At 42.5% G+C, this 60948-nt stretch overlaps 1 protein-coding gene and 1 non-coding gene across 3 annotated transcripts in view; one reads left to right on the forward strand and one right to left on the reverse strand.

Moving 5' to 3' along the window:
- The window catches only part of WDR59 (WD repeat domain 59), a 95376-nt gene extending 90206 nt beyond the window's left edge, over positions 1 to 5170 (forward strand). Inside the window, exon 27 of one of the 2 annotated variants that reach the window (XM_036275254.1) lies at positions 3327 to 5169. In XM_036275254.1, the coding sequence (XP_036131147.1) occupies positions 3327 to 3562 (236 nt within the window). In that variant the 3' untranslated portion in view covers positions 3563 to 5169. Of the gene's footprint in view, positions 1 to 3326 lie in introns of both variants that reach the window. The other variant, XM_036275251.1, reaches the window with a different exon arrangement.
- A 41158-nt stretch (positions 5171 to 46328) lies between these two features.
- LOC118639687 lies at positions 46329 to 46485 on the reverse strand. The gene has a single exon (XR_004961259.1). It is a non-coding gene; the product is annotated as a U1 spliceosomal RNA (small nuclear RNA).
- Positions 46486 to 60948: the final 14463 nt, after the last annotated feature.

Consider the following 60948-nt stretch of genomic DNA (forward strand, 5'->3'; position numbering starts at 1 on the left):
GACTTTTGTTTTTGTTTCTTCCGTTGTGGTATGTGGCTCTCGGCTGTAATGGTGGCTGAGCAAGGGGATTGCTTTGCTTTGTCAGCCCACCTCCAGTTCCTGCCCCCGAGATGCTCACCTAAGCTTTGTACAGCAATTTTCTGCTTCAGCTGATTGGCTAATTTATTGTCTCCTTTATGTGGCTGGTTTTATTTATGTTTGTGTAATAGGTGATGTTAATTAATACACAGAGCTCTTCTGTAAGATTAGCAAACTAGAGTCTTACGACACTAAACCTGGGCAGTTAGCTTCCTCCTAGAGGTTTCCCGAAGCCTCAGGAATCGTAATTCGATTGTTCTCTGGGCCACAGTATTTTAATTGCCTTTTAGTTTGTCTGTTAGGAACCAGGAATGATGCATTTCACCTCCACCAGGTTTCACCTGCAGAGCCTGTACCTGTGGTTGTGTGCCTGTGCCCCTCAGAGCCCCACCTTGGTCACTGTTCCTGTAAAAACACCTTTGTGGTTTAGAGCACACTCCGTGTCTCTTTGTATCTCCTAACCTGGTGGACGTTAACATGTACACCAGCGTGGCCCAGAGGTGTTCGCACACCCTTCTCAGCTGTTAACTAATGCCATTCCATTATGTGTAACACTAAGAGGCAAGAGAGAAATATTAAAATTATGCTCAGCGACTTAGTGTTTTTGAATTTTCTTTTTTTTTTTTTTTATCCTCACCCGAGAACATTTTTCCATTTTTTGTTCAGGCAGAGTGGGGGGGAGAGAGAGGAACAGAGAGAGAGAGAGAAACATCGATGTGAAAGGGACACATCGAGTGGCTGCCACCCACACAACCGACCAGGGCCGGGGACAAACTGCAACCGAGGTACATGCCCTCAGCGGCAACCGAACCCGGGTCTGTCAGGACCGCAGGCCGACGCTCTAACCGCTGAGCCAAACCGGCCAGGGCAGTGTTTTTGAATTTTCTATCTTTGTGAATTTATGTCCACTTAGAAATTGTACACACCCCCAAAGATTATTCATTAATTAACTAAATGAAATATTAGTTCAGGGTCTTAAAGTTAATAAGGGTGATAGAAGTTATGTTGAAATTGACATAAACATAAAAGAAACACAATTACTAACAATAATGTTGATTTTTCAGATCAATGACATTTTAATAATTTTACCCAGATGGATATGGAGAATAATTGTTACATTTATAGTTACCTCAAGTGCCAAAGAACAACCCTTTTAAAATGACATGTTATTGTACTTCGAGTTACTTGAACACACAGTTTTTATATCCTCATCATTTTAAATGTTGAATCTTTTTTATTTTTAATAATCCTCACCTGAGGATATTTTTCCATTGATTTTTAGATAGAGTGGATGGAAGGGAGGGAAGGAGAGAGACAGAGAGAGAGAGAGAAAGAAAGAAACATCCATGTGAGAGAGACACATCAATTGGTTGCCTCCCACAGGTCCCCAATTGGGGCTATGGATTGAGCCTGCAACCCAGGTACGTGCCCTTGACCAGAATCGAACCCTTTGGTTCGTTCGCCGATGCTCTAACCGCTGAGCCGAACCAGGCGGGAGATTGGGACTGTTTCACGACTACTGATCGTCACGAAGCGGACGAGCCTGTGACAGGAAAGGACCCTTCCTCTGCTGGAAGAATAGGGCAGAGGGAACAGACCTAGGGAGACTTAAGATTTGGTGGCAGAGGGATGAAGGGACCCCTCTCGGAAGGCTTTGCTTTCTCAGGGAAGTGAGAGAAGAGGCCATGAGGTGACAGGGGAGCAAAGGTGAGGGAGGCGTTTTGGAAGGTGGCCGGGGGTGAAGCAGCCACCTGGGAGTGGAAGAGAAGCAGTCAGAGCCCGCACAGCGCTGTGAGGCACGTCCTGATGGCGGCCGTCTCTCGGGCCTGCTGGCGGACACGGCGCAGCTCGTAGGGCCTGGCCAGGGCTGAGGTTTTGCCAGGTGGTACCATGGAGGGAGAGCCGGGCAAGGGATCTGAGGATATTTACTGAAAGGTGATTGTAAGGTTGGACCATGTCATTCAGGTTGACCTCAGGGGAACTGCAGCCGGAAGGGGGCTGATGGGACGGGAGTGGACGTGAAGGTGATAGGCCAGAGGTGAGAGGGCAGTGACCCGAGAGGTCAGCTGTGTGAAGGGTTAGTGGCGTGGATTTTGAAGACACCAAGGATTGCACCAAAAAATTGGGGTGGAGGGAAGATGAAGAACCAAGAGCAGAAGTCTTCAGTGTTTGGGTGTGTCCAGACTGTCAGCAGATGACGGCAAAGAGAAGAGGAAAGGCTGGTGAAGCCACATGGCGTCGGCCTCAAGGGAAGGTGACAGTGCGGAGGCAGTGATGGGACACAGTGCCCAGCTCTCCTGCCCTGCTCCTGAGAAGAGGACACAGAGCACGTGGGGAGGTTTGCGCTGGGGTGGCACTGGGAAGGCCGGGCAGGGGGAGGAAAGTCTCCAGAGCAGCAGGGCGTGAGCAGTGACATGGGCAGTGGACATGGGCCACCTGAACTCAGGGTTGTGACTGAGGCAGACTGGGATGGGTGGATGGTGGGATTAGCCCTTGGTCTCTTCCAGAAGGTTTTGGACCTGTCAGAACAGAACGGTGCTGACATCTCCCCCACCGATGGGGCGGCACTGGTGTCCCGGCCTGCTGCTCAGTCAGTGGCAGGCAGGTAGGGCCAGTCAGCTCTCACCTGAGCGTTTACTGGGTCCTCAGTTCTGTCACCTGCTGGGTGCCAGGCCCCTGTGGCTGTTGGGGTGGGAAGAGGAATGAGATGCAAGCACTGGGCATGTGACCAGGACCTGGGAGAGCCAGGTGCCTGCACCCCCTCCTCCTGCACCCGCCACTGCAGTGACAGCAGCTCCTCTTTATAACACTTACTGTGATGGTAAAAGAAGGGGTCCTGCTGTTTACAAAGGAAAATTGAGCTCAGGCCGGTCTGGCTCAGCGGTTAGAGCATCGGCCTGCGGTCCAGAGAGACCCGGGTTCAGTTCCCGCTAAGGGCATGTACCTCGGTTGCAGTTTGTCCCCGGCCCTGGTTTGGGTTGTGTAGGTGGCATCCAGTCGATGTGTCCCTTTCACGTCGATGTTTCTCTCTCTCCCTCCCACTCTATCTGAAGATAAATGCAAAAAAAAAAGTCCTCGGGTGACGATAAAAATAAATAAATAAATAAAAAAGAAAATGGAAAATTATTGGTCTGGTTGGATCCTACAGAGACCCCAGATGTAGTCACCTTCCTGCGCTCCCAGTGCCCAGCGTGCTCTTGCAGCACGAGCTCACGCTGTGTCTTGTTCCGTCTGTCCCCCGGCTCCAGAGTTCGGCGTGTACTGCAGCCACTGCCGGAGCGAGGTCCGCGGCACGCAGTGCACCATCTGCAAGGGCTTCACGTTCCAGTGCGCCATCTGCCACGTGGCCGTGCGAGGATCGTCCAATTTCTGCCTGACCTGCGGGCATGGCGGACACACCAGCCACATGATGGAGTGGTTTCGGACTCAGGAGGTGTGTCCCACCGGCTGTGGGTGTCACTGCCTGCTGGAAAGCACGTTCTGAATGTGTCGGAAATCCCAGAGGACGCTGAAAGTGCCGGCGACAAGCTCTCTGTCAGGAGAGCGCTGCAGACCCATTCCTCACGGGATGGGGCACGTGCCCTTCAGACCACGCAGCACCCGCTGCGGGAGCCTGGCCCATGGATGTTCCCGGAGGTGGATGAGGCAGGCGTGCAGAGCTGTGTGGCCAATGGTAGTCTTCTTGGAGAAAACACCTGCCTCCAGAGCTGTGTTGACTTTTAAGATGTTAACCTTAAACCACCGAACAGTGTCCTTTCTGATGCCATTACAGAGACCAAGGTCAGACTACTCAAAGGACAGTCTCCTGAGCCAAAGGACAGTGGACAGTAATTTAGTTGACAAGTAGGCATATGACATAAGTTGGTACATTTCATAAACTAATGGATAGTGGTCTTTTAAAATATGACACAAATTATAAATATAGGGTGTACTTAAGGATTCTTAAGATGTATTTTTTGTTTGTTGTTTTTCCTCTCATTGCTCTCTGTGGCTAATAAAATTCTAGTAATTGTTTAAAAAAAAAAGAGACAGAGGAAGCTGAACAATGATTTAGTGAATCTTTACTTTTACTCTACTTTTAATTGAAGTTAACTCTTGGATAGGAACAGTCATTGCTCAGATTTTCAAGGGAAATGCTGCTGTACTTTTGTCATGTGGCAGAAGAAAATAGAATTTGACATTTAAGATTCTTTCCAACCCCAGGAATCTTCTTTTTTCAAAAAAACCCCAAGAAAACAAATGTTTTTATTGATTTTTTTAAAGAAGGGAGAGAGAGCCCAGGAGTCTTCTTAATCATTTCCTTCAGCGAAGGGAAACACGGCGGCGGTGCAGCAGCATTGCTGACAGTCTCATCGCTGACACAGTCTCTCATCACTGACACAGTCTCTCACTGCTGACAGTCTCTCGTTGCTGACAGTCTCTCGTCGCTGACACAATCTCTCGTTGCTGACACAATCTCTCGTTGCTGACAGTCTTTCGTTGCTGACAGTCTCTCACTGCTGACAGTCTCATCGCTGACAGTCTCCTGTTGCTGACAGTCTCTCATCATTGACACAGTCTCTCACTGCTGACAGTCTTATTGCTGACAGTCTCTCGATGCTGACAGTCTCTTGTTGCTGACACTTTCATCGCTGACAGTCTCTCATTGCTGACAGTCTCTCATTGCTGACACAGCCTCTCGTTGCTGACACAGTGTCTCGTTGCTGACACAATCTCTCGTTGCTGACACAGTCTCTCGTTGCTGACACAGTCTCTCGTTGCTGACACAGTCTCTCATTGCTGACAGTCTCTCACTGCTGACAGTCTCATCGCTGACAGTCTCTTATTGCTGACACAGTCTCTCACTGCTGACACAGTCTCTCACTGCTGACAGTCTCTCACTGCTGACACAGTCTCTCACTGCAGATAGTCTCATCGCTGACAGTCTCTCACTGCTGACACAGTCTCTCATTGCTGACACAGTGTCTCGTTGCTGACACAGTGTCTCGTTGCTGACACAGTCTCTTGTTGCTGACACAGTCTCTCGTTGCTGACAGTCTCTGGCTGCTGTGCAGGTCAGCCGAGCCCTGGTAAGTTCCTTCACTCTTCATTGGCCCCTTCACAGACTTCGCCCCGTGTGTCCCTGTGTTCCTGCTGGTTGTGACTCAGATGTCCACCAGTTCTTCAGAGTCATTTTCAACTCTGTATTTTATATGTGCCAGGAAAAAGAATTCTTTCTGATATTTACTGAAATTTATATTTGTTTCTTAGAATTTCACCACTTCTAATTTACTAGAGATACAGCTACATGTCTCACAATGTGTTGTACATCATTGTGTTTTAAATGACAAATCAGGACTCATGAATGGATTTTGGAATCAATTTAGTGGGTAAATTGATTTCATTAAAGAAAATGAAATAGAGTAGAAGAAAAAGGATCAGAATTACCGTGCAGAGTTAGGGTGTATATTGTTGTGTGTGAGTTGTGTACAAGTGTACGTGTACACACTTGCACATGTATGTAGTGGATCACAGGATACATTCATTTCTTACTGAGGCTGTGGTCAAAACCTTTTCAAAACACTGCTTTGGGTGATGTTTATACTTTGACCCTGAGTTACTGGGCACAAAACAACGTGACTTTTAAAAGTCTGGGTCCGCCCTGGCCAGTCTGGCTCAGCGGTTAGAGCGTTGGCCTGCGGCCCAGAGAGGCCCGGGTTCGGTTCCCACTAAAGGCACGTACCTCGGTTGTTTGTCCCTGGCCCCTGTTGGGGTTGTGTGGGTGGCAGCCACTTGATGTGTCCCTTTCACATCAATGTTTCTCTCTCTCTGTCTCTTCCTCTCTCTCTCCCTCCCATTCTATCTGAACAAAAAATGGAAAAATGTTCTCAGGTGAGGATTAAAAAAAAAAAAAAAAAGGCTGGGTCCTTTTCAGTGAGAGCAGAGACGTAACCCTGGGCTCTGATCGGAGGTCAGCTGTCTGCGGAGGGTGAACTGGAGGAGTCCACAGGCTCCTGGCGGGGCTGGCACAGGAGGCAGCCGAGGAAACCTGGATTTGTCCCCTCCTTGCCCCTCACTTGTCGGTGTTGACCTGCTGTCACAGCGGTCACAGAACAGGTTGACTAATGTCACCGAAGTAAAGGGTCTGTGTGCTCCTCAGTGAAATCACACTCTGCAGAGAACAATCTTTTCCTGTTTTCCACTGTTCAAGCTAATGTAGAACCCTGTCCCTATCTGGCCCCATCAAGAATTAAATGTTTATTGTCTTAGTTTATTGTCACAGGAACCTTGTCTTTTAAGCTGAAAAACCTTAATAATTAAGAACTTTAAAGGTTAAAATGTTACATAATGTCTTTTTTCCATGTATGTATTCCTTTTGAATTTCTGAGTTGCCGGAACAAAGATCTAATATTTTAAAAATATTCATTGTTGTAAACATGTGGGTCTGGTTGCTGGCCATGGTCTATAGTCTGTCTGTCTCAGGAGAGAATATTACAAGCACCTAAGTGCTTTTTTGTTTGTTTTAAGGAAGTAATACAAGCTGTGTTTCAAAGTACCCTTGAACTTGGCAAAGAAAACAGGGCTAGCAGCCTTATAGGTGCACCAGAAACAAAAGTTGTTTAGGTGACCTGCTGAAAAGAAGGGGGGGCGGTGAGCCTTCTGGGGTAGCCACCAGCTTGATTTTGTCCCGTCCCCAAACCCTCATAAAATGCTTTTGAGGTGTAATGCTTTCCTGGGGAATTGCCACATAGAATCAGTGTTGCTTTAATTTTTAAATGCCACATAAATAGAATCAATGTTGCTTTAATTTAGGGGGAGGAAATTCCAACCAACATAGAAATGCAGGAGCCTCAAGATGCCCAGTTCACATGCTGGGGGCTCCTCTCCTTGTTCAGCGATTTCCTGGGGGTGGCAGGATTGAAGAGAAAGCTGGGTGCTTCTCAGTGGCTTAATGCAGCAGGGACTTGAGGGAAAGGCAGGAGTCATTTGTTTTGTCAGAAGACCGATGCTAAAGGGTGGGGGAGCCCATTGGTCTCTGTGCAAGAGAACAATTCCATAGAAGATTGATTTTGCTAGTGGTGGAAAATAGTTCAGAAAACAGGGTTATAAATAACACCTGTACTTTATGGCTTACTGTTCTATACCTTCCTGAGTCGGAGCTGGCAATAAGACCGTATACACACACTCGAAGGACAGATCCCAGGGGAGGAAACACACACCTTGGTTTCCTCACTCTCTGAGCGTAATGTCCTTATGAGAATGAGAAATAAATCTATCTTATTGGCATTCCATAATACTGGCACATTCATTTCACAATATCACTGATTTGCTATTTCTCCTTAAATCTAAGAAGGTCTGATTTGATTCGCGTATTTAACATGAGACGGGCATTTGGACAAAGGTGAATATAGACTGGTCTCTGCCCTGCTGGAGTGTGGACCAGTAGGAATGTAAGTGTTTTGTACATGCTTACACCGCAGTGTGCTGTTGGCCTCCACAGGAAGGAAGGAGTAACTCCACTGAGGTGGGGGGGACAGAGAGGGCGGCTTTGGCCAAGTTTAAGGGTCATTGTCCTTCAGATGGGGAAGAGTAGGGATGCAAGGATGAAGGGCTAAGCCAAGCAGGGACAAGCAAGTGTGGCACCTGGGGGCACTGTATGTGGTTTCTCACAGGTGGAGCTCGGGCTAGGACTGAAAGTGGAGGCTGGGGAGCAGGCAGGAGTCAGAGCACAGAGAGTCCCGAACAGTGCCAAGGAGTCTGAACTTGACCTGTGAGCCGGGTCTCCTTAGTCTTCTGTTATCTGCCGACTGCATAATGGATATTCCCCACAAATACAGAGCACCGATTTTAATTAATAAAAAAAAAAAAAAAATCACTAACAGCCCTGGCTGGTGTGGCTCAGTTGGTTTGGCGTTGTCCCATGCACCAAGAGGTCGCCAGTTCGATTCTCGATCAGGGCACATGCCTGGGTTGCAGGCTCCATTCCCAGTAGTGGGCGTGCAGGAGGCGGCCAATCGATGTTCCTTCTCACATCAATGTTTCTATCTCTCTCTCCCTCTCTCTCCTTCTTTCTCTAAAAATCAATAATAAAAAAAAATCACTAACAGAAGTGTTTGAATGAATCACATCAGTTATCAACCAAGACATATCTTTCACCAAGGTTTCCTTGTATTTGGCTTGATGATATATAACATAGAGCATAGGAGAGGTGCCGTGTCTGGTCTGTTTTAATTTTTACTCTCCTTTTCCCATGTTAAGTAGGAAAATCCCAAACTCATTATTACAGACCATGGAGAATACAAACAAGTGTTTGGTAATTATTGAATACTAATCTGTGTTCCTGTCTACAGTCTCTTGATAGTCTTGATATTTTGATATTATAAAATTCTTGATATCTTTGATTCAAACATGGATGATACATTATGGAGAGCTTTTTCTCTGAAGACTTCATTCAGTGTTTTGTCCATGGCCAAGAAAATGAGCACATTTCTCAGCAGCTGAAAGAGCAGTAATTAATTCTCAATCCCCTTTTGTTTTGTTGCAGCATTTGGCGGTGCTTTTAAAGATATGCCCTGTAATATATCATCTTTTCCTTTCTCTAACAAGTAAAGAAAATCATCCGGTTTGGGAAAGACTTAAATATCCGTCAATCAAGCCATTTACAACACAGTTTATTCTTAAGAACTCCAAATAACAACCTTGACATTAAATACTGTTTTTTCTTCGTCTTTAAACTGTTTGTGCTGATATTATTTTGCACTTGATCTTTTTTTTAAATTTTTTTTTTTATCCTCACCCAAGGATATTTTTCCATTTTTTGTACAGATAGAGTGGGAGGGAGAGAGAGGAAGGGAGAGAGAGTGAGAAACATCGATGTGAAGGGACACATCGAGTGGCTGCCACCCGCACGACCAACCAGGGCCGGGGACAAACTGCAACTGAAGTACGTGCCCTTAGCGGGAACCGAACCCGGGTCTCTCCGGACCGCAGGCCGACGCTCTAACCGCTGAGCCAAACTGGCCAGGGCTGTACTTGATCTTAAAAGCACTTGATTGATTTCCAGAGAGACCATGTATTGTTATAAATGATAATAGCCATGACTTGATGACATTATGTGAACTACACACTGGCAAATCAGTGCAAGTGGATGCCCGTCCAATAAAAGTTGATTTCAGGTATTTATCACCATACTTCCTATTCACAGTCTTCTTTTCATTTTCACACCCCACTTGGTTTACACTACACATTCATTTGTCCCAACACACAGAGCCGTATTCTATGTTTTCTCTGAAATCCAGGTTCTTGTTTACATCTAGGATGTATTCAAAGTGTGTTTGTTACTTTTATCACTTATAATTTTTCAATTAACCTTTTGAACTATTGATCCATTTTTGTGAACTAGAGATATGCTACACAGTAGTAATAATGAAAATGCACATTTAATAGACAACAACATACCCATTGGTCAATGTAGTCTTTATACCCACATGTGCAATCTTTTTTTGAATCCTCACCTGAGGATATTTTCCCATTAATCTTCAGATAGAGTGGGAGGGAGGGAGAGAGACACATTGATGTGAGAGAGACACATTGACTGGTTGCCTCCCATACCACCCCAACCAGGACCGGGGACCAAACCACAACCAAGGCACCCGCCCTTGACTGGAATCGAACCTGACTCTTTGGTCCTTGGGCCAATACTCCAACTGCTGAGCCAAACTGGCCAGGGCATGTGCAGTCTTTTAGGGTATGATTAAGAACTTGCTAATTCAGAAATGAGGTATTTATTAAAACTATAGTTAATATTCTGTCAAATTTGAGAAAAAAATACACCAAAATATTTTATCTATTTCCCCTGGAAAGCTGGGCTATCACAGACCACTTGGGAAGACCTGTGGTTTGAGCATGTGATTTAACCAACTGCTGTTGGTGGGAGTCAGTGAAGAGTGTTAAATGGGAGAGTGACCAATCAGGTTTTAATTTGACCATGTGCAGATTCAGTAGGAGAAACGATGGAAACGGACACCTGTTGGGAGTGTATTTCTGTGCCTTAATTAAAACAGCGACAGTGGAAATGGAGAGGAGGGTGAAAAAGCCAGATGACCTCTAGGGAGTAAAATGAGCTCAGCCCTGGGCCTGAGGCTCCAAGAGGAGTGGCTGGTGGCTGGCCCTGAGCAGTCCTTTCCCTGCTGCCCTTACCCATCCATCCGCGGGAGGGAAGACTCCTTGCTGGCTTCGCCTTCGGAGGCCTCACTCTCCTATGCAAGGACTCCCAGGCTCCATCCCCATCTCTCCAGTGTGTTTTTTGAGAGTGATGCAGCCTGGAGTTGCTACCAGGCACCTGGAACGAGGCTGTCTTTGGGGCTAGGAGGGGGGTCTTTTCCTGGGCTCTAAGCCACTGCTGCGTTTCTGCCTCCTTCCTAACCACTCACCTCCCAGGCCACAAAGATCTGCCCAGGCGTGCTAGAGGCCAAGTCCCTCGGCCTGCCTGGGGCAGTGTTAAAATGCAGGCCTCACTATGGCGTCCACCCCTTAGCCCTCGCTGCGCAGGGGGAAGGAAAGGAATGTCTCAACTCACACAGGAGTCTGTTTGACCCACTCATTGAAACATTTTTTTTTCTTTATTGATTTTAGAGAGAGAGGAAGGGAGAGGGGGAGAGAAACCCATGAGAGAGAACATTGATTGGCCGCCTCCTGCATGCCCCGCACTGGGGATCGGGCCCACAACCTGGGCATGTATCCTGACCAGGAATCAAACTGGTGACCTCTTGGTGCATGGGTCGATGCTCAACCACTGAGCCACACTAGCGGAGCCCCACCCATTTTAAAGAGATTTTTATAATTTTTATTTTTTCCAAGTATAGAAACATTTTAAATTTTGTTACTATTTTATCCTCTCTAACCTGTCTCCATATGATTTTCTAAATAGGGTTCATTTCATTTTCACAAATCACAAAAGTGCAGATCACAGGCAAAAAGATGAAAGCCATCTCATGAAGAATGCATGGTCGGTCCTGGGGCTGCTTCCCGAGTGGGAGCAGCTGAGGGAAGGAGAAGCCCCGGGAGCGTTCTCGTACCACCGTCTTATTGTGCCAGAGTCGACGCCTATAAACTTTTAATTTTTAGGTCATTATAGATTCACATATAGTTAAGAAATAATAGAGTGATCCTGTACAGTCGTCCCTTGCCACTTCGCGCTTCGACTCAGTAGGTATATTTAAAAACCGCGGTAGAGTGAAGCCGGGAAAGTCAAAGCGCGAAGTGTGGGGGAGGGCTGCATATAACTAAAGAATCCTACTTCGGGGAAATTCATTTGTCGCGGTAGAATCTGGAACCGATTAACTGCGATAAACGAGGGCCGACTGTGTACTTCTCACCCACTTTCTCCCTATGGTAACATCTTGCATAATTGCAATAAATATTATAAATATTGGGTACTATCCATAAACCTTAGTCACCAGTTTGACATGTATTTGTGTGTGTGTGTGTATTTAGTTCTCTGCAAGGTTACCATGTGTGGATTTGTGTATCCACCACCATCACTGTCAAGGTACAGAGTGAGGATCCCTTGTGCCGCCCAGCCACAGCCAGTCACACCCCCGGCAACCACCATGCTTTCCAGATCTATGACTGTGTCATTTCAAGGATGTTCTATGAGTGCAATCATACAGTATTTAACCTTTTTTAAAATTGTTGACAGTATTACAGATGTCTCTCATTTTCCTCTCTTTATTCCTCCCTCCCCCCAACCCCTGCAGTATGTAACCTTTTGAGATTGGTTTTTAATTCAGTGCAGTCCCCTTGAGATCCAGCCAAGTTGTGTGTATCAGTAGCTTGCCCCTTTTTATTGTGTGGTAAATTCCATGGTAAGGATGAACCACTGTCAAACCATTACTAACCTGTTCAGCTATTGAAGGATATTTGGGTTGTTTCCAGTTTTCAGAATTGACTTTTGAAAATTATTTTCTTAATTTCTTCTTTAAAAACAAAAAGGGTTTTTTTTTTTACTGCAATCAGTGAAACAATACCAGGAAATAAATAAAATTCATTATTTTCCTCCTGTCTCCCCAGCAGCCAGCTTATTCTTACACACTTTTTTCTCATATAGTTGTGCACATGCTAGAATGAATTTTTATTTGTAGAAAAATGTGGTTTTATGCTTTACACTTCATTTTGATTTCTCACTTGAAAATACATTATGACATCGCTCCAGTGATGGATGAAACGTAAAAGGATAACTTCACATTTGATATTTGAACTATCAAAGCTGGATATGGTAGCGTGCCCGAACTTCCCTGCTCCTCCCTGCAGAGAGTAACAGTTAACCCCTAATGCCAGGGACATTCAGAGAACTCTGAGAGGTGGAAAAGAAAGGTGAACTGGTTAGGGACACCAGCGCTGGAGGAATAACGCAGAGGGCAGCTGTTTTATAACCCTCCACTTAAAAGAAGAAAACGGTCCAGACAGTGTGGTTCAGTGGTTGAGCGTCAACCCAGGCACCAAGAGGTCGTCGGTTCAATTCCCGGTCAGGGCACATGCCCAGGTTATGGGCCAAATCTCCAGTCGGGGGGCATGCAGGAGGCGGCCAATGGATGTTCTCTCTCATCGATGTTTCTATCTGTCTCTCCCTTCCCCTCTCCCTAAAATCAATAAAGAAAAAAATTTAAAAATAAAAAGAAGAAGAAAGCGATCTGTACCCAGCATGTCTCAGACCCCAACCTAGCAGTAGAAGGCAGCCCAGGTAGAAGGAGAACCTCACCTATTCCAACTGAGCTGGGCAGCCCCAGCAAAGGGGACCAGTTGGGAACTTGCTGACATTCAGTAGCTGGGTAGTCCCCTGTTTAGGTTCAGCAGCTGGGGAGATGCTCTCCCTTACCTCTGATCTGAGGCTCTTCCCCACTGAAAGACAGCTGGTGACCTCTCTCCTTGCCCTTTGGACCTAATTCAAAGAAAGAGCTGGACACTGATTCACCACAATAGGTTCTGATTAATAACTGTGAACATTGAACATCAACTCAGGCAGGCTAGAACTGCCCTGGACCTAACTGCAAACTTTCTTGACTATTGCCCAGGGGCTTATGGACTCGTCCTGTCCTACCTGGTGTAGGAGAGGAAAAATCAATTCCTCTACCCATCTTAGGTTCTCCAACTGTGGCCTTGTCAATTAGACAGACAAAAGACAGATTAACAAGAGAAAAATAAACAGACATTTATTAACTTGTGCATTGAATACCCAGAGATGAGTAACTCAGAGAGGTGGCTTAGAAGTTGGGCTTATACATAGGGTCTTCAACAAAGAATAGTACATTTCTAGAGATGTGACAAGACAAAGGAAAGGGACCTTGAGTCTTTAGGGGCAGTGAGTTTGGGGAGGCAAATATATGAGAAACTAGTTAGTCAAGTTTGTTATGTAGATTCCTGGGGTGCCATCTCCACACTAAGGTGGTTAACTTTGTCCTTCCTGGTAGAGATGGAGAGGAGGGACACCTTTGTAAATTTGTGTCCTGCTTTTAGGCACATAAGGGGAGGGCAGAGAGCTTTCCCTATGGTTTGCTACTGTATAATTGCCTTTAGCTCAAAATAATTGTTATGTGAAAGAGGGATGTTTTAGAGTGACATTTCGATTTCCTTCACCAGGGGGCACCAAGACCTGTGACTTTTCTCTCCTCTGGAAGAATTACCCACTGGTGTGTGCTCCCTTGCCTGGCAAGGAAGCCAGGGGCTCGCACGTGGGTTGCTGTGGTGAAGTTTGTCTTTCCTTTAAGAACAGTGAGTTGAGGCTTGGAGGAGTTAAAGTGCCTTGGCCAAGGCTTTCCATAAGCGAGTGGAATCAGTAGAGCCCACTGAACTTGACCAAGTCATAGGAATGGAGAGGGGTCAGATATATAGGTGATAGACTCAGCAGGATTGAACTCAGCCTGAGTTTGCCAATATTAGAGGAGGTGGCTGATACTTAATAAGCATATCTAGTTTCTCATTCCAATTTTAATCTTTAAATATATATGTGTGTGTATATATATGTAATCTTTAAGTATATATTTAAATCCTCACCTGAGGATATTTCTCCATTGATTTTCAGATAGAGGAAGGGCGGGAGAGAGAGAGAGAAAGAGAAACATCGATGTGAGAGAGACACATTGATTGGTTGCCTCCTACATGACCACGACCAGGGCCAGGACCAAATTGCAATGAGGCATGTGCCCTTGACAGTAATCAAACTCGAAACTCTTCGGTCCAAGGACCAACACTCCAACTGCTGAGCCAAACCAGCCAGAGCCCATTTTAATCTTTTGACTCTGGTCCCCTATGGCGCTTGGGATTATTTTCCAGTCATACTTATGGTTAGAAAGCAGTTAAAACTTTCAGGAATAGATGACATGTGATGTCTGCCATCACTTTGAAAATACACCACTAGCCCTGGCCGGTTTGGCTCAGCGGTTAGAGCGTCGGCCTGCGGTACAGAGAGACCCGGGTTCGGTTCCCGCTAAGGGCACGTACTTCGGTTGCAGTTTGTCCCCGGCCCTGGTTGGTCGTGGGGGTGGCAGCCACTCCATGTGTCCCTTCACGTCGATGTTTCTCTCTCTCTCTCTCTTCCTCTCTCTCCCTCCCGCTCTATCTGAACAAAAAATGGAAAAATGTCCTCGGGCGAGGATAAAAAAAAAAAAAAAAGAGTGAAAATACACCACTAATCCTGGGAGACTGGTTATTGCCTCCCAAACCAGACATCAGAAATCCCCAGTGCTGCCACCAGGGGAGCCCGTTAGTACATGGGAAGGGCCGTAAATGAACTTCAGGTTGGACTAACAGAAAAAGGGTAAGAAAACCACAGACAACGAGAATCACAAAAACACTTCTCTTGCAGTAGTATAAATCTCAAACAACCTCTGATTCCTACCTCTATTTTGTCATGTTAAGCCAAAGACAGACCTTTTCTTACTGAGCTCAGCGTTTTGCTGTCACGGCTCTAGATTGCCCTTGGAGAAAGCTCTCTCCTTCCCTGAGTGCTTTCAGAAGATGGAAAGTTGGCTGGCATAAGCCAGATGCTGCTAGATGTTTGGGCGCCTTTGTGTCCCAATGCGGAATAACTTGTTTAAAGGCCTGGGGCCAGCCTAGACATTACTTTCTTAATTTAGAGAGAATCATTGATGGAGAGCAACCCCAAGACTGACTCTGTTTATTCCACTTGTCCTCATGGATATCAGAAATGGAGGAAAAGGAGAAAAGATCAACACTGGTGTCTAAAATAGGTGGATTTTTTTTTCCCATCAGGAGAATGTCTCAGAAAATAATGCGCTTGAAGGCTTCAGCAGGCTTGGACCTATCTGTATCTTAAGGGAATCAAACTGTTTTCCTTCTATAAACATTTTTGATGCAACAGATCTTAAACATGTGTGCAGCACACATAGAGGAGATAGTGGCCCCGTTGTCCTCGCCAGGCTTTGACAGAGGAGGCCAGAGGCGCTCCCAGGGCAGTTTTCAGAGCCCAGAGCTTCATTTACTTCGGTAAAGCTGACATGTTATTTGCACCTGGTGGCAGCAGAGATCCAGACTTGGTGAATCTTGTTTTTGTTTTTTTTTCAGTCTGAAAAGAGGTTGAGGATGAAGGTGAGTCTATACCTATTTCTCCAGTTGTGAAATGAAAGATCTGCTTACTTGTAATTCGCCTTAGTTTCATCGATCCAGTGACTGAACAAACACGTATCAGTAGAAAAGCGAAGCCCTTTGAAATCCTGCATCTCACCTTCTTAAGAAGGAACATCTCTCACACATCATTGCTAAAATCTGAGCTTTTAACAATAATTTTAAATTGCATTTTAAAATGAGAAACCTGCCAGTGTGGCTCAGTGGTTGAATGTCAACCCATGCACCAAGAGGTTGCCAGTTTGATTCCTGGTCAGGGCACATGCCCAGGTTGTGGGCCCAATCCCCAGTGGGGGGCATGCAGGAGGCAGCCAATCGATGTTCTCTCTCATCGATGTTTCTATTTCTCTCTACCTCTTCCTTCCTCTCTCTCTAAAATCAATAAAGAAAAAAATTAAAATGAGAAACATAATTAAAATACAGTTACTAATAAGAAAGATGGATGTAGTCACATCAAATCTAGGAGCCTGGTCAGTAAGGTGGTTCAGAAGATTCTACCAAATATTGATTCTAGAAGCAAATGAGAAAGGCACAAGCTAAATAGGGAGAAAATAAAATAAAATAAAAATGTTAAGCTGAAGTCAGGTAGATGTCTTTTTATGTACTTTCATCATTTTCACCATTAACCTTCATTCAGACCTACCAGGAAAACAGCCCATTTTACAGTTGGTGAGACCGAGGTTCAGAGGCATTACACTCAAGGTGACAGAAAGACTGACAAAGCTGGGATTAGAACCCAGGTTTACTGTAGTTTAGCCTGACATTTCCTCTATCATGTTGCTTTACCAGGAAGAATGTGTGGCAAGTCCCTGATGGATGGCTCACTGCAAAATAGGTTCATACAAGATTGAGGAAACAGATCTGAGATGGCTAAGTCATATGTTGGATAATTGCATCAAATTGAGATTTAAAAAAAAACTTAACGAGTTATGATCATGGGCTCAGACTAAAAAGATAAGTTTCATGAACGATAAATGCAAAGTCTGTAGTTAGAAACAATTAACAGTAGAAGTTGAGGATGAGGGAGTTTGTATGAAAAAGACCTAGACATTTTTGCTGTGTGCTCAGGAGGGGCCAACAATGTGCATTTATGCCAAAATGTCAGTGAAATATTAGACTTCATTGTTTGGATAGAGAGAGGTAATAATCTTACTTATGTCACTTTATCAGCCCATGTGGGGACCATACTGTTTTGTTTTGTTTTGTTTTTTTGGTACGTGCCCCTAGTGGGAACTGAACCCAGGACTCTCTGCTCCGTAGGCCGATGCTCCAACTGCTGAGCCAAACCGGTCAGGGCCCATACTGTTAAATTCTGGGCATTTTTACAGAAACGGTGTTCAATGAACAAGAAAGGTGGTAAAGAGCTTAAAAACTATATAAAATAAAGAATTATTAGCCCTGGCCAGTTTGGCTCAGCGGTTAGAGCGTCAGGCCTGTGGTCCGGAGAGACCCGGGTTCGGTTCCCGCTAAGGGCACGTACCTCGGTTGCAGTTTGTCCCCGGCCCTGGTTGGTCGTGCGGGTGGCAGCCACTCGATGTGTCCCTTCACGTCGATGTTTCTCTCTCTCTCTCTCCCTTCCTCTCTCCCTCCCACTCTATCTGTACAAAAAAAAAAAAAAAAAAGAATTATTATAAAAATGGGGAAGTTTTTGCCCAGCTGGTGTGGCTCAGTGGACTGAGCATCATCCCATGGACTGAGAGGTCCTGGTTCTATTCCTGATCAGGTCACATGCCTGGGTTGTGGTCTCGGTCCCCAGGGTGGGTGTGCAGGAGGCAGCCGATCGATGTTTCTCTCCCACGTGGATGTTTCTCTCTCTCTCTAAAAAAAAAAAAAAAAAAAAAATCAATAAAAACATTTTATTTAAAAAGGGGAAAGTTTTAACCTGGCAAAGAGAAGATATAGAGAAGACGTGGAACATGGACTTATAATGGCTGAAAGTAAATTAGATTAATCTGTAGTTCCAGAAATCAAAAGTAGAATTAATAGGAACAGGTTACAAGGAAATCTATTTCACCTCAGTATCAGTGGTAGCAGGAAAACATTTTAAATAATTGATTGTTATGACATTACCAATATTACATAACTCATCTCAGAGTATTTCTGTGTAGGGAAACAACCTTGATGAGCTTCTTTGGGCATGAAAAGTGAGCAGCCTGTGGTGTGGTCAGAGAGGAGAAGATACAAAATATAGAGCTCAGTTTTCCTCTCCAATAAGATGAGAGAAATGTATGTTCCCTGAGGAGCTATGGGAAGAAGGGGCAAAGTGAGGCGTGGGAGAGCCATCTGGCAGAGGTCTGGACCCCGGGACACCCTGAGTGAGAAATTGCTGAGGCAGGGAATGGCTGAACAACTGCTCGGAGCAGTGATCCTTAATATTCAGTTTGACATTATTTGTGTGCCGGGGGTTTCTGGGGAAAGAAGAGGAATAAGGTTTAGGATGGAGGGAAGTGACCAATGAGAGAAGACAGTGAATGCAGGTGCTGAGGTGTGAGCAAGGAACTGCAGCCTGGACTGCCCAGCCTAAGGTTGGTGTCTGGGAAACCCAAGAGAATGCTGGGGGAAGCCGTCAAGACCCGCCTTACGTAGATATTAAACATATAGGGGGCTTCAGAGCATAGAGGGATTAGGGATGTCTGCATCACTCTAGGGGAGACTTAAAATTAAAATTGTCCAACAGCCCTGGCCAGGTAGCTTAGTTGGTTAGAACATTGTCCTGATATGCCAAGGTTTTGGGTTCAATCACTGGTCAGGGCACATACAAGAATCAACCAATGAATGTATAAATAAGTGCAACAGTAAATCAATGTTTCTCTCTCCCTCTCTCTGTCTCCCTCTCCCCTGTTACTCTCTCTCTAAAATTAATAAATTAGCCCTGGCCAGTTTGACTCAGCTGTTAAAGCGTCGGCCCATGGACCGGAGAGTCCCGGGCTCAGTTCCCGCTAAGGGCACATACCTCGGTTGCAGTTTGTCGCCGGCCCCGGGTTGGGGTTGTGTGGGTGGCAACCACTTGATGTGTCTCTCACATCGATGTTTCTATCTCTTCCTCTCTCTCTCCCTCCCTCTCTATCTGAAGATAAATGCAAAAATGTCCTCAGGTGAGGATAAAAAATAAAATAAAATCAATAAATTAAAAAAAAATTTTAATTGTTCAACAAAAGGTAGTGAGCTCTTATCACTAGAAGAGTTCTCTCGGTAGCATCTGTTAAGGTGTTGTAGAGGGAATTCTTGCATTGGTTAGGAGGCCACACCAGATGAACTGTAAGGGTCCTGATGAATGCAACTCACTGCCTTTCCTTCTACCCGCCTTATTATGTCCTTTTATTCTAAGATCAACTTTGGGTTGGCAAGAATTTGATGTGCCTTAATACATTAATATGTACTTAAATAACAGATTACTTTTATAGGTCTGATTCTACTTTTCCATCCATCCACTGAACAAGTATCTATTTCATTTCAGGCATTATACCACCCTTTTGTAGAATACACTTGTTAATTAGGCATGATTCCTGCCATTTTATGAGCTACATTTTAGTATGCACTATGCTTATTATAATGAGGCCTCTCTGGGTCAGGAATTTGGAGTAGTGGGACTAGCATCTGCGAATCTGGAGACCTTTGTTCTCAGCCTAGCTTGGCCATAGGACTCTAGAGAAGGCCAGAACCTCTGTAAATCTCTAATTACTCATCTGTAAAGTGAAGGCTCACAAATCTTTCAAGTGTCACAAACTCCAAAGCCTGTAAAGTTTAGTCACGTAACATAAGAACATGAAGCAAGCAGATGTTATGATTTCTTAAGTGGAATTCTCTAGAAAGACACTTTGCATGTTAAGTACATTGCACTGTTCTCTTATACAAAGAATTGTGTTTGCTCCCATTTTTCTTTGAAATACATCTTTCTAGGTCTTTTGTTCATCTTCCCACACTGAGAGTGTTAGTGGCACACAACAGACTCCACCACAACTATTTTAAGCAGGAAAGAGATTTATGAATGAGGAGTAACTCACAGAAGCTCTAGGAGGGCTGGAAAATAAGGCCTGGGGGCTCAAGCAGCGGGGGGTGCCCGACATAATACAGGATGCCTAGGCAAAATCGAATTTCAGTTGGAACATACTTATTTGTTGTTAATCTGAAGTAGAAATATAAGTGGGGATCTTGTATTTTTATTTACTACATCTGGCAACACATGGGTCTTGCCGAAATTACACCCTGAGACAATTCCTGCTGCTCAGCCCCAACTCTGAGCATGGGATGCCCCCACCCCTACTTTCTCCCAACTCTGATTCTGGGGGTCTCACCCTGAATCTGTTTCTTACGGTTCCTCTTTTGTATCACCTATCCAAATTGTGGTCTTGAAAACAAGTCTAATAGCTGATAAACCAGGGGATCGATGCTCAGTGTCACTAGTAATCTGGGAAGTGCAAGGTGAGATGAAAGTAAACACTGGCCTGGCAGTATGCACAGTGGCGAGAGCCTGGGCCCTGTGGCCAGACCTCGTGACTGCACCTCAGCTTGCCTGTGTCCCTGGCACTGGGCCTCCGTGTCCTCCTCTCAAAAGTATGAGAGACAGTACTTACCAAGTGGCATTCTTTTCTTTTTATTTTTTTTAAATCCTCATCCGAAGATACTTTTCCATTTATGTTCAGACAAAGTGAGAGAGAGAGAGAGAGAGAGAGAGAGAGAGAGAGAAACATCGATGTGAGAAGACACATCAATTGGTTCCTCCCGCATAACCCTGACCAGGGCTGTGGATTGAACTACAACCGAGGTACGTGCCCTTGACTGAATCGACCCCACTACTCTTTGGTCCATGGGCCGTCGCTCTGACTGCTGAGCCAAACCGGCCAGGGCCAAGTGGAGTTCTTTTGAGCAATATATTTCTTTTTTTTTCTTTCTTTTTTTTTTTTATCCTCACCCGAGGATATTTTTCCATTTTTTGTACAGATACAGTGGGAGGAAGAGAGAGGAAGGGAGAGAGAGAGAGAAACATTGACGTGAAGGGACACATCGAGTGGCTGCCACCCGCACGACCAACCAGAGCCAAGGACAAACTGCAACCGAAGTACGTGCCCTTAGTGGGAACCGAACCCGGGTCTCTCCAGACCGCAGGCTGACGCTCTAACCGCTGAGCCAAACTGGCCAGGGCAGCAATATATTTCTTTTGGTTTATTTTGTTTTGTTAATCCTCACCTGAGGATATTTTTCCATTGATTTTTTTTTTTTTTTTTAGAGAGAGAGTGGAAGGGAGAGAGAGAGAGAGAGAAACATCGATGTGAGAGTGACCCATTGATTGGTTGCCTCCCATATGACTTAGACTGGGGGCTGTGGATCCAACCTGCAACTCAGGTATGTGCCCTTGACCAGGAATCAAACGTGTGACCCTTCAGTCCTCAGGCTGACACACTAAGCACTGAGCAAAACTAGCTAGGACAACAGTATTTCTCTTTTAAAAAAATTTGGCCCTGGCTGGTATCTCAGTTAGTTAGAGCATTGTCCCACACGATACACTAAGGTTGCTGGTTTGATCCCCGGTCAGGACACATACAAGAAGCAATCAATCAATGCATAATAAGTGGAACAACAAATCCATGTTTCTCTCTCTCTCCCCCTTTCCTATCTCTAAAATCAATAAATTTAAAAAAATATTACCTAAGGGGTATGGGGGCAGGATGGAGGGAAGCAAAGATAGGGGGAAATTGGGAGACAATCGGTAATAGAGTCAACAATTAAAAAATGGAAAAGTACATAGATATTAGAAAAGAAAAAATTTTCTTAATTTTAAATTTATTTTTAATTTTTCAATTACAGTTGATATTCAGTATTATTTTATATTAGTTTCAGGTATACAACATAGACATTTATATAATTTATGAAGTGGTCCCCTCGATAAGTCTAGTACCCACCTGGCACCATACATAGTTATTACATTATATTGACTACATTCCCTGTGCTATACTTTATATCCCCTGAACAATGTATTTCTAAATTTCCAATATTGCTTCAAAGTTTGTTATACTTTAGTACAGAGTTCTTACTTCTCCCTTAGCAGGGTCTGCTGGAGAATTAGGGGTCTCCTGCCTCTTAATCACCCCAGGATCAAAGGGTTGACTTGGAAACCCTCAGAACTCATCTTGTCCTCTATCCTTGCTTATGTCAACACAGGATGTTTATGAATGTATTTCACCCAGCTATGTGATCAAGGTCAGCAGCAACGGTAAGTAGTCATGTTGACAGTGTGATATGATAGTTGATGTGATGTGATAAATAGGGCATTTTATCTCTAGGATCATCCTTCCCCAAAACCATAGTCCCAGACGGTCTATGAAATACCTGGTAGTACCCCTCAAGACTGCTAAGGTCATCAAAAACAAGGAACGTCTGGAAAACTGTCGCAGCTAAGAGGGTCCCAAGTCACAACCAATGTGGCCTCCTGAATGGAGTCCTGGAGCAGAAGCACAGTGGGGAACAATGAAGCAGATCTGAATAAAGCATGGACTTTAGTTAATAATAATATGCTGATACTGGTTCATTAATTGTGACAAGTAGAATGTAAGGTGTGAATAAGAGGGGAAACTGTGTGTGGAGTATATGGGAACTGTCTGTACTGTTTTTGTAATTTTTAAAAATTTTTTAAAAAATCCTAGGAGGGAGGGAGGGAGAGAGAGAGAGAGAGAGAAACATCGATGTGAGAGAGACACATCAATTGGCTGTATCCTGCACAACCCTGACCAGGGCTGGGGACTGAACTGAAACCAAGGTGCCCTTGACCAGAATTGAACCCGCAACTCTGGTCTGCAGGCCGACGCTCTAACCACTGAGCAAAACCATCCAGGGCTTTTTGTAATTTTTCTGTAAGTGTAAAACTCTTCTAAAATAAAAAGGTTATTTAAATGTATTTCATTAGGGAATTTAAAATTTCTCTCGGGGGCAGTAGTAGTAACTTCCAAAGCTATTCACAAGAGGGAAGACAGGTTGAAGGTTTATCGCACTCACTTTTCCGGTTACCCTGTTCTTGACACCGCCTGCTTCACATCAACACGTAATGTGAATTGGACTCATTGTCAAGACTTCAAATGACTTTTCTACTTTTTTTTATCCTTACCCAAGGACATTTTTACGTTTATCTTCAGATAGAGTAAGAGGGAGAGAGAGAAACATCAATGTGAGAGAGAAACATCGACTGGTTGCCTCCCACAGGACCCTGACCAGGGCTGGGGAGGAACCACATCCGAGGTACGTGCCCTTGACCTAAATTGAACCGAAGACTCATTGGTCTGAGAGCCGACGCTCTCACCGCTGAGCCAAATCAGCCAGGGCCAAATGACATTTCTAAATGATTGAATCAAAATTGTAATTATTCCTTATGTTATCTGGAGAGATCCTTTAATTCTTAGCTTGCCATTTTAGGATCAGGGAGTGATCAGAAAGTGATGCCAAAGCACTGCTCAGTATATAATGAATCTTTCCAGGTTAGGCTGAAAAGCCAATTAATCATTTTTAGAAATAAGGATAAACATTTGAAATAGTATTCATCCCTGTTACTACCCACCCCGATTTTATTTAATTGAGTCACAGTGTTCAGAAATGGCAGCAACCTTGCACTCCTTGGGTGCTGGCTAAGAGCATGTGGGAGCACACGCGCGTGCGCACACACACACACACACACACACACACACAGGAAATACCACTTTTCACTTAGACTGGCAAAGATAAAAAAGTTGAAAATAGCCCTGGCTGATTTGGCTCAGTGGTTAGAGTGTCGGCGCACGGACCAAAGAGTCATGGGTTTGATTCCGGCCAAGGGCAGGTACCTTGGTTGCAGTTTGTCCCCAGTCCCAGTTGGGATCATGAAGGAGGCAACCAATCAATGTGTCTCTCTCACATCAATGTTTCTCTTTCTCTCTCTTCCTCCCTCCCTTCTTCCCTTCCTCCCACTCTGTCTCAAGATTAATGGAAAAATATCCTCAGGTGAGGATAAAAAAAAAAAGTTGAAAACACACATTGCTGGTGCAGATTTTTTAGATAAGAATTTGGCAACAGTTCTCAAACTGTTCAGTAATCAACCCTTTGTCTCAATTTCATTTGTAGGAATTTATTCCACAGATGCACTTCCACAAATGTACAAAAATGTTTACTTTCAGATGAGAATGTTTACTTTCACATTGTTAATTATAGTGGAAAAAAAGTAAATGCTCAAATGCTCATCAATAGGGGACTAATTAAATAAACTGTGGTGTGTGCATGCAAAGGAATACTATGCCACATTGGAAAACATGGGTGTAGATGGTATGTGCTGCCATATACATTAAGTGACAGAACACACTGTGTATAAAGTGTGGTCCTATTATTTTTTTAAAATATGTTTTTATTGATCCCTTAGAGAGAGAGAGGAAAGGAGCGAGAGACAGAAACATCAACATGAGAAACTGATTGGCTGCTTCTTGCATGCCCCCCAGTGGGGACAGAGTCCACAACCTGGGCATGTGCTCTGACCGGGAATCGAACCAGGATCTCTCAGTCCATGGGACAATGCTCAATCCACTGAGCCACACCAGTGGGCTCTATTCCTATTTTTAAAATAATATGCCCTGGCCAGTTTGGCTCAGCGGTTAGAGCGTCGGCCTGCAGTCCAGAGAGACCTGGGTTCGGTTCCCGCTAAGGGCATGTACTTCAGTTGCAGTTTGTCCCTGGCCCTGGTTGGTCGTGCAGGTGGCAGCCACTCCATGTGTCCTTTTCATGTTGATGTTTCTCTCTCTCTCTCTCTTCCTCTCTCTCCCTCCCACTCTATCTGAACAAAAAATGGAAAAATGTCCTCGGGTGAGGATAAAAAATATATATATATATATTATCATTTAAATATTTTTTACCATATATTATAAATGCATAGAAAATTTTTGGAAAGAAACACTAGTAATAGCAGTGGTTCTCAACCTTCCTAATGCTGCGACCCTTTAATACAGTTCCTCATGTTGTGGTGACCCCAACTATAAAATATTTTAGTTGCTACTTCATAACTCTAATTTTGCTACTGTTATGAATCGTAATGTAAATGTCTGACATGCAGGATGTATTTTCATTGTTACAAATTGAACAGAATTAAAGCATAGTGCATAGTGATTAATCACAAAAATAATATGCAATTGTATATTGTAAAATATTTATTTCTAATTACAAATAAATGCAATTTTATCTTGACGTATGGTGTAGCATGGGTAACAGTCTTATTATAATGACAGTAAATTACATTGCCACACTTTGTGACAGTATTCATAAAAAGCCAATGTCAGTCGAAGGTTGAGATTGCTTCTTTCTCACCAGATCAGAAATTCTCGGGGCAGTCTTTGCAAGAGCACAACAAAGATCATTTTCCACAACAAGTCTACTCCTGTATTTAGACTTGATAACCAACAAGCTGTAAAACCCTGTTTCACAAAGATATGTTGTTGGAAATGGAAGAAGAAGATGCAACAAAGTCTCAGACAAAACAGGATATGACTGCAAACACTTGATGCAGAATTTTGTAACTGGCATTGTAGAGAAATCAGTTCTTGCTGCATCACTGTTAATAAGTTCAATGAACTCCTCTTGTGCTGTCTCAGAAACATCTTCAACTTTGACTGTGAATGGGCTTCTGGCAAGTGCAAATGGGGTGCCAGGTAGATTTGGAAAGTATGATGAAATTTCATCTGCAAGCATGTGTAAATGTTCTTTCACAGAAATTATCATCATAATCCTTTTGTCTGGTTCAATGTCATGTTCCTCAAAGAAAGTAGATAAGGTAGGCAACATGTAAATTTTATTTTCATCCATTTTTTTTTTTTTTTGCCAAAGCTGAAGTTTCATTTGGAATGATCAGATCTTTTCAGACAAATCGAGGCATGTTGCATTTGGTCCTTGCAGTGATAAATTTAACTCATGCAAAGATGTCAACCAAGTAAGCTATTTTCTGCAGTTCACTTTTATTGCTGAAAAGTGCTTCAAACTGTGGTCTTGCTTTCTGATTAAAAAATGTTTTGAATTCGTCACGAAGCTAAAAAACACGTTTTAAAACTTTTCCTGTTGACAACCATCTCACTTCAGTGTGAAATAGCAGAGCATTGTTCGGTGCCTCCAAATCGTTGCATAGTTTCAAAAACAGGCAACTGTTTAAAGTGCTCGCCTTTCCAAAATTGTCAGAACCTATGATGCTTTTCATTACTTCTTGTAACTCTTGTGGCAGCGTCTTCATTGCTAATATTTGCCAATGAATCATACAGTGAGTTCCGATGACTTTTGGTGACTCATTTAGTACCAAATGTTGAAATCCAGATCGACATCCTAGCATAGCTGGAGCACCATCTGTGCAAACATCACAAACCTTTTCCCAAGAGATCTTATGCTCTTTCAGAAATGAACCAACTGTGTCAAATACATCATGTACAGTATTTGTCGTTTCAAGAGGTTTGCAAAAAAGAAATTCATCTTTAAAGTTGCTGTCATTAGTATACCTCACATAAACCAGTAACTGTGAACAGTTTGTAACATCTGTAGATTCATCAAGTTGGATGCTAAATATTGGAAGTGGAGCAGATTTAATTTCCTGGATTACCTTATCAAGAATACCAGCAGACATGTTATCTATTCTTCTGCAGACAGTGTCATTAGATAGGAAAATTGCACTCAGTTTCATAACAAATTCATCTCTGATCATAACTCAGTGTCTTTAGCCATTAGCAATGGTGTGAGGTTTCATAGCTCTGGTGATTCTGAATGCCACCAAATATGAAGCTTCAACAACTGCTATGTTTTGTTTGTGGTACTTGCCACCAGTGTCAAGTCTGACTTTCTTGAGTCCATTAGCTTTGCTTTTAAAATTGTTGGTATCCTTGGGTGGCAGGCAGAACCAGAAAGAGGGTGAGTGTGTGACAGAGTGGGCGAGTGTGTGAGAGAGTGTGAGTGAACTCAAAGGTGGACGACCAAACCCCAGCAGTGCAGAGACGCGGAGCAGAAGGTTTCTGTGCTATGGATGGAGCATCCAGTGACCATGGTAAGTGGCCCTTCAGGGCACTTCTCCCTGCAACGCGGGGAGGTCCCACCATTTTGGAAGATCCCAGGTCTTCCCTGGGAGGAGGCAGTGGGAGCAGCCAGGGCTCAGCAACCTGAGCCCACCAGGGCACCTGGCATCATTGGACCAGTGGACACTCTGTGTCAACACAGACCAGTGCACAGTAGTGGAGCTCCCAAGGTGCAGATCATGGAAGCCGAAGACAGCCTGGAGCCCAGCAACACGCCCCATAGTAGCAGCCCGATCAGAGTTGAGATATACCCCCAGCAACAGAGGCTGGGGAGCAGACATCCATCCACAGGCAACAGAAGCACAGACCAGCAGCTGAGACCCATCCCCAAAATCTACAGCAAAAGCTGAACAGGAGTTGAGCCCCATAGGGCAGCAGCTCTCCCCAGCCGCCAGTGGCAGGACCTAGGGCTCCACAGAGGCCTGTGCAGTCCAGTAGCTCACAAGAGCAGTGGGAAGCCAGAGCCCAAGAGAGACTGGTGCGATCCAGCTGCTTGCCTGAGGGAACTGCAGGGTGCGGGGGCACCAGAGGCCTGTGCGACCCAGCAGGGACTATGTGATCCAGTTACCCGTGGGACCTGTGGGGAGCTGCAGCACCAGAGAGGCCTGTGCAACCCAGAAGGGACTGTGCCATACAGTTATTCACAGGACCTGAGGGGTGCTGAAACACCAGAGAGGCCTCTGTGACCCAGCAGGGACTGTGCCATCCAGTTACCCGCAGGACCTGCGAGGTGCTGAAGCACCAGACAGGCCTGTGCAACCCATTAGGGACTGCATGATCTAGTTACCCATGGGGCCAGTGGGGTGCTGAAGCACTAGAGAGTCCTGTGCAACCCAGCAGCCCATAACATAAACATAGAGCTGGGTCCCCAAAGGGACTGTGTGATCCAGTTACCCACAGGACCTGCAGGGTGCTGGGGCACCAGGAAGGCCTGTGAAACCCAGCTGCACACAAGATAGGCACAGAGGATGTGAAAATGGAGGCGGAGTGAATACAAGCTGCACAGACGATCTCCCAGGACCAGTTGGGAATTACAACTAAAATAAAGAAAAATCCTCAGAAAAAAGCAACAGAAGAGCAGCAGGACAGAACCATATAACCAGGGACACTGGAAGGATCTGCCGAGGTGCCAGAGGGTGGCAGGCTGGGAGCCCACAGACAGCAGCAGTCTTAGCTGTGAGCAGTGCCCTTGGGGAAAAAGACCATGCCCACTCCACAGTGCAGAGAGCCAGAACAGAATGATAAAATAGCCATAGCCACTCATTTGGTACTCCGGCAGAGGGAGGGCAGTCTGGGCTAGAACTCTGTGGGGACACCCGAGATTTGGAGGGCACTCAGAGTTTTTGCTGAGTTGCGGCCACAAAGGATGGTGGCCAGTATGCTCCTTCCTAGAGCTGTGGGGAAAAGCAGCAGCCCCCACCCTTCAGAGATTCAGTCTTTCCCAGGTGAGGCAAAGAAATGAAAATTGAAACTCATTAATAACCAGCATCAATCCCACCCACTGGAAATTCTCTTATGAAGAATACCAGGGCTACATTCCAAGGCCATGAGTAACTGAGACTACTACCTACCAGAAAAAAGCTAGAGGATAACAGAACGTTTCCTGGACTTGAAAATCTACCCAGGAAAGTAAGACTTGACAGTGGTGTTTTTAAATAATTTTTTTTTTTTTATCCTCACCCGAGGATATTTCTCCATTTTTTGTACAGATAGAGTGGGAGGGAGAGAGAGAGAGAAACATCGACGTGAAGGGACACATCAAGTGGCTGCCACCCGCACGACCAACCAGGGCCGCGGACAAACTGCAACCGAAGTACGTGCCCTTAGCGAGAATCGAACCCGGGTCTCTCCGGACCGCAGGCCGACGCTCTAACCGCTGAGCCAAACCGGCCAGGGTGACAGTGGTGTTTAACGTGGGCCAACCCAGGCTTATCCAAACTCAGTAAAGGGAGCCACAAACAGCAGAACACCAACACCCACAGGAAAAATTTGACAGGCTCCAAAACCCACTGAGATAGCCAAAATAGTGAAACAAAGAAACAAATCCCAAATGAAAGAACAAAGGAACTCTATCGAAGATGAGATCAATGAAATGCAGCTAAGCAAATGATCAGATGTAGAGTTCAGAGCCATGTCATGATCTTGAGGAAGCTCAACAGCATGAGTAAGGACATTAGCACCATGAGTAAAGATATAGAAACACTGAAAACCAGTCAAGTGGAAATGAAGAATGACAGCAGAAATAAAGAACACATTGGAAGGACTAACCAGCAGAGTAGAGGAAGCTGAGAATCAGATCAGTGAATTAGAAGACAGGGTAGAAAAAATCAACCAATCAGAAAAACAAAAGGAAAAAACCATTAAAAAACAGGAAGACAGCTTAAGAGAACTGTGGGTCAACTGGAAACATAATAACATTCACATCATAGGAGTCCCTGAAGAGTAAGAAAATGGGCAAGGGTTAGAGAATATATTTAAAGAAATAGTGACAGAAAACTTTCCTAACTTGGTGAAGGAAGAAGGCATTCAAGTTCAAGAAGCACAGAGAGACCCAAGTAAGAAGAAGCCAAACAGGCCCACACCAAGACACATAGTAATTAAAATGCCAAAAATTAAAGACAAAGAGAGAATCCTAAAGTCAGCAAGAGATAAGCAACAGGTTACCTACAAAGGAACCCCCATAAGCTCTCAGCTGACTGCTCAACAGAAACACTACAGGCCAGAAGGGAGTGGCATGAAGTAATCAAGGTCATGAAAAATAAGGATCTGAATCCAAGACTACTCTATCCAGCAAGGCTATCATTCAAAATAGAAAGTCAAATAAAGAGATTTCCAGACAAAAACAGGCTAAGATAATATGTTAAGACCAAACCAGCACTGCAAGATATGTTAAAAGGATTGCTATAATTTGTAGAAAAAATAGAAAGAAAAATAGAACCACACTAAACAAAAATGGCAATAAATAAGTACATATTAATTATCACCTTAAATGTGAATGGTTTGAATGCTCTGATAAAGAGACACAGAGTAGCTGACTGAATAAGAAAGCATGACTCACATATATGTTGTTTACAAGAAACCCACCTCACAACAAAAGACTCACATAGGTTGAAAGTGAAGGGATGGAAAAAAATATTTCAAGCAAACGAAAAGCAAAACAAAGCTGGTGTAGCCATACTCATATCTGATAAAGTAGATTTCAAAATGAAGGCCATAACTAGAGACAAAGAAGGCCACTACATGATATTGAAAGGATTTATCCAACAGGAAGATATAACCTCGGTAAACACATATACACCCAATTTGGGAGCACCAACATATATTAAAAATCTTCTGGAGGACTTCAAAAGAGAAATAAACAGCAATACAATCATAGCAGGGGACTTCAATACCCTGCTGACATCACTGGATAGATCTTCTAGACAAAAAATTAGCAAGGAAACACAGACTCTAAATGAAGCGCTAGATCAAATAGATTTAATAGATATCTACAGAGAATTACACCCCAAAACTGCAGAATTCACATTCTTCTCAAGTGCACATGGGACATTCTCAAAGATAGACCACATCTTAGGGCACAAACTAAGTCTCTACAAGTTTAAGAAGATTGAAATCATATCAAGCATCTTCTCAGATCACAATGGCATGCAACTAGAAATCAATTGCAACATGAACATGCAAAGACATTTGTAAACATGGAGGCTAAATAGCATGCTATTGAAGAATGAATGGGTTACCATGGAGATCAAGGAAGAAATTAAAAACTTCCTGGAAACCAATGAAAATGAACACACAACAACACAAAATCTATGGGATGCAGCGAAAGCAGTCCTGAGAGGGAAGTTCATAGCACCATAGGCCTACTTCAAGAAACAAGAAAAACTAGGAACATACCCTAGGAAGCCTGAAACACCAATCAGAAAGAATATATGTACCCCCATGTTTGTAGCAGCACTATTTACAATAACTAAGATCTGGAAACAGCCTAAATGTCCATCAGTAGACGAATGGATAAAAAAGCAGTGCTACATATACACAATGGAGTACTATGCAGCTGTAAGAAAGAAAGATCTCTTATCCTTTGAGACGACATGGAGGGACCTGAAAAGTATTATTCTAAGTGAAACAAGCCAAACAGAGAAAGACAAGTATCATATGATCTCACTTATTTGTGGAATATAATGAACATAACAGTCTGAGGAATGGGGTAGTCCTCGAGATGTGGAAGTGAAGTACAGACTGACAATCCCCAGAAGAGGGGGTGGTGGGGAAGAGATAAACCACAGAACTTATATGCATGTATGCATGACCAATGGACATGGACAATAAAGCTGAGGACAGGTACTGGAGGGAGGGGAAGGTGGAAATTAGTGGGGGGAAAAGGAGAAACATCTGTAACAAAAATAAATAAATTAATTAAATTAAAAAAAAATTTCTAACAGACTATCTAACCTCACAACTTAAAGAACTAGAAAGCAAACAGAAAGAAAACCTTAGAGCAAGCAGAAGGAAGGAAATAGTAAAGATCAGAGCAGAAATAAATGACATGGAGACCAAAAAAAAAAAAAACAAAACAAAACAAAAAACAATTCAAAGGATCAATGAAACAAAGAGCTGGTTCTTTGAAAAGATAAACAAGATTGATGGACCCTTAGCTAGACTCACCAAGAAACAAAGAGAGAGAACCAAATACACAAAATCAGAAATAAAAGAGGAGAAATAATAACTGACACCACAGAAATACAAAGGATTGTTAACAGATATTATGAACAATTATACAGCAACAAATTTGACAATCTAAGCAAAATGGACAAATTTCTAGAAACACATAGTCTCCCAAAACTGAACCAAGAAGAGATTGAAAACTTGAACAGACCAATAACAACAAAAGAAATTGAAGATGTAATCAAGACTCTCCCAGCAAACAAAAGCCCAGGCCGGGACAGCTTCACAGGGTAATTTTACTGAACATTCAAAAAAGAACTAATACCCATTCGCCTGGAACTATTTCAAAAAATTCAAGAAGAAGGAAGACTTCCAAACTCGTTTTATAAGGCCAGCATAATTCTAATTCCCAAACCAGAAAAAGCCCTGGCCAGTTTGGCTCAGCGGTAAGAGCATCGGCCTGCGGTCCAGAGAGACCTGGGTTCAGTTTCTGATAAGGGCCTATACCTCGGTTGCAGTTTGTCCCCGGCCCTGAATAGGTCGTGCAGATGGCAACCACTCGAAGTGTCCCTTTCACGTCGATGTTTCTCTCTCTCTCTTTTGTAAAAAAACAAAACCAGGAAAAGACACTACAAGAAAGAAAACTACAGACCAATATCCCTGATCAACATAGATGCCAAAATCCTAAACAAAATACTAGCAAATCAAATCCAGCAATACATCAAAGAAATTATTCACTATGACCAAGTGGGATTCATCCCAGGGATGCAAGGCTGGTACAATTATTGCAAATTAATAAATGTGATACACCACATAAACAAGATGAAAGATAAAAATCATATGATCATATTAATAGATGCTGAAAAAACATTTGACAAAATCCAGTACCCATTTCTGGTAAAAAAACGCTCAGCTGGGAATAGAGGGATCATATCTCGACATAATAAAGGCCATATATGAAAGACCTACAGCCAACATCATACTCAATGGGCAAAAATGGAAAGTATTTCCCTTAAGGACAGGAACAAGACAAAGACGCCCACTTTTGCCACTCTTATTTAACATAGTACTGGAAGTCTTAGCCACAGCAATCAGATAGGAAGAAAAAATAAAAGGGATTCAAATGGGAAAGGAGAAAGTGAAACTGTCATTATTCACAGATGACATGATATTATATGTAGAAAACCTCAAAGACTCCATCAAAAGTTTACTAGACGTAATAAATAAATTTGGCAAAGTAGCAGGATACAAAATTAACATCAAGAAATCGATGGCATTCTTACACACCAATGATGAAGTCACAGAAAGAGAAACTAAAAAAGACAATCTCATTTATCATCGTGGCAAAAAATTAAGATATCTAGGAATAAACTTAACCAAAGAAATACAAGACCTATTCGCAGAAAACTACAGGTCATTGAAATAGAGGAAGATATAAAAAAGTGAAAGCACATACCTTGTTCATGGATTGGAAAAATTAGTATCATTAAAATGTCCATATTACACAAAGCAATCTATAGATTCAATGCAATTCCCATCAAAATACCAATGACATACTTCACAGAGCTAGAGCAAATACTTCAAAACTTCATATGAAACCAAAAAAGACGTTAAACAGCCACAGCAATCTTGAAAAGAAGAACAAAGTTGGAGAGATCACATTACCAGACTTCAGGTTATATGACAAAGCCACTGTAATCAAAACAACCTGGTACTGGCACAAGAACAGGCAGATGGACCAGTGAAACAGAACAGAGAACCCAGAAATGTACCCAAGGCAATATGCTCAATTAATATTTTACAAAGGTGGCAAGAGCATACAGTGGAATAAAGACACCCCTTTAATAAATGATGTTGAGAAAATTAGACAGCTACATGCAAAAAAATGAAACTAGACCATCAACTTACACCATACACAAGAATAACCTCAAAATGGATAAAAGACTTAAATGTGACTCATGAATCCATAAAAATCCTAGAAGAAAATGTAGGCAACAACATTTCAGACATCATATGCAGCAGAATTTTCACTGATAAATCACCTAAGGCAACAGAAACAAAGGAGAAAATGAACACATGGGACTACATCAAACTCAAAAGCTTCTGCACAGCGAAAGATACAATCATCAAAATGGAAAAGCAACCCACTGTATGGGAGAGCATAATTGCCAATGATATATCAGATAAGGGGTTAATTTCCAATATATAGAGAGTGCTCATACAACTCAACAAAAGGAAAACAAAGAACCCAATTAAAAAATAGGCAGAGGAACTAAATAGACACCTCTCCAAACAGGACATAAAATGGCTAAGAGATATATATGAAGAAATGCTCAACATCACTAATCATCAGAGAGATGCAAATTAAAATAATGAGGTATCACTTCACACCTGTCAGAATGGCCACCATCAACAAATCATCAAACAACAAGTGTTGGCGAGGGTGTGGAGAAAGGGGACTCTAGTACACTGCTGCTGGGAATGCAGACTGGTGCAGCCACTATGGAAAACAATATGGTGTTACTTCAAAAACTTAAAAATTGAACTTCCATTTGACCCAGTGATTCCACTTCTAGGAATATACCCTAAGAAGCCTGAAACACTAATCAGAAAGAATATATGTACCCCCCATGCTCGTAGCAGCACTATTTACAATAGCTGAGATCTGGAAACAGCCCAAATGTCCATCAGTAGACGAATGGATAAAAAAGCAGTGGTACATATACACAATGGAGTACTATGCAACTGTAAGAAAAAAATAAAGATCTCTTATCCTTTGAGATGACATGGAGGGACCTGGAAAGTATTATTCTAAGTGAAACAAGCCAAACAGAGAAAGGCAAGTATCATATGATCTCACTTTTTTGTGGAATATAATGAACATAACAGTCTGAGGAATGGGGTAGTCCCAGAGAAGTGGGGTACAGACTGACAATCCCCAGAAGAGGGGGTGATGGTGGGGAGATAAACCACAGAACTTATATGCATGTATGCATGAACAATGAACATGGACAACAAAGCTGGAAACAGGATGGGGAGGGGTGGAGGGGGGAATCAGTGGGGGAAAAGGAGAAACATCTGTAACAAAAATAAATAAATTAATAAATAAAAAAAAGAAATTAAAAAATAAAAATAAAATAGTTGGTATCCTTACCAGCAAAATTTGGATGCTTGCTATCAAAATGGTATTTCAGTTTGTTCGGCTTTATAGATTTGGCTGATAGAACTTCACAACAAATAACACATTGCGGTTTCTCAATTCCTGCTGTAATTATTGAGGTAAAACCATACTGTAAAAAATCCTCACTATATTTTCTTTTCTTAATGTTCTTCTCTACACAATCAATATTCATGGGATGGTTTGCTAATAAAATAATATATAACAATAGCTTTAATAATACAAAAGATGATACATGGCATAGTTTAGTCAATACAGTTCATTAAAGTTTCCTATGATTTACCATTCTCTGTGTTGTTGTTTTTTACATACCTGTTACTATCACAAGGGGGCAGTATTCATATTAACCACAGCTGAATATAAAAAGACTGATCAGCATCCAGATTAAGTTCCCATGGTACAGATATATATTTTTTTCAGTAGTTGATTTTACAGTACATGATTTTACATTTACCCAGTAATTATAGTTCATGAAGTGTCATTTTACCTCCAATACTGCTGCTTTCAACACAGGAGCTGCTTTCTACACATGTGTGACTGGTCTGCATAAGTACATTAGGGCGCCAACCCTGTCACATATACCTGTATTTGTACAGGGTGTATGTGATGGGGTTGGTACAATGATGTCATCACACTGGGTACTTGTATGTGGGCATATCTGCATGTGGGTGGACCCACTTGGAGACAGATAGAGGAGCAGTGTCTCGGTTCCTAAGACCATTGGAAATATGTGTTTTCTGATCATCTTAGGCGACCCCTGTGAAAGGGTCATTCGACCCCCAAAGGGGTCGCGACCCACAGGTTGAGAACTGCTGATTAATGGGAATGTTTTCTGGAGACTAGGCCTGGAGGGGTTTGGGAAGAAAAATAATTTTATTTTTTAATTTTAATATTTTGTAGTTTGAGTTTTTAATATGTTGCTTTGACTTTTCAATGTAAAAGAAAAACCTGGTTAAATATTGTAAGATATCCTTGCTAAAAATAAATAAAGCAACTTTTTTTAAATATGAAAGAGAAGTTTTCCTGGCTGCTTAGTGCTTGACTGAGAAGAATTTTGTGTATTGGAGGCAGCTGGGTGCAAACCACCTTATTTCCTCAATTGTGTTTTCAACAGGATTGCTGTACCCAGGGCAAAATGTTTCTATGGGGCAAAAAAGCACATTCTGAAAGAATATGTGCTTTTACTTTTAGAGTTTTATTGAACAGATTTATTACTAGGTAAATTTACGGATGTGTTTTACATTTCAGATGCAAAAGCAATTTGGTCTGATAATCAACCTGTCATTTCTTTAAGGTTAATAGCTTAGCTAATAGGTAGTGACAATTAAAATCATATTTTAAAAGTCCTTCCCATTTGGCCGGTGTGGCTCAGTGATTGAGCATTGACCCATGCACCAGGAGGTTACCGGTTCGATTCCTGGTCAGGGCATATGCCCAGGTTGTGGGCCCAATCCCCAGTGGAGGGTATGCAGGAGGTAGCCAATCAGATGTTTTCTGTCATTGATGTTTCTATCTCTCCTTCTCCCTTCCTCTCTCCCTAAAAATCAATAAAGAAAAAAAAAAAAGTCCTTCCCTAACGTGTTGGCATTATGTATCTATTATGTAGTCCTTGGAATAATAATGCCACCAAAAATACTTGACTCTTCTTCCAAAGTAGTTACAAGAGACAATTAGAAAAAGTAAAAGAAGAAAGAGATTTTACTTCAAACAGATGAGCTGAAGACCATTTCAAACAATTTGAATGTCAAGAAATTGGAATAATTTGGAGCAAAAAAATGATAATATATTAAGTAAAAACAATATGATAAAGAACTTATATTTATGTTAGTATTTCAATTTTATAAAATAAACAAAAAACTGTGCACATATACATTTTTAACCATGAAATAATAATCCAATTTCCAACTCCAGCCCATCTGCCCCTCCTGTACCAAGCGGCTGCTGGGGGCTTCGGAAGGGGTGTACTGCGGACTTGGGCCTGCCAGGTGGGAAAGTACTGTGGGGAAAGTACTGGCAGCCAGCTCACAGGGCCCTGCAGGAAGTTCCTGGGCGCCCGGTGAGAGCAGGTCTACCCTAGCCCCATAGAGTGGATCTGTGTTTGTGGGATCCCTGGAAGCCAAGGAGTTGAACCGGTAGGCTGAGTCAGGGGCCATTACCTGAAAGAATGAGAAATGGGAAATGGCTGTTGGGAAGGCAATCACTAAATCCACTGTGCGAAGAAATCGTTAATTAATAAAGGTTGACCTATGAGTATTTGAGGGCAGGGTTGCTTTTATTTTTCATTTTTTTGTTAATCCTCACCTGAGGATATTTTTCCATTGAATTTTTAAAACAGAGTGGGAAGGAGAGAGAGAAACATCGACATCCATTGGTTGCCTCCTGCACAATCAGGGATCAAACCTGGAACCCAGGTACGGGCCTTTGACCAGGACTCAAACCTGGATTCCTGTCTACAGGCTGAGGCTCTAATCGCTGAGCCAAACCAGCCAGGGTTGGATCCATTGCTTTAGAAGTTTTTACGAAAACCAATTGGGCTTCTGGCTCCTTGCAGAGAGGAAGAAGCTCACAGTGGAACCCGGGTGTCTCAGTGAGAGGGTGCTACACAGACATGATTGCAGGATTTGCGTACGTGTTAAGTGATTTTAATGTGGGTTCATGGAACTGGAGATTTGCTCTGGGTTGGATGTTATGTTTCTGTCGGAAGCAAGGATAATTCTATGATTGGTACATTAATAAAACTGAAGTATGGGAAGGGGAGACCAGAGTGAGGCTACAGCTATAATTGGTAAAGAAGCAGCACCTACTCCTCTTGGCTGGAAGAGGGGGATGGTTGGTGTTTTGTGGTCCGGATGGTGTTCAGGTTTCATCTGTGTTCAGACATGATTCCCAAATGTGTGTGTGTTTTTTTTTCCTCCAAGTGGTCTTGTTTCCTTCTTGTTCCATCTTGGTCTCAGATTGGCTCTGTCAGATGTTGATGTTCTGGGAAATTGTCTATGTTCAGCAGGAGAACAGCAAGACCAAGCTGAGGGTGCACCAGCCTTTGGCCATCAGGCCCTGCTTTGCTCTGTGTCACCCACAATTATGACACATTTGTCAGACTGATGCCACTTTCAAAGTAACAGGTTTTATCTGCACAACCAAATCTTTAGCCTATTGGTAACTCTTCTTTTCTTTATTGATTTAAGAGAAAGGAAGGGAGAGGAAGAGAAAGATAGAAACATCATTGAGAGAGAACATCGACTGGCCGCCTCCTGCACGCCCCACATTGTGGATCAGGCCCACAACCTGGGCATGTGCCCTGACCTGAAATCAAACTGGTGACCTCTTGGTACACGGGCCAATGCTCAACCACTGAGCCACACTAGCCAGGCGTGGTAGATTTTCGTATCTTCAAAAGTCAGTTTTTTGTTTTCGTTTTCTGTTTTTGCAAATGAGGTATAAAAGGGCCACAGAGCAAAGTGTTATCAATCAGTAACTTAATAACCACTTAACAGTTAACCAGGATCATTTAACAGTCAAACATTTAACAGTCAAACAACAGCAGAAAAGGAACTCCAGACAAGCAGATAGAAACATACAACATGATGCTATGCATTTTCAATGGTACATGTATATATCTATAAATATATAGAGAACATTTTGGAAGGACACACATAGAACCAATAGCTATGGTTACCTTAGAGCACCACGAAGAACAAGACTGGCAGTGATGATCAAAGGAAACTGCACTTTAAAAAAATGACTTTATTTTTAGTTTTAGGTGTACAGTGAAGTTAGTGGAAAGTACAGTTCTTTTTTTTTTTTTAAGCAATTGCAATTTAGATTTCCCTGGTATTTTACTTTTATTTTTATTTTATTTTATTTTATTTTAATTTTTTAAATCTTTATTGTTGGATGTAAAATGTATTACAGATGTTCCACATTTTTTCCCCATTGACCCCCTCCTCCCCACTCCTGCCCCCTCCCACCTTTTTCCACACTATTGTCTGTGTCCATTGGTTATGCATATAAGTTCTTTGATTTATTTCTTCCCACCCCACCCCCAACCCCTTTCCCTTTGAGGTTTGTCAGTCTAGCAATGAATTTGTACTTCTTAATCCCTTCACCTTTTTCACCCATTCCCCCAACTCCCTTCCCAACTGGCAACCAACAAAATGTTCTCTGTATCTATGAGAATGTTTCTGTTCTACCTGTTCATTTTGTTTGTAGATTTCATTGTTGATAGATATGTATTCATTGCCATTTTGTTTGTTCATATATTTTATCTTTTTCTTCAAAAAGACCCTTCATCATTTCATATAATAACGGTTTGGTGGTGATGAACTCCTCTAACTTTTTCTTGTCTGGGAATGTTTTTATATGTCCATCGATTCTAAATGACAGCTTTGCAGGATAGAGTAATCTTGGTTGTAGGTTCTTGCTTTTCATCACTCTGAATATTTCTTGCCACTCCCTTCTGGCCTGCAAAGTTTCTTTTGAGAAATCAACTGACAGCCTAATGGGAACTCCCTTGTAGGTAACTAGCTGCCTTTCTCTTGCTGCTTTTAAGATTCTCTCTTTGTCTTGAACCGTTTGCATTTTGATGATGATGTGTCTTGGTGTGGGCCTCTTGGGGTTCATCTTGTTTGGGACTCTCTGTGCTTCCTGGACTTGTATGTCTGTTTCCTTCACCAAGTTAGGAAAGTTTTCTGCCATTATTGTTTCAAACAGGTTTTCGATTTCTTGTTCTCGCTCTTCTCCTTCTGGCACCCCCAAGATGCGAATGTTGGCACGCTTGAAGTCCCAGAGCTCCTTACATTATCCTCATTTTTTTGGATTCTTTTTTCTTTTTGCTGTTCTGATTGGTTGTTTTTGGCTTCCTTATATTCCAAATCGATGGTTTGCTCCTTGGATTTACGTACTCTATTATTGAAGCTGTGTAAATTATTCTTTATTTCAGTTAATGCCTCCTTTAATTCTAACTGTGTATCCATGATTTCTAACTGGTCCTTTTTTATGCTCTTGAGGCCCTCACTAAGTTCACTGAGGTTCTCACTAAGTTCATTGAGCATCCTTATAAGCAGTATTTTGAACTCAGCATCTGTTAGGTTGCTTATCTCCATTTCGCTTAGTTCTTTTCCTAGGGTTTTGTTCTATTCTTTCATTTGGGACCTGTTTCTTTGTCTCCTTATTTTGGCTGCCTCCCTGTGTTTGTTTCAGTGTATTACTTAACGAAGGTATGGGGCTAGCCGAGACCAGATGCTGCTTGTTTGAAAGAATTTAGGAAAAACCTGAAGCAGGATCCAAGACAGGCGAATCCTATGGTTAAGCAAGTGGCAACAGCTTGGGTGGGCCTGAAAGTTGAGTAGGGCAGGGCCTCAGGGAGTCAGCAGGGCGGGGCTACCAGTGTGAGCCAGGTTGCTGGAGTCCCAGATATGGCTTCTGTCTGCCGCCCCCGGGAAGGGCTCACCAAAGGAACAAAGGTCTCAGACAGCACGTTTGTCCCCGAGGAAGCCCCCTCTCCAGCCCTCGCTCCAGTGCCAAACAGCTCAGTTCTTCCCTGTATGTCTCTGGTGCCCCTTGAGCTGCCTCCCCTCCAAGCTTAGAGGGAGAGAGTCCGATAAGTCCGTGTGCGGGCCCTTTAGGGAGCTGCCTGGGGCTCCAGCCACCTCAGCTTCCCTGAGCCTCAGTTCCCGCTGGTTTTTCCAGCCAGAAGTTATGGGGACTTCTCTTCCTGGCACTGGAACCCTGAGCGGGGCACCTGGTGTGGGACGGGGACCCCTCAGTCCTCAGGGAGGACCTTCCCAGCCGAGGTATCCTCCTGATTTCTATCCACCACATGTGGGTGTGGGACCAGCCCGTGGAGGCACCGCAGCCGCTTCCGCCCCTCCTACCAGTCTGGATGTGGCTGCTGCTTTAATTCCGTAGTTGTGGAACTTCCATTCAGCTTGATTTCAGGCGGTTTTGAATGATGGTTGTTCTGTAGTTTAGTTGTAACTTTGATGTGGTTGTGGGAGGATGCGATACCACGTTTACCTACACCACCATCTTGACCGGAAGTCTATTTTTATTTTTTTAATTAATTAATTTTTGTTACAGATGTTTCTCCTTTTTCTCCCATTGATACCCTCCTCCTCATCCTCCCCATCCCGTCCCCAGCTTTGTTGTCTATGTCCATCAGTTATGCATACATGCATATAAATTCTGTGGTTTATCTCTTCCCTCCCCCAAACCCCCTCTTCTGAGGATTGTCAGACTGTATCCTACTTCTGTGACTCTGGGTCTATTTTGTTCATCAGTTTGTTTAGTTCATTATATTCCACAAATAAGTGAGATCATGTGATAGTTGTCTTTCTCTGCTTGGCTTGTTTCGCTTAGGATAATACTTTCCAGGTCCTTTCATGTCACCTCAAAGGATAAGAGATCTTTTTTTCTTACAGCTGCATAGTACTCCATTGTGTATATGTACCACTGCTTTTTTATCCACTAGTCTACTGATGGACACTTGGGTTGTTTCCAGATCTTAGCTGTTGTAAATAGTGCTGCTATGAACATAGGGGTACATATATTCCTTCTGGTTGGTGTTTCAGGCTTCTTAGGGTATATTCCTAGAAGTGGGATCACTGGGTCAAATGGAAGTTCAATTTTTAATTTTTTGAGGTAACACTATACTGTTTTCCATAGTGGCTGCACCAGTCTGCATTCCCAGCAGCAGTGTACTAGGGTCCCCTTTTCTCCACACCCTCACCAACATTTGTTGTTTAATGATTTGTTGATGGCAGCCATTCTGACAGGTGTGAAGTGATACTTCATTGTTGTTTTAATTTGCATCTCTCTGATGATTAGTGACACTGAGCATTTTTTCATATGTCTCTTGGCCATTTGTATGTCCTTTTTGGAGAGGTGTCTCTCTCTTTTTATTTTATCCTCACCCGAGGACATTTTTGTATTCATCTTCAGACAGAGTGGGAGGGAGAGAGAGGGGGGAAGAGACAGAGAGAAACTTCGATGTGAGAGAAACACACCTACTGGTTGCTACTTACATGACCCCAACTGGGGCGGGGACAAACTGTAACTGAGGTACGTGCCCTTAGCGGGAACTGAACTTGGGACTCTCTGGTCCACAGGCTGATGCTCTAATTGCTGAGCCAAATCGGGCAGAGCGAGAGGTGTCTGTTTAGGTCCTCTGCCCATTTTTAATTGGGTTCTTTGTCTTCCTTTTGTGGAGTTGTGTGAGTACTCTATATATTTTGGAAATTAACCCCTTATCTGATGTATCATTGCCAATTATGCTTCCCATATAGTGGGTTCCCTTTCCATTTTGATGGTTGTTTCTTTTGCTGTGCAGAAGCTTTTTAGTTTGATGTGGTCCCATGTGTTCATTTTTTCCTTTGTTTCTCTTGCCTTAGGTGTTGTATCAGTAAAAATTCTGCTGCGTATGATGTCTGAAATTTTGTTGCCTGCATTTTCTTCTAGGATTTTTATGGATTCACGAGTCACATTTAAGTGTTTTATCCACTTTGAATTTATTCTTGTGGTGTAAGTTGGTGGTCTGGCTTCATTTTTTTTTTTTTTTTCATCTAGCTATTCAATTTTCCCAACACCATTTATTGAAGAGGCTGTCTTTATTCCACTGTATGCTCTTGTCACCTTTAATTATATTAATTAATTGGGTCCATTTCTGGGTTCTCTGTTCTGTTCTATGGATCTATGTGCCTGTTCTCATGCCAGTACCAGGCTGTTTTGATTACTATTGCTTTGTAGTATAACCTGATATCTGGGTTTGTGATCCCTCCTACTTTGTTCTTCTTTTTCAGATTGCTGTGGCTATTCAAGGCCTTTTTAGGTTCCATATAAACTTTTGGACTATTTGTTCTAGTTCTCTGAAGTGTATCGTTGGTATTTTGATGGGGATTGCATTGAATCTATAGATAGCTTTGGGTAGTATGGACATTTTAATGATGTTAATTCTTCCAATCCATGAACATGGTATATGCTATACACACACACACACACACACACACACACACACACACACATCTATCTATCTATCTTCCTCTATTTCTTTTTTCAATGACCTATAGTTTTCTGTGAAGAGATCCTTTACTTCTTCGGTTAAGTTTATTTCTAGGTATCTTAATTTTTTTGCCATGATGGTAAATGGGATTTTTTTTTTTTTTTTAGTTTCTTTTTCTGTGAGTTCATTGTTGGTGTATATGAATGCCATCGATTTCTTGACGTTAATTTTGTATCCTGCTACTTTGCCAGATTCACTTATTAAGTCTAGTAGATTTTTTATGGAGTCTTTAGAGTTTTCTATGTACAATATCATGTCATCTGCAAATAATGACAGTTTCACTTCCTCTTTTCCTATTTGGATCCCTTTTATTTTTTCTTCATGCCTAATTGCTGTGGCTAAGACTTCCAGTACTATGTTAAATAAGAGTGGTGAAACTGGACATCCCTGTCTTGTTCCTGTTCTTAAGAGAAATGCTTTTAGTTTTTGCCTATTGAGTATGATGTTGGCTGTAGGTTTTTCATATATGGCCTTTGTTATGTTGAGATATGATCCCTCTATTCCCAGATTGCTGAGCGTTTTTATCAGAAATGGATGCTGGATTTTGTCGAATGGTTTTTCAGTATCTATTGATATGATCATATGGTTTTTATCTTTCATTTTGTTTATGTGGTGTATCACATTTATTGATTTGCAAATATTGTACCAGCTTTGCATCCCTGAGATGAATCCCACTTTGTCATAGGGAATAATTTTTTTGATGAATTGCTGGATCTGATTTGCTAATATTTTGTTAAGGATTTTGGCATCTGTGTTCATCAGGATTATTGGCCTGTAGTTTTCTTTCTTTGTAGTGTCTTTATCTGGTTTTGGAAGTAGGGTTATACTGGCCTCATAACATGAGTTTGGAAGTCTTCTGTCTTTTTGGATTTTTTTGAATAGTTTGAGGAGAATGGGTATTAGATCTTCTTCGAATGTTCAGTAAAACTCCCCCATGAAGTCATTAGGGCCTGGGCTTCTGTTTGCTGGGAGTTTCTTAATTACATGTTCAATTTTCTTTGTTTTATTGATCTGTTCAAGTTTTCTATCTCTTCCTGGTTCAGTTTTGGGAAACTGTGTGTTTCTAGAAATGTGTCTATTGCACCTAGATTGTCCAATTTGTTGCTGTATAATTGTTCATAGTATGTTTTGATGATTCTTTGTGTTTCCGTGGTGTCAGTTGTTAACTTCTCTTTCATTTCTGATTTTGTTTATTTGGGTCCTCTCTTTCTGTTTCTTGGTGAGTCTGGCTAAAGGTCCATAGATGTTGTTTATCTTTTCAAAAAACCAGCTTTTTGTTTCATCGATCTTTTGAACTGTTTTTTTTTTTAGTTTCTATGTTGTTCATTTCTGCTCTGATCTTTACTATTTCTTTCCTTCTACTTGCTCTGGGTTTTTCTTTTTGTTTTCTTTCTAGTTCTTTAAGTTGTAGGGTTAGAGAGTCAATTAGGAATTTTTCTTGTTTCTTGAGGTAGGCCTGTAGTGCTATGAACTTCCCCCTCAGGACTGCTTTCTCTGTGTCCCATAGATTTTGTGTTGTTGTGTGTTTGTTTTCAGTGGTTTCCAGGAAGTTTTTAATTTTGTCCTTGATCTCGTTAATAACCCATTCTTTGTTTAATAACATGTTATTTAGCCTCCATGTGTTTGAATGTTTTTGTTGTAATCGAATTCTAGTTTCATGCCATTGTGATCCGAGAATATGCTTGATATGATTTTAATCTTTTTGAATTTGTAGAGACTTACTTTGTGTCCTAACATGTGGTCTATCTTTGAGAATGTCCCGTGTGCACTTGAAAAGAATATATATTCTGCAGCTTTGGGGTGATATGTTCTGTAAATATCAATTAAGTCCAACTGATCTGTGTAGTCATTTAAGGACTCTATGTTCTTGTTAAGTTTTAGTCTGGAAGATCTATCCAGTGGGGTGTTAAAGTTGCCCACTATGATTGTATTGCTATTGATCTCTCCCTTGAAGTCCTCTAAAAGTTTTTAAATATATTTTGGTGCTCCCATATTTGGTGCATATATATTTACCAGGGTTACATCCTCTTGTTATATCCCCATGCTCCCCCAAAGCCCATAGTTTACCTCAGGGTTCACTGTCGGTGCACATTCTATGGGTTTGGACAAATGGGTAGTAATGTATCCATCATTGTGGTATCATACATAAGTTATGGTATTAGAAGTTAAATATTGTGGGGAATGATGTGTAAATATTTGCTACATTGTTCATTAACCCAGTGTGGTGGTGCACCAGTAGTGTGCTCTTACTATTTTCACATTATCTCACTAAGTGCAAATTGCATCTTGAGGCTTCTGACTTCTAGTGTATTTTTCTAGCCATGTTGAACTTCAAGAATATGGGGCATCAATTTTTCTGTTTCCATAATATTTCTTCTACTTAGTCCCCCATCTTTAAGTTGGCCCTACCCATGTACATTTTTATTCCATTCCTGGGGACTTCCAACACCTGTTTTTTGTTTTGTTTTTTGAGTTTCAAATCTAAGTTCCTAATCTGAGACCCTCAGGGTTCCAGAGGGTCTGTAAACAGATTGAAGAAAATATATTTATTTTCACTAAACTATAATTTAAATTTATCATTCCTTTCAATTATTATCAGGCATACAAATTTATAGTTCATTGGCTCTTAATATTCTATTTAAATTATACATGTAAGCATTAGTTTTTCTTAAACACCGCCTTTTAAAAACTTTATTTAAAAAAAAATTCAGTTCTCACCCGAGCACATGCTTAGAGAGAGGAAGCGAGAAAGAGAAGCACTGATGTGAGATGGAAACATCAATTGCTTTGCCTTCTGTACGTGCCCCAGCCAGGGATAGAACCTGAAACCCAGGCATCTGCCCTGACTAGGAATAGAACCAGTAACCTTTCAGTGCACAGGATGAGGCTCAACCAACTGAGCAACTCTGACCAGACTTAAAAACTTTTTAAGCCCTGGCCAGTTTGGCTCAGCGGTTGGATCATCGGCCTGAGGACCAGAGAGTCCTGGGTTTGGTTCTAGCTAAGGACATGTACCTTGGTTGCAGTTTGTCCCCGGCCCCAATTGGGGTCGTGTAGGTGGCAGCCAGTCAATGTGTCTCTTTCACGTCGATGTTTCTCTCTCTCTCTTCCTCCCTCTCTCCCTCCCCCTCTATCTGAAGATAAAAAAATAAAGAAAAAAAAACTTTAAAACTTTCAGTATACAAAGATAGGATAGTATAATTAACCCTCACGTACTTCTCACCCAGCTTCAGTAATTGTCAACACCTGCTAATCTCATTTCCTCTCTTTTCCTGTCCCACCTTGCCACGAGATTGTTTTGAAGCAAATCTCAGACATCATATCATTTCATCTATGACACCTCAGTATGTATCTTCAAAAGATAAAAGTTCTTAAAAAAGAGATGTACAAAGTATGACCCATCAGGAGTTATAAGCACCATCAAGCACACATGTTTCAGCTTTAAAATTTTTTTTTTCTTTATTGATTTTAGAGAGAGAGAGAGAGATAGAAACATCGATGAGAGAGAACACTGATTGGCTTCCTCCTGCATGCCTCCCACTGGGGATTTGGCCCACAACCTGGACATGTGCCCTGACCAAGAATTGAACCCATGACCTCTGGGTGCATGGGTCGGCGCTCAACCACTGAGCCACACCTGCTGGGCCATATTTCAGTTTTGAGTCCAACATTCACAACGGAGGGTACAGCATAAATGCAGTCCCCCACTACCAGAAATTATGCAGTTGAGTTTCCCACATTTGGGGAAATCACAGAGGTCAGCGCATCTGGAGTGCAATGGGTCAGCCTCACCCCGGGAAAACCACCTTCCTCATCATGGCATGTCCCCTGCCTGTTCCAGGGGCCCTGTGTTTTGCCTTAAGCTGGAACAACACTGCTTGTGAAGAATAGACTGCCAGCTTTTCCCACAATAAAAACAGTTGTCAAGTCCACGGTGATGGTCTCCACAGCCACCTTGGAGACAGAGTACCACCTATAAGGAGAAAACCTACCGGACTGGTGCAAACACTCATCTAAAGTTATTCAACAAGTATTTACTGAACTCCTACCACTGGTCCAGCTGCTGAGGTTATAGCAGTAGATTGACAGAGAAACCTGCCCTGTGGGTTACATTCTAGTGAGGAACACAATAAGCTGCACATAGTTTCTATTCTGACAAGTACAAACCCTGTCCCAAAGGATAGGGTGAACCTATCCTTTGTGATGAGGCTGTTGAACAGAAGAACAGCATAGTAGTCGGTCTGTTCTTTTTTTTTTTTTTTTTCTTTATCCTCACCCGAGGACATTTTTCCATTTTTTGTTCAGATAGAGTGGGAGGGAGAGAGAGAGACAGAAACATCGACGTGAAAGGGACACATTGAGTGGTTGTCGCCCGCACGACCCAACCAGGGCCGGGGACAAACTGCAACCAAGGTACTTGCCCTTAGCGGGATCCGAACCCGGGTCTCTCTAGACCGCAGGCCAACGCTCTAACTGCTGAGCCAAACTGGCCACGGTAGTCTGTCTGTTCTTGCTCCACATTCAGCCAACTCCTATCCCTTTGAACAGGCTGAATGTGGGAAGAGTGTCACCTCTCAGTATCCAAGCTTCTCCAGAGAACCAGGAGGTGAAACTTCTTGGTTAAGGTCATGTTCTTAGTTGATCCATGGCATCAAGTTATCTATAAGCTACTTCTATCTAAATCCATATCTATATATAAATAATGAAGGAAATAGACAAAAATACATTTCCAAATAAAAATATATAAACAAATAATACAATTTTAAAATAAAAGATAATTTTTTTTTGTCAAGCACAACCACAATACATATTACTTTAAACAATAATTTAAAATTATTCAATTAGTACATTCAGGCCTCCATACTTATGGGTTCAGCAGCCACAGAATTAACCAACCATAGGTCAAAAATATTCAGAAAGTGTTACATTGTTGCTGATGTATACTATGTAGTTAGGCATTGGGTCTGTACTGAACATGTACAGACTTTTATTTTTGTCATTCCCAATAATACAGTGTAACAACTATTTACATAGCACTTACATTGTACTAGGTATAAGAAATCTAGAGATGATGTAAGGCATATGAGAGGATGTGCAATAGAGTATATGCAAATACTGTGTTCTTTTATATAAGGGACTTGAGTATCTATTGATTTTGGTATCCTAGGGATGGGGATCCAAAATCTACACCTTAAATTTATTGCTGTGCCTCTTGAGTCTCTTAATCCAAAGGATCTATGTAGGTGTTTTCCCTTTTTCATTCTTGCAATTTATCTGTCGAAGAACAACTTGTTTTTTTTGTCCACTCAGCAAATAAACTATTGTTTCTTTACAATTTATTTTTTTGATGAACACTTGACCTGTAGAGTTTTTCCATTCTAGATTTTGCTGATTACATTTCTATGTATTTTCTGTGAAATGGTAGTTAGATCTAGAATAGGATTTCCAGGTAAAACACAGGAGTCCCAGTTAAATTTGAATTTCAACTAAATAATGAACAACTTTTTTAAAGAGTAAATATGTTTCGTGCAATGTTTGGTCATCTTGTATTTTTATTTGCTAAATTTGGCAACCATGATCTAGAAACTTGATCACATTCAGATTTGGTTTTGGACAAGAATACATTCAATATAGTGTTGTGTACATCCATCAGGAGACACTTAATGTCTGGTTGTTTGTCTTTTTGTGATGTGAAGAAGGACCTGTGGGCTCAGGTTATGTCAGCTGCATGTATCCATTGTTACTATAACCCCCCAGCTTTTCACCTGATGATTTTGGCAGGTAAAAATCATTGCCCAGAATCATTACTTTATTAGGGTTTGCAGTATGATGGTATTTAAGTCTATCATTCTTTCTGCATTCATTAGCTGGTATTCTTCTATAAAGAACTTACTCTCCTGTACGGCTTATGTAGGAAAGTTAAGCTGTTTCCTAGAGTCTGAATATTGCAAGCACCTAAGAGAGATCCTTACAAATCTAACAATAAAATCTTGCTAGGGATTTAGATACTTTATAAATCCAATAACTCAAAATATACATTTAGTAAGATACACATCTTAAAGCATTTCTATATGTTAAAAAATCAAACACCTACATTTACAAAATCAGACTCTTCTGAATTTAAATGTTGACTGTACACTTAGTTTAATCTTCTTAAGGATTATAATTAAAATTATATGTTAAATTCTCTAGTAAATCAGATTGTCTGACATGTTTCATTCAAACCACTGAAAATTGAATAAAGTCTATAAAAAGAAGTACAATGATTATACACCTTTTCACATCAGGGTTGGCACAGTTTATATTAAAACTTTATTTCGTCATCATCTATATGTTTATTATTTGTGCCTTTTTAGGACTGAAAACTCATTTATTCATTTAAGGAGAGACGAGGAAGCATCTTAAGTCTATTACCACACCAAAAAGTGATTCAAGGTGACCAGCCAAGAAGGGCAGCCCGAACATGGGCGCTGGGGTCCACCTTTCTCAGTGTCTGGCTGTCAACTCCAGATCTTTCAACTGGAGTTCATTATACATTTCTTGACCCAGGGCATCATACATTTTGGTCATCTTTCAGATTTCATCTTTACCTAGTTTTACTTTCTGATTTAGGAAGATGGGTTGAGCCAATCTGGTGGCTGGCTGTTAAGAGCTCATTGAATTCAGCACTCTCTATGATTTTGTTTCTGTATCCACTTCCATTCCAGAGTGTTTGTTAACAAATCAAACTTAGAACTCTAAATAAAATGTGAGCAGTGTTCCCTGGTCATTTCTCATTCCTTTTTTAAAAAAATTACAGTTGGGCCCTGGCCAGTTTGGCTCAGCGGTTAGAGCGTCAGCCTGCGGTCCGAAGAGACCCAGGTTCGGTTCCCGCTAAGGGCACGTACTTCGGTTGCAGTTTGTCCCCGGCCCTGGTTGGTCGTGTGGGTGGCAGCCACTCGATGTGTCCCTTCACGTCGATGTTTCTCTCTCTCTCCCTTCCTCTCTCTCCCTCCCACTCTATCTGTACAAAAAAATGGAAAAATGTCCTCGGTTGAGGATAAAAAAAAAAAAAAAAAAAGAAAAGAAAAAAATTACAGTTGGGCCCTGGCCAGTTTGGCTCAGCAGTTAGAGCGTCGGCCTGCGGTCTGGAGAGACCCGGGTTCGGTTCCCGCTAAGGGCACGTACTTCGGTTGCAGTTTGTCCCCGGCCCTGGTTGGTCGTGTGGGTGGCAGCCACTCGATGTGTCCCTTCACGTCGATGTTTCTCACTCTCTCTCCCTTCCTCTCTTTCCCTCCCATTCTATCTGTACAAAAAATGGAAAAATGTCCTCGGGTGAGGATGAAAAAAAAAAAATTACAGTTGGCATTCAATATTATTTTATGTTAGTTTCTGGTATACAGCAAAGTGGCTAGACATTTAATATAATTTATGAAGTAATACCCCCAATAGTTCTAGTACTGGCCCATATATAATGATCACAATATCACTGACTATATTCCCTATGTACTTTCCATCCCTGTGACTGTTTTGTAACTAGAAATCTGTACTTCTTAATGCTTTCATGTGTCACTCAGCCTCAAAGTTTCTCGTTCTTATTGATGTTTTTCAGATAAAGAACTAACCAATGTGAAATGAAGCAAGTGTCTCTCATGACAAGTTTTCAGTTGAAAAGCCAGGACTCTCATTCAGGACTCCTTTTCCACCTACTACTAGGTCAGAAGTAGGCAATACGTGACCTTGCTGTTGTTTGGTGTACATCTTAGTTGTCTCAGGTGGATGTCCTCTGTATTCCAACTTCCTGCCTTCTACGCTTCCATTTCTTCACAGCTATAGGTGAGAGATCACTGGGGGAAAAAGAGCTTATTTACATAAATATTGTGGCGCAACAAGTTGATTGTGACACCTCATATCCTGAACACAAAAGTATCTTCCCAGTCCTTGTTCACTCAGTGTACAAAATACTAACATCCACTGGCTTGTTGAAATGGGCCTTGGGGTTTTCAAGTAAAGGTATTGCTTAAAATAACCTGCATTATTTTCTTTACTATTAAGCAACCTATTTCCAATCTAAAGATACAGATGACTGCAGCCTCTCAGCTCAGTTAGCCCATTTCTATTGTTGATCTGTTTTTGTCTTATAGAAACATTTGCAGTTTCCATTACATTTGAAATAATCTATTCTGCAAACTGCTAAATGTAAACAATTGGTGTATTTGCCTAATTCTATATATATGGTAGCTTAAAATTCTATATACTTCTTTAGAAACAGAATGCAAACCGGAATTTAAATTATGACATTCTAGCTTGAGGCATTATTATTTTCATAGGGGTGACTATAAAAAGATGACTTTTTATTATAATAGCTCCCCCCCCCCCCGCCCCGCCCCAGACACTGATGATCTTTTAAGACTTTGTCATTAGGAACAGTCTGTGTGATCTTGGGAGTGTAGTTGGAAATATCCCAAAGGAGTAAGCCAGCAATGCCTTCCTCAGCTCGTAGAGCAGAGAGGCCATAGCATCCAGTCTAACCTTTTCAAGTGATAGTTATGCATCTCAATCCTACAGGGGTTTTGCAAACTTTCAGAGGTTCCCAGGGCTGGCCAAGTTGGGCAACAAGAGGTGGGCTAATACAATCAAGACCGGAAGTAACATTTCATTTTTTATTTATTTGTAAAAGGGTTATTGTAGGCAGCTTACAGTATAAAATCTCACTGTGGTAGGCTGAAGAGTGGTCCCCCAAAGTTGTGTACATCTTTTTTTTATCCTCACCTGAGGACATTTTTCGATATTTTGTTCAGATAGAGTGAGTGGGAGAGAGAGAGAGAGAAACATCGACGTGAAAGCGACACATCAAGTGGTTGCCACCCACACGACCCAACCAGGGCCGGGGACAAACTGCAACCAAGGTACGTGCCCTTAGCGGGAACCGAACCCGGGTCTCTCCGGACCGCAGGCCAACGCTCTAACCGCTGAGCCAAACGGGCCAGGGCAAAGTTGTGTACATCTTAATTCCAGGAACTTGTGAATATATTATCTTACAAGGTGTCTTAGTCTGTTCTGGCTGCTACAACAAAATTCCATAGACTAGGTGGTCTATGAACAACAGAAATTTATTTTTCACAGTTCTGGAGGCTGGGAAGTCCCAGATCAAGGTGCTGGCAGATTCAGACAACTTGCTTTGGCTTCTTGTTGTGTTTATAGTCAGCTGGCTTCTTGTTGTGTCCTCAGTGTGGAAGGAGCGAGGGAGCTCTGTTACAGGAGCTTCTAATTCATGAGGGCCCGTTAGCATCACCTCTCAAAGGCCCCATTTCCAAATTCCATCACATTGGGCATTAGATTTCAACCTATGAATTTTGGGGAGATGCAAACATTCAGTCTATAGCACATGGTAAAAGAGATTTTACAGATGTTATCAAAGTAAAGATCTTGAGATGGGGAGATTATCCTGGATTAATCACAAGAGTCCTTATATGAGGAAAGCAGGAGGGTCAGACGCAGAGGAGACACGAAGGTGGAATCAGGTGTTGGATTGAGATGCTTTGAAGACGGAGGAAGGGACCACAGGCTAAGAAATGCTGGAGGCCTCTAGAAGCTGGACAAGGTAAGAAAACAGATTCTTCCTTAGAGACTGCAGAATAAGCATTGATTTTAGCCCCCAAACACTGATTTTAGCCCAAAAGACCCATTTTGGACTTCTGACCTCCAGAATTGTAAAATAAATGCGTATAGTGTTAAGCAAATAAATAAACAAACACACTAAATAAACAAAATAAATAGCATTATTGTAGATTCTTCCTCCAGCCCAAAAAATACAGATTGAGGCAGGAACAAGAGTCCCAAACTCTACAGAAGGTGAATGTTCTGCTTGACTGTAGCCTGGCCAGCTCTTAGAAGGAGAAATTAATGACCAAGCATGCGTGAAACAAGGAAAAACCTTCCAAAGCTGGGACAGTAGCCAGGATTGCTGGTTATGCAGACAAGCAGTTAATACTGATAAGGTAAAAGTGACAACTGCTGCCTTAGGAAAACAACAGTATAACTCAAGGTTTACTTTCTTATGGGGAGAATAAGCTTTCGTTGAGTCTTTCTGTTCAACTCTTTATCACTCTTTTTAACTCTCCAGCGCTTTTTTTTCCTCTTTAATTCTCACCTAAGGATATTTTTCTGTTTATCTTCAGATAGAGTGGGAGGGAAGGAGAGAGAAACATTGATGTGAGAGGGACAGATCAAGTGGTTGCCTCCTGCAGGACCCCCACCAGGCCAGGGATGAACCACAATCAAGGTACGTGCCCTTAGTCGGAATCAAACCTGTGACTCATTGGTCCCCAGGCTGATACTCAACTGCTGAGCCAAATTGGCCGGGGGTAACTCTCCAGCGCTTTTATTTTTATTTTTTATTTTTTAATCCTCACCTGAGGACATTTTTGCATTCATCTTCAGATAGAGTGAGAGGGAGAGAGGGAGGAAGAGAGAGACACACATCGACTGGCTGCCACCCACACGACCCCAACCAGGGCTGGGGACAAACTGCAACATAGGTACGTACCCTAGGGAGTCGAACCCGGGTCTCTCCTGACCGAGGGCCGATGCTCTAAACGCTGAGTCAAACTGGCCAGGGCTCTCCAGCGCTTTTAAAGTTAATACTCTAGGTTTAAAGAAATCTGTTAGGAGAAACCATAAAATAAATGAATGATAATAACTGAATACAATGAAGAAAAAATCCTGGACTATTACTTCTTTACATGGAAGCAAGAAACTCCTGTTAAGGGGTAATATGGGTCAGCCAATTTGTTAGACTCCACTAGTTTTAGCTAGAAATGTTTTTCAAAAACAATAATTAAAAAAAGAGTCTTTGCTCTGTTTGAAAGTTGTTAAAAAAGTAAATCTTAAAAAAGCTTAAGAACTTAATCTTAACAATTTAATACTCTCTTCTTTTAAACTATACAAGTTCCAAATATCTCATGAAAGGAGGCTTGGTTCATCCATGTTTGAGTAGCTAATGAATATTTAGGTTCTATCCAGTCTGCGGGCTGACACTCTAACCACTGAGCCAGACCAGCCAAGGCAATATTTAGGTTCTAAATGGGTGCACGTATTGAGTGTTTATTGTTGATGATTAACAATATTGTTAGCATTAATTAACCATGTCATTACTGCCCTGGCCGGTTTTGCTCAATGGTTAGAGCCCACGGACCAGAGAGTCCCAGGTTCGATTCTGGTCAAGGGCACGTACCCCGGTTGCAGTTTGTCCTCAGCCTCATTTGGGGTAGTGTGGGAGACAACCAGTCGATGTGTCTCTCTCACATCGATGCTTCTCTCTCTCTCTTTCTTCCTCTCTCCCTCCCACTCTATCTGAAGATAAACAGAAAAATATCCTCGAGTGCGGATTTAAAAAATATATATATATCATTACTATTAATGGATAATTAACAAGGTATTAGCAATAAGGTAAACATTATTATTGGTAGGAACTTGGTCCTTAACTATGTCTCTCTCCTTTTCTCTAATTTATACTAAGAAGTAAATATTTGGTTGCTTTTTACTTATTGCATGACTCTACTACCAAATTTTATAAGCAATGCTCCATCTTGTTTAATGGAAAAGTAAATATTAATGATTTTTTTTCAAAATTGAGATATAATTGACATATAACATTGTATTAGTTTTAGGTGTACATCATAATTATTTTATATATGTATATATTGTGAAATGATTAGTTTAGTTAACATTCATTACCACACATAGATACAAGTTTTTTCTTGTGATAAGAACTTTTAAGATTTCCTCTCTTAACAACTATCAAATATATAATGCAGTATTGTTAACTGCAGGGTGGGGCAAAAGTAGGTGTACAGTTGTTCATATGGAAAACAATACAATAGTTAATAAATAATAATACAGGAATAAACTCTGGCCCGACCAGTGTGGCTCAGTGGTTGAGCATCGACTGGGTCAGGACACATGCCCAAGTTATGGGCCCAATCCCCAGTCGGGGGAGTGCAGGAGGCAGACCAATCTATATTCTCTCATCAATGTTTCTATCTCTCTCTCCCTCTCCTTTCCTTTCTCTCTCAAATCAATAAAGGGAAAAGAAAAAATAAACTCTGTTTCAGGTACTCACCACAGTAAACCAACTTTTGCCCCACCCTGTGTGGTCACCATGCTGTACATTACATCTCCAGGACTTATCATGTAACTGTAAGTTTGTACCTTTTGACCACCTTCAGTGGTGTTTTTCGAGAGTAACCTAATGAAGATAATATATAGTCTTTCTTTTTTAAAATTTTTTATCCTCACCCAAGGACATTTTTCCATTTCTTTGTTCAGACAGAGCGGGAGGGAAAGAGAGGAAGAGAGAGAGAAACATTGATGTGAAAGGGACACATCGAGTGGCTGCCACCTGCACGACACAACCAGGGCCAAGGACAAACTGCAACCGAGGTACATGCCCCCAGCAGGAACCGAACCCGGGTCTCTCGGGACCACAGGCCGTTGCTCTAACCGCTGAGCAAAACCGGCCAGGGCTCTTTTTTTATTCTAATAGAATGTATAAAGTTATGTGTGGTGATTATAAGAATAAAACAATGGAACAGGGCCATCGAGGGGGATTTTTGAGCTCTAACGTGAAGTTTCCAGGAAAACTGGCTTTCTGAAGTTAAAAGAGGAGAGACCCTTGGTGGATGTGTGCTTTTCCTCCACCCCCAGGTTGGGTGCCTCCCACCCACCGCTCCCTGTGCTCTCCTTCCTCCCAGCGTGGTCCCGCCCAAGTGGCATCTCTCTCTCTAGACCATGAACTCCCCAGGAAAATGCCCATTTAAAAAAAAAATTTTTTTTCTGTATCGATTTTAGAGAGAGTTAAGGGAGAGGGAGAGAGAGATGGAAACATGGATGAGAAAGAACATCGATTGGCCACCTCCTGCATGCCCCTCACTGGGGTTCGGAGCCCACAACCTGGGCATGTGTCCTGACTGGGAATCAAACTGTCCTGGTACATGGGTCAATGCTCAACCACGGAGCACACCGGCTGGGTAGAAAAGGCCCACATTTATCCCCTCCATGTCCTCAGGCCTGGCATAATCCCAGGCATGTGGTAAATACTTTTACAAACATTGGCTGAACAAAAAACAAATGTAGAGTGAAGTGTAAAGAATTAATAGAAGAAAGAAAATTAAAGTAGGAAAGTGGTTTTAAAATCAGCTTTCTGCTTTTTAAACTGAACCAGAGTCTGGATGCTGTAAGTTTCAAGGAGTCACATTAGCAGTAATAAACCCAAATCCACTGGTTCTTGCCCTTAAGCATTTCTAAGAGCTTCTGGCAGGGTGTGGAGGTCATCTGATCTGTGCTGGCCTGTGCGTGCACAATCCGGTTGGCCCCCCCATAAGGTATCCAGTTGGTGGACTTTGGAAATGGGCACAGACTACCTCACTTCCATTCATCAGTCCCCCAGGCCCCCATTTCAGAGCTGGGCTTGACAAAGCCAGTTGGTCATCATGTCCTGCTGCTGTTCCCACCAGCTCCCACCAGGGTTCTAGTGATGCTCCAGAACCTTAGAGAGACCAAGGCTACCTCGTGGCCTGGGGCAAAGTAGGCGTGTATGTTTTCCTACTCTCTGATAGAGAGGGACTGAGCTGCTCGTGCACTGCCTCAAATAGCCCTGCTTACACCAACCTGATACACCATTCCCTGCCCTGGGATGCAGGCGGGGCTCTTGAATTGGGCCAGGGGCACATTGAGGGTGAGGTGGCTTGGGGTGCTGGAGATGACTCGGTTCTGTGGCTAAGGCTTTTAGGGTCAAGCATGCAGTTCTGCTTCTCCTTCCACCCAGAGGTAGCCTCTCCCCATAAGCATCTTAGCCCTTCATGCAAACAGCTACCTGGTGTTCTGGCTGGCAGCTCTTCTTTTTTTCTATTGTTGCCAAGATGTGCCTGGACATAGCTGAATCTCAGTGGTGGACAGAATTTAGACTCAAGCTGGGACATACCTCCTTCCCCAGCTAGCATTGCAAATTTGACAGTGAAGTTGGGTATGCAATTTGATTTGTCTGTAGGCTGCTCTTGACCATTAAAACAGCTACATTGTTATGAAGACAGGAGCGATTTTGTCAGTGAACTGAGTCCACCTCCTTCCTGGGGTTATTTTGCACTATGAGTGCTTAGTTGGCAGTATTCCATTCAAGTATGTTAGATGTTATTCCTTTTGTGGTATATGGGTTTTTTGTTTGTTTGTTTGTTTGTTTGTTTGTTTTTGCTACATGCCCCTAGCGGGAACCAAACCTGGGACTCTCTGGTCCGCAAGCCAATGCTCCAACCGCTGAGCCAAACCGGCCAGGGCTATATGGGGTTTATATTGTGCATTGTTGTCAAGTTCCTCGGGTTGCAAGGAGCAGCTTGCTCAAACAGCTCAGTAATAAAGGGCTGCTCATATCGATAAGAACCGGGGGATGTCCTGTGGGCTTTGAAGACAGACTGCCTGGTTCAAATCCCAGCTCTACCACTTTCTTCCTATGTTACCCGTGGCATGTTACTTAACCTCTCTGTGCCTCTCTTTTATTATCTGTAAAATGGGGGCAACAACAGAACCCACTTCATAAGGTGGTTGTGAAGATTAAAATGAGTTAATTAATGTCCAGAAAGGCAAATACAGAGACAGACTGTAAATTAACAGTTTCAAGGGGCTGGAGTGCTTGGGAGGAGAATGAGAAGTGAACACTAAGGGGTACAGGGTTTCCTTTTGGGATGATGTAAATGTTCTAAAGCTGATTGTGGTGATAGTTGCACAACTCTGTGAATATACCAAAAACCATTGAACTGTAGGCTTTAAATGGGTGAGCTATATGCTATCTTAACAAGGTGGTATAAAAATGAGTCACATAAAATACTTAGAACAGCATTTACACAAAGTAAGAGCATCATAAATGTTAGTGTTTTTGTTGTTGTTGTTATTATTATTATCATTAGTAGAATATGTCTCCCACTGAGCTCATTAGAATCTATTCTGCCATTACTGAAGCCATACACTGTCCTCTCCAAGCATTCCTCTGGGGTTCTGGCTTGTGATTCTTGGTTCTTGTATTAGGGTCCTCCAGAGAAAGAGAACCTATATATATAACACAGACATATGCATAACAACATAAGGAGGAAATAATCATGGCAATTCCAATTCTCATTTCTGTAACTGGCCACATGATTGTAACTGGTATTTATAACCACCTTCTACCACCATTCTGTATGCCCTCTGCCTTCCGCAAGCACCTCAGCTGGTCATGGTTCTTTACCTGGCAGGGTGATGTACATCTTCCTTCTTGAAGGGTCTGGGCCAGTATTAATCCTGCCTGGATTGGATTGTTGTTTTCCATCGACTTTGATCACGAGGCATTGTAATATGAATAGACACACTACAGGATCTCCTGGATTGCAGATATTCTCTTCCTTACTTTCACTGTGGAATGATGGTCCTATTTCCCTTTGGTGGTCAGGATCAAGCACCCAACATTGTAACTCCTTCTTTGCCTGTCAATTCAGAGGTATGAGGAGGCCAAAGTGGCTGGGAAGCAGGCTTCACTTCCCATTCAATGGAATCATTGTGTCTCCTGGCGGAAACATTTCTCCCTGTGGAACTAAGACTTCTAGGCCAACAGAGTAGAAGGTTGTGGGGACAAAGATGCCAGTGGGTCACTAGGGGTAATAGTGAGTGGTACCACTCCCACCCATTTATACACTTTGGTTCCTGGACTAGTGAATCCAGGCTATTGGAACAAGAACACCATATATTAGACACTGATTCAGAGCATATATAGCCTTCAGGAGAACCTTACCCCAGCCCTATGGTACCTAGCTGGCACTGAAACTGGTCTTTATTTTTTTATTTTTTTATCCTCACCCGAGGACATTTTTCCATTTCTTGTTCAGATAGAGCAGGAGGGAGGGAAGAAGGGAGGGAGGGCGGGAGGGACAGAGAGAGAGAGAGAGAGAGAGAGAGAGAGAGAGAGAGAGAGAGAGAGACATCGACGTGAAAGGGACACATCAAGTGGCTGCCACCCGCACGAACAACCAGGGCCAGGGACAAACTGCAACTGAGCTACATGCCCTTAGACCGAACCTGGGTCTCTCTGGACTGTAGGCTGATGCTCTAACCGCTGAGCCAAACCGGCCAGGGCGAAACTGAGTCTTTAAAAGGCTGGTTCACCATTCTATCAAGCCAGCTGCTCCAGGGTGGTGAGGAACATGGTATGACCAGTGAATTTCATGAGCTCGGTCCCTTGCTGCACTTCTTTTGCTGTGAAGTCAGAGTTCCTTGATCAGAAGCAATGCTGTGTGGAATACCATAATGGTAGATAAGACATTCTGTAAGTCCATGGATGGTGGTTTTGGCAGAAGCACGGTAATGAAAAAGAGGTAAATCTGTATCCAGAGTAACATTTTATTACAGTAATGACAAAATGTTGCCCCTTCCATGATGGAAGTGGTCCAATGTAAGCAACTGGCCACCAGGTGGCTGGCTGAGCACCCAGCCAGAGAATAGTGTCATATCAAGGGCTCAGTGTTGGTCTCTGCTGCTGGCAGGTTGAGCACTCAGCTGTGACTGTAGCCAGGTCACCTTGTTGAGTACAAGTTCATGTTCCTGAGCCCATGCATAACCTCCATCCCTGCCACCATGGCCACTTTGTTCATGAGCCACTGGGCAATGACAGGAATGGACTGGGAAACAGGCTGACTAGTAGCCACAGAATGGGTAATCCTATGTAGTTGATTATCAAATCAAGGAGGCTCTGCTCAGGTCACTCTTGGTGAACATTCACATGAGATACAAATATCTTCATTGTTTTGCTCATTCATAGAGGTTCATCTACATACTTCTTTCCCCAGATTTTTTGTTACCAATTTTCCAATCATGTTCATTCCAAATTTTTGACCATCCACCCAAACCTTGGCTATAGACAATGAATGAGCGTGTAATTTCATGTATGGCCATTTCTCCTTCCAAGCAAAGCAAACAGCCAGGTGCACTGCCTGAAGCTTTGACCACTGGAAGTTTCTCTTCAACCACTGTCCTTCAGGGATGTCCCAGAAAGGAACTGGAGTGCCGCATCTGTCCACTCTCGGGTGGTGCCTGCATATCACACAGAACCATGCTACATGAGGCCTGAGTCTTTTCTTCCTCTGTCAACTGAATATAGGGAACTCCCCATGAAGTCATAGATGCAGCCTGGGAGAGAGAAGGCAGCATAGCAGGAGTGGGGGCCATGGGGATTTGGGCTACTTCATCATGTAACTTGTGCCTTCAGGGCCTGTGCCGGCCTGATCATACATATACCACTTCCATTTGATGATGGAGAGCTGCTGTGCACACTCAACTCAATGGCTCGGTGGGTCAGATAACACCCAGTTCATGATGGGCAGCTCAGGCTGCATGGTAACTTGGTGGCCCATGGTCACGTCCAGTCTCTACTAAGGCCCAGTAGCAGACCAAGAGCTGTTTCTCAAAAGAAGAGTAGTTATCTATGGATGAAGGCAGGGTCTTGCTCCAAATCTTAAAGGTGTTGTGATTTACCCTTCCTCCACCTTTTGGTTATATTTGAGCCCTCAACAGATTGGATGATGCCCACTCACAGTGGTGAGGATGACCTTCTTTACTCAGTCTACTGATTCAAAAGCTAATTGCTTCCAGAAACACCCTCATAGACATACCCATAAATGCTGTCTTACTAGCTCTCTGGACATTCTTTAGCCCAGAAAAGCTGGCATATAAATTCCACATGGTAACCATTAGTCACATGTGACTATTTAAATTTAAATTCATTAAAATTTAAAATTCAGTTTCTAAATCACACTAGCCATATTTCAAGTGCTCAATAGCTAATGGATACCATGTTGGGCAGGGCAGATATAGAACATATCCATCATTGCGGAAAGTTCTAGTGGGCAGCGTTGCTTTGGAGGATAAACCCAAGGTTCGAAAACATTATCTGGTTTTACAGGGATCACAGGACAAGCCTGTGAAACCATAAAGAGAAACACTCTTCTCTTAATCTCAGAATATTAGACAACGGCAAGATGTCAGAGGGTCAAGGAAGGGGGATGATGCTTTGAAAACTCCAGTTGCCCTCTTTGAACATCCATATTTTGGTATATGCGCGCAATTCCAGTTTCTCTCCAACACCGTGATTCTCAAGAGTTTCCTGCACAGCTTCCTTCTACTGCAGAGGCTCCCAATTTTGTTTCTGAAGTTGCTAAACCTTCTGAGAATCTGATGCAAGTATTATGACACATATCCACCCCAACCAGTTCATTTTTCTGTGAATAAAATGAAGTACCAGG

This window comes from Molossus molossus, unplaced genomic scaffold (genome assembly GCF_014108415.1).
Source record: "Molossus molossus isolate mMolMol1 unplaced genomic scaffold, mMolMol1.p scaffold_m16_p_21, whole genome shotgun sequence".
Classification (NCBI taxonomy): Eukaryota; Metazoa; Chordata; class Mammalia; order Chiroptera; family Molossidae; genus Molossus; species Molossus molossus.